General features: G+C 34.0%; 3 protein-coding genes, 1 non-coding gene and 1 pseudogene across 8 annotated transcripts in view; 4 read left to right on the forward strand and 1 right to left on the reverse strand.

Moving 5' to 3' along the window:
* Positions 1-8294, forward strand: part of UBA6 (ubiquitin like modifier activating enzyme 6) — a 77272-nt gene extending 68978 nt beyond the window's left edge. For all 4 annotated transcript variants that reach the window (XM_006916516.3, XM_025050041.1, XM_025050042.1 and 1 more), the window contains 6 exons: positions 1-36; positions 1169-1362; positions 2133-2260; positions 3156-3243; positions 3425-3519; positions 5961-8294. The exon at positions 1-36 is cut by the window's left edge and continues 82 nt beyond it. In XM_006916516.3, the coding sequence (XP_006916578.1) occupies positions 1-36; positions 1169-1362; positions 2133-2260; positions 3156-3243; positions 3425-3519; positions 5961-6096 (677 nt within the window). In that variant the 3' untranslated portion in view covers positions 6097-8294. The remainder of the gene's footprint in view (positions 37-1168; positions 1363-2132; positions 2261-3155; positions 3244-3424; positions 3520-5960) is intronic.
* An 8821-nt stretch (positions 8295-17115) lies between these two features.
* On the forward strand, positions 17116-17216 carry LOC112483549. Its single transcript, XR_003047654.1, has one exon. It is a non-coding gene; the product is annotated as a small nucleolar RNA U13 (small nucleolar RNA).
* Positions 17217-20880: 3664 nt separating this feature from the next.
* Positions 20881-46827, reverse strand: STAP1 (signal transducing adaptor family member 1). The gene is made up of 8 exons (XM_025050038.1): positions 46708-46827; positions 39520-39591; positions 35055-35165; positions 32956-33012; positions 30184-30356; positions 28666-28794; positions 22839-22908; positions 20881-20970 (listed from the first exon to the last, which is right to left on the reverse strand). The coding sequence occupies exons 1-8, from the start codon at positions 46825-46827 to the stop codon at positions 20881-20883; spliced, it is 822 nt and encodes a 273-aa protein (XP_024905806.1).
* A 2732-nt stretch (positions 46828-49559) lies between these two features.
* Positions 49560-49678, forward strand: LOC112483525 (annotated as a pseudogene).
* A 7764-nt stretch (positions 49679-57442) lies between these two features.
* The window catches only part of CENPC (centromere protein C), a 71624-nt gene continuing 56977 nt past the window's right edge, over positions 57443-72089 (forward strand). Inside the window, exons 1-6 of one of the 2 annotated variants that reach the window (XM_006916520.3) lie at positions 57443-57669; positions 60780-60881; positions 62641-62687; positions 63820-63890; positions 64593-64687; positions 70346-70451. In XM_006916520.3, the coding sequence (XP_006916582.1) occupies positions 60873-60881; positions 62641-62687; positions 63820-63890; positions 64593-64687; positions 70346-70451 (328 nt within the window). In that variant the 5' untranslated portion in view covers positions 57443-57669; positions 60780-60872. The remainder of the gene's footprint in view (positions 57670-60779; positions 60882-62640; positions 62688-63819; positions 63891-64592; positions 64688-70345; positions 70452-72089) is intronic. The other variant, XM_015592939.2, reaches the window with a different exon arrangement.

A 72089-nucleotide genomic window follows, 5' to 3' on the forward strand; every position in this document is an offset into this window, starting at 1 on the left:
TAGAAAAGGCTATTTCATCTAATGAGGCTACCAAAAGTAAGGGGAAATCTTTATGAAAATGTTTTGAACTGTAGAGATTGTTATTTTTACTAAGTTCTATACCAGAAACTTGTGGGATTAAATAATAACAGCAATAATAATAATATTTGATTTCATGATCATAATGAAAGGCACAGTTCATCTTTAACTGTGATTAAATTCATAATTTTCTCCACCGTTGCCCTACCCTCAAAGGCTAAAATGTAAGTCTGCTGTGTTGTTCTGATCATTTTAGTCCTTGAAATTTTATTGTGCAGTTTCTTTTTAATTTATGGTTAGCATAATGAACAAAGAATGGAGTTCTTGTGGAGACTAACCCTTAGACAAACCCAGTTAAGTTATTTTAGGATCAAAAAGCGTAGACAGATATTTTTCTTGGCTTCTTAGTCTCCGTAATTGCACACAGAGAATACAAACTGACCTGCATACATCCTTGGTGTTAAATGCAGGGAGACTGAACTTTTACTTCCTTAAAAACAGCTATTAGCTCATGTTTTGGGACCTGCTCACCACTTTTGTATTACATAAATCAACAGTTTCCAAATTGGATTTTATGTATGGATCAGTAAAATTTGGGAAGAACAGCCTGGATTAGCCAACTATTTATTTTTCAAGTAAAAGATAGTGTCTTAGTTTAATAATTATAGTTCTGGAAAAAACATACTGTCATTTCTTACCTTCTCATTTCATCCATCACAGATCAAACTACACCTGTCTACAGAATAATTTTGTGAACCATATGTCTTTGACCTACTAACTCAATTCTTAGTTATCAGAGGTGAAAAATTTCAGAGTAGTATTTTTGGAATTAATTTGTGACCAATATTCAGTGTTGCCTTTTTATTGTAAACCACTTAATAGCAGATGTAATACATGGATTTATTATTTTTCTATTTTTTAGAAAGGTTTTTTTTAAAACATAGAAACTTCTCTGATTTAGTAGTAGTAAAGCTATTATTTTCATGTCCTTCAATAACTGCAGTTCTCTGGATTTTTCTTGTACTTCTCAGTCATTTAAAAACATAAAAAATAACAGAAATGTTTAAGAGTAGTGAACCCGCATTGCTTTTTACCTAGTAAAACTTTTACTACTTACTAAAATATTTTTTTTTCTCGTTATTATGACTAGGTGACCTTCAGATGGCAGTGCTTTCATTTGAAAAAGATGATGATCATAATGGACACATAGATTTCATCACAGCTGCATCAAATCTTCGTGCCAAAATGTATAGCCTTGAACCAGCTGACCGTTTCAAAACAAAGCGCATAGCTGGTAAAATTATACCTGCTATAGCAACATCCACTGCTGCCGTCTCTGGCTTGGTGAGTTTATTATTTTTTGAATTTCCCCATTATTCTACCTCCAGCCAATCACTCAGAGATAATAGAGAGAGATACATACTGATCTTTAAAATAAAATTTCAAGATATTTCTTAAAATAATCTGCATTTTGAAGATTACAGATATATAAATGTTTTAACATAAAAATAAGCTCTGTCAAGATAGTCTGATTTTTTTTTTATAGGCAATAATCCTGTTAATCATCTTTGTGTCCTCCATACAAAGCAGATGCCCTATTTTTCTTGAATAAAATGAATTGCCTTAATTTTTGCTGTTTGATTATATTTTATTTTAGTTCTTTGCCTTAAAAAAATGTAATTCCTATTTGTGATTTGAATTTCTTACAATTTCATCTTTCCTTTATGATTCAGAATCTTTAGGATAGCCCTTGTTATTATACTGTACTAAAGTGTTATTCTTAGAAGCTATATAATTAACTGCTTCTATTTTAAATGATTTTAGACTGTTGTATTTCTTGAGTTCTGATGTCTGCTTTCTGAGAAGATTACATGGCCAAATTAATATTTTTTTAATAACTTGGTTCACATATAGAACAGATGGAGAGTTTGAAAGTAAAAAATATGCTAAAAGTGGAGAGACTCATAAAAACTTTATATTACTCTAGTCCAGTAGTTGTTTTTATTCTTTACAGAGAAATGCTTGAGAAGAATTTAGGAAAATTAATTAGATGCAGTTCAAGTCATGAATAGTTTTAAGCTGTTTATATAATCAGATCACTCTTTTTTATGTAGGTTGCATTGGAGATGATCAAAGTAGCTGGTGGCTATCCCTTTGAAGCTTACAAAAATTGTTTCCTTAACTTAGCCATTCCAGTTATAGTGTTTACAGAGACATCTGAAGTAAGAAAAACTGAAATCAGGTATGTTTGAAGCTCTGTTTCTCTTGCACAATGAGAATGAAATAAAATTTTAACTTTTTTAATGTAAAAATACTAGCTTCACATATCCTTTTCTTCTATGTATAAATCCTTGCCATCACTTCAAGACCATATCAAAACCCCATTTTTATGAAGTATTTCTGAGTAAACTAGTCATGGAATTCTTATAACATTTAATCTGCCACACTACTTAGCATTGTATTTTCTGTTTAACTCAGAGGAATTTAAAAGCACTCAAGTGTCTGACTGATAGATAATATACTTTAGACTCTAGTTTCGAAAGCTGTGTGACAAAGCAAAACAATCCTCTTGGACCTCCATTTTTCACTTTTCAGATTGGCAACAACCAAATATTTGAAAATACCTATCTTGGCAAGAGTGTGAGAAAGCATTCTCAAATATTTACTAATGAGAATATAAATAGTATAACCCATAATAAGGAGACTATAGCACTGCATTTTAAATTTGCAGGTACTTTTACATTTATCTCAAATGATATATGTACAAGATATTCATTCTGGTGCTATTTATCATACCCAAAGATTAGAGCAACCCAGCTGTCCAGTAATAGGGCACTGGAACATCCATTCATATAGTGAAACCCATGCAGCTGTTTAAAAAGAGAGAGAGGGCGAGAACTCTCTCACTAAGACATACTGATTTATAATGAGACACTGGAAGGATCAACAAAGAACTGATAAAAGTCGTTACCTGTATAGTGTTGTGGGGAAATAAGATTACGGAATATTTTAGAAGTTGTATTTTCCTTTCTTCCCCTACTTTAATATCTAGCTAAATTACAAATAATGGGAGGTTTCTGTTATTACTAAAGGCAAAAAATTAAAATGTTTTTGTTCTGAATGTTTTTCTGCAACAGAAATGGAATATCATTTACAATTTGGGATAGATGGACTATACATGGAAAAGAAGATTTCACCCTCTTGGATTTCATAAATGCAGTCAAAGTGAGACATTTATTCACTTAGTTGTTTTGAGTCTATTACTTTTTATACATAATTTCATTGAAGGTTTTTATAAATATTATTTAGCAAGAGTTCTCTTTTTACTGATTGTAAAATATTGTCACCCAACATTTTATATTTGCATGGAGCTTTGATTGTTTCTCTTTTGGATATTCATTTTTAGGAGAAGTATGGAATTGAGCCAACAATGGTGGTACAAGGCGTCAAAATGCTTTATGTTCCTGTAATGCCTGGTCATGCAAAAAGATTGAAGTTAACGTAAGTATCAAACATTATGTGCAGAAGATTCACAAGAAAGTATATAAGCTGGGTGCACACTGTAAAATTAACTATAGAGGTTATCGAAATTCAGATAAAAGTATTTGATTGACTCCTAATGGCAATAACAAAGACAGTGAATCTACCAAACTCAGTAGACTGCCTCTCAAGGAAGATTCATGGGATTACAATACCATTGTGAAATTATTCTAGTTCAGAGTTAACTTTTTAGCCACTAGGCTTAGAAACCTGATTTAGTCACTCTACCAAGTGAAAATAGATCACCTCATGTGGAAACATATATGACCAGGATTATGAGACTGAAATATAAAACAAAAATACCAAATTGTTATTTTCATTTATTCAAGAGTGTCTGCTAAGTGCCACATAATTTTCATAAGCCTTAGGGATATAGCATTGAGCAAAGCAAAATCCCTGACCTACTTGAGTTTGCATAATAACTAGACAGATATGTCAGATGTTATTAAGTGCTGTGGATTAAATAAAGCAGAATAAGGGGGTAAGTTGCTATATTATATTTAGTAGTCTGGATATTCCCTGAGCCTGTCACAGGGAATACCTGATAAGGTGGCATTTGAGCAGAGACCTAAAGGAAAAAAGGGAGTAAAAAAAGACAGCCCTTATAGTGGTCTGCAAGGGCCTAAATGATCTGGTTCCCAGTTACCCCGCTGAGTTCCTTTTATACTTCTCTCCCTTTGCACACAAAATTCGAACTGTCCTGACCTTCTTTTTCCTTGAGCACTCCAGGCATTCTCCGATTGTTTTCTCTGCTTGTAATTCTTTTTCTTTCAGACCCCTAAGTGTCTTTTGGATAAATTATGAGTAGTATTTAGATTTTCTTTACTATATACTACATAGATGAGATTGGAATGTGTGGTCCTGAAGTATATTGATTAGTGGAATTTAAAATTTGCTGAGGATAATTCACAAAAATGTTTTATAGTGTTGGCCAGTATTTGAAACTTTCAGCATGATATGTTTTGTGAATGATATTTCTCATTATGTTGTTTATTTAGAGATATTTACTGAGTACCTATGAAGTGACTAGACAAACTTGGCTTTAGAAAGACCTGGGTTCACATCCTTGCTCAGCTACTTACTTATTTTGTCACATCAAGTAGCTTGAAGTTTTTGAAACTTAGTTTCCTATCCACAAATAGGGATGATTATGCATGTCCATAACTGTTGAGCACTAAAATAATAGTAAGGGTTAGCAGTATAATGACAATTAAGAAGTATTCCATGAATGTTACTCCTGTAAACATTTTGTCATCATACATCTTTATGAAATATCCCATGCCCTCAAGGTGTTCACAGTGTTCTAAGGAAAAGTCATATGTTAATAATTAAAATGTAATTGAAAAAAATATTATAATAAAGGTTTTTACAGAGTACTTTGGGCACTACTAACTCAAACCTTCAGCTTAGAGTAGATTTCTTTTGAACTTTCTTTGAAAATGGATTATATCAGGCTAAAACAATAGGTAGTGCAAAGACATGTAGCTAATATTAAGGAGCATACATGATGTATTTGGGAAATCGGTTATTTTGGAATGAATGACTTAAGGATAAGGTGGTGAGAATAAATGGTGGAAAGAATGAAAAGTTATATATAGGACAAAATATCTTTGAAAAATGGAAAGACCTGCTATTGAGGATTAAAGATTTTATGGTTCAGAGCCTGGCATGAAATAGGTACATAATATATGATAGATAATGTTATTAGGCAGGAGAATAACATCAAATTTACATTTTAAGAGAATTCTGGCAGCAAAGTAGATTGGAGGTAGCAGAGAGACTGGAGACAGCTGGCTAGAAGTTAATACATTAATTGGATATATCAATGATGATTTAATACAGTAGCGGTGACAATGGCAAAAACTAAGTGGTTTTTTTAGTAGGGTAAGCGTAGGATATAAGGAAAAGGTGAAACTTAATGTTTTTTACTGTGACATTTCTAGCTTGTATTTGAAGATTTAAATCTTGCTTGCTTTTTACTGTTTACAGAAACATGCTTGAAAAGAATTTATGATGCCTCCAAAATATATTGAGAGTATAAGAGAATTCGTTTTTTGAAAGCATTGCTTTAAAAAATCATTTTGGGTTTTTTTGTGTGATTTTTGTGAGTTAGGGTTTGTCTTACTTTTTGTTTGTCTTTTAATACATGGTTTGTATTCTTTATCACCATCAGCAGTAGTCCAGTTTAATTCACTGTTAGGTAAATGAGTGTCTTGAGTTTAGAACTTTTAGTAAAAAAAAGAGAGAGAGAGAGAAAATATATGAAAGCAAATGAATTATTAGATTTAAAAATGAAATTAAAGTCTAGATATAAGTCCAGATTCTCTGGGCAACAGTAGACAGCATATTACTTTTACTTCACAGAATTTACCAAATCATTTGTCTTTGGTTATTTTTCTTAGAATGCATAAACTTGTGAAACCTTCTTCTGAAAAGAAATATGTGGATCTTACTGTGTCATTTGCCCCAGACACTGATGGAGATGAAGATTTGCCTGGACCTCCAGTAAGATACTACTTCAGTCACGATACTGATTAACAGAAGTTGTCTTAAAGTTACCCTGGGACTACTTCATTTTGGGAAAAAAATGCACTTAATTCAGAAGCTAAAAAAATCAGCTCATGATATGATGTATTTCTCTTCAAGGAAGCCTTAATTTAAGGGAAACACCAGTAGGAAACTACACTGGAGAACTGCAAAACATTTTGGAGCATAGTATACTCTTGTCTAGTGCTTCATATGTGGATATGATCACAATCAACTTTGAACTTGAATGCCAACTTTTGAACTGTATAATGCGTACAACAAATTTGTGTATTAACTTCTGTCTGAATAGAAGGAAAAAATATCTATACATCACCAGAAGAGATAAAAGATCAGGAATTTGAAAATAACAAATGCTATCCAAAAAGTTTAATCCCATTTTATAAATTTCTTATTTGTTTAGTATTTGAGGTTCATTTTTTTATACAAGTAGTGTAGGGCACCCTGTACTTCTCATGATTAGGTTTTGAATTTAACAATGGTGGGAAGCAGAGGGATGGTAGCAGTGGATGAAGAATAGACATATTAAGTTGTACAGTTACAGTTTACTATCCTGTTACCTCTACTAGATTAACCAGTTTGTTATATCACTGTCTCCCCAAAATCAGGATCTTTGCTGATAGCATCATTGTTGTAAGCCATGAGCAATAGGTCAGATGACACGTGTTAACTTGGACTAAGTGTTAAAACAGTATTATTTGGACTCTGACAACCCTCTTAGAGAATCCATGAATGTGAACAGATAAATGTGGCTAATCATTTGTTTTTCAATATGCCTTCTAATGCGGCTGTTTTATTTATTTGGAACTTTAAACTTGATTGTCATAGTACGTAAGACTAAAAGGTTTTGTGAAGGGACTGTTTTTTAGAAGTAGATGAAAACCAAAAATTTAAAAATCACTAGTCGAGTCTGGATCTTTTTCTTTCATCAACTTTAGTAGACAGAAAAAAATAATAATTTAATGTATTATTTTATTCTGCATTCCCAGAAAGGGAGTTGACAAAGATAAAAAATTTATTTTTTTAGGTCTTTATTAATAGAAACTTTCTGTTTTCTGATGAGCTGTTGCAGATGTTCATGTAAGTGCTTTGATGAAAATGATGTAAAAATATTCAACACTGTAAACTCAGTGAAAACAGCAAGTGTTTCTTTTATTCTAAGACTATCATGTATTCTTAAAGAATTGGCATGTTGTAAACACAGAAAGTCATTTCTCTCCAGCTGCTTTTCTTCTCCTTTCCTGTTCAGACCATTAATAGGTACTTTGATAAGTTAAACATTAAATTCACATCAACGATATTACTCCAGGTTGGCATCTTTTTCATACCCTCTACTTTTTCTTTTATTTCATTTACAAATAGTTTAAATTACTTTGTCAACCAGCTGTATTGTTTTATTCTTTTGTAAAACTATCACCCAATTGGGAAAATATATTTATTTGGGACCAGAGGGTAAATTTATATGATTAAAGGATAATCTGTGCATTGGGAGGTGGGGAAAAGTGAACAGGATGAGTTTGAAGGAAACGGCTACCTTTGAAATAAGCAATTAATTATGGGTTCACTATATCCTACCCTCTCCCATTGTGCATATTGCAATTTTAATGTTTAAAATTAGTATTACTCAAAATTTAATCCAAGAATATCAGGGTTCTGTGGCTTGGAACTTTATAGGCTAGGAATAATAAAAGGACTTTTCTATAAGAATTCTTTTCCCCACTTTCACTTTGTTTTGTACTCTATGACAGTAACTGACACTTTCCAGGTAGCCATTCAGTAATACGCAACTATGATCTAATAGCTTGCATATCTTTTGATCTAAATCTCACATCTCTGAGAGTAAATTTAGAATTATTATATCAGTTCTTATTTATAGAGATCAGTGCTTTAGCAGATACAAACAAAATCAACAAGCATTAAGTTCATTTTGTGATTACACTTGAAACCATTTTATCATTGCTTTTTTTTTTCTGTAAGTAATGGTTACTGCCATTAATTTCTTCTGTTTAGTTCTACTAAGCTGGGAAGCCAAGGTGGAGTTAATAATATTTTTCATTATCTGTTTTGTTTATTTCTGTACCATGAAATTACTGTTGATGATTGAAATACCAGGTGCAGAAATTAATGATTGATTTTGTACGGTACCACTGAGTAGTTTTTTACTTATTAAAAATAAGAAATTTGACAATGTATTTGTAAAGCCTGTTCCATAGTTGACTCCAGAGATTCCAATTTTACTATTCATTTTGTGGGTAATGTCACTTTGGTGTCTTCTTAATTTTCAAGTCTTGCAGTCATGGAAATAGAACAGTCACAGTGCGAGGGCCATTACTTCAAAGTGCTTTTGACTCCTAGACATCATATCAAAACAATTGGGGGGTAATTGTGACTGTGTAAAACCCATATGATCTGGTAATCCCAGACCGTTGGTTACAGATTTCTAAAGTCCATTTACTTGAGAGTTCAAAGCAGTCTTGTTTACTTATCTGTAAGTTCCTCTAAATTATCCCAAAGGTGAAACTTGGAAATAGATGTCTACCTTTAAGTTCACTTACTTTATAATTAGTAAAATGAAGACAGAAAGATAGTTATTTCTTAAGATTTTGAGGAAAAATCTCTTGACCTAATTTAACCATAATGGATATTATCAAAAACTCTTTGTAATTGTAAATATATAATTATTTGTATACAATTACTAGGTATGGGTTTAACTCTTTAACAAATTCAAAAACAAGAAATTGAAATCTCAGGGATTGTAGTAAGTAATGCGGTCATTTTTGTTCATTTTCTCTTGCCATGTCCTAGCTTTGTTTTTTTTTAATTGAGAAACAAATACTTAAAAAATATATATTCAAAAGAGTACATAAAACATAAATACACAGTTTAAGGAATCATTTACTATAGTGTTACCACTTCTGTAAGTACTCTTGCTTTTTGATGGTTTTTTAATAACTTTATGTAAATGGAATTGTACTGTATTTTGTTGCTGCTTTTATTGAACAAAGGATTCATTTATTTGTTGCCTATAGCTATACTTCATTCATCATCATTGTCGTGTAATTTACCTTTACATTAACATATCACAATTTATTCATTATATTGACTGTAGACAGTCATATTTAGTTTGGGGCAGTCACAGTTTCACAATGAACATTATTGTGTGTATCTCCTACTGCAAATAAGTTATACCTAGGAATGGAATTGCTTGATCATAGGGCATTCATTCATATCTTAAATCTTATTAGATGATAAATAAAGTTTTTGCTAAGCAGTAGAGATACCCTGTTTCTCCACATCTTGCTCAACACTGGAGTTTACAGATTTTGTAAAATTTTGCCAATCTGGTGAATGTGTGGGTTGTACCTCATTGAAGTTTTACTCTGCATTTCCCTAATTACCAGTGAAATTGAGGACCTTTTCATAAATTTGTTGGTTTTTCTTTTTTGTAAAATGTTTTCTCAAGTCTTGTCCATTTTTTTGTTGGCAGTCTTTTTTTCTTTATAAATCTTGTTCTTTGTTAGCTATATAGTTAAAAATATCTTCTCCCACTGTGGCTTGCCTTTCTCTTTCTTTATGATGTTCTTTGATAAAAAGAATTTGTTAATAGCTACTGAGAAGTATCAATCTTTAAGGTTAAGAGTTTTTCGTAAGTTGTATGAAAAAAATGTTCTTTACCCAAAGGTCATAAAGATACTCCTTTATATTGTCTTCTGAAAGCTTTAGTTTTGCTTTTCACATTTAAATTTTTAATTTATGAGGAATTAATTTTGTGTATTCTGAGAAGTGCCTCATTACCATCTACTGAAGTCCATTCTTTTCTACAGTGTCACTTTTCTGCACTGCCACCAAAGTCATATATCCATATATGTGCACATCTCTTTTTGAATTGTTTCTTCTTTCTCTTCTATACTTGTGATTGCATACTATCCTCATCACTGTAGCTGATATATTGATTTTGCTACTTGGCAGAACTAGTCCACCCAACTTATTGTTCTGTAAGAATGTCTTGGTTATTCTTAGCCCTTTGTATTTTCAGTTCTCAAATTTCTACTAGCAAATATGGAAATATGCCACTTGCAGTTTCCAGTTATCTTGCTGAAAATTTCAATCTTTTATCTACCTGAACATGAAAAGAATTATTATTTTAGAGTCTGTGTTTAATAATTCCCAAATCTAAAATTATCCTGTGGGTCTGTTTTTAATTTTCTTTTGTTTCTGCTAATCCTCATTCTTAATATTTTGTGTGTGTCTTATTATCTTTAATTGTATGCCAATATTACATTTGAAAAATTGTAGAAATAATTTGATGCCCAGTATGGTATTTTCATCCTTTACAGAGTTTTTTTTATGTGCTCTACCACTTGAGCACTAGTAATTTAGGATCAGTTTGGCTCAGTGTAAGAGACTGAGATTTTCTCAGTCATCCATTTGACTCAGAGCTGAGCTGTAGTCTGTACTATGCTCTTCTTGTTAACCCTCACTCCTCAGCCCTTCAGGGTTGTAGTGTGGGTTCAGGTTTCCAGGGCCCTCACCTCTTGGCTGCCACTAGACTCTGTGTTTGAATCCCTTGTTCCTTAGTTCTGCTAAGCTTCTCAGTGGCCTCTTAAAAATCTGCGAAAGCTCCCAGGGCACAGATGGTCCCAAATGAAGGTTTCACCTTGATGAAATTCTATTTTCTCCCAGATATTAGCTGATAATTATTCACTAACTTAGCTCTCTGATTCCATCCAACATTTTTTATTATATATTGTACAGCTTTTCTAAATGTTCTCAAGTGAGAACGTTAAACCAAATTACCTAGCCCACTTTATTTCCTATTGATTATGTGTAAAATATAATTGATTTCTTTGTATTGCTTCTGTATCTGGGAATTTACTAAACACTAATGATTCTTGCAAATTATTTGCAGATTATTTTGGATATCTTATATAATCTTCAAATAGGGACAGTGTTTAGTCTTTTTTAAGATCCAGATTTTGTTTTTGTTAATCTCTATTGTATATTTGTTTTCTATTCCTTTAATTTCTACTCTTATCAATATTATTTACTTTTTTCTATTTCTTTTGGGATTTTTTACTGTTCTCATTTCTAACTTCTTGAGATGGATGCTTGCTTCATTCATTTTCAGCCTGTTTTCCAACATATGCATTTAAAAGTTTAAAGATGTCTATATTACTGTAATATAACAGTTATATTACATTATAGTCGAATCACTGTTGTCATATTACGTAAGTTTTGAGATATATTAATATTAAGTTAAAATATTTTCTTATTTTTCATTAAAAGTTCCTCTTCAACTCTTGTCCTTTTTAGGGCAATGTTTCTTTATTTCCAGCACAGAGTTTGGATTTGGGGGCTTTTAAAGTCCAGTTTGATAATCTTTGTCTTTTAACAGGAACACTTAGGCCATTTACATTTAATTTAATTACTAATGTGTTTAGATTTATTTCTGCCATTTTATTTTATGGATTTTCTTTTTTTGATCTAGCCTGTTCTATGATTATTTTTCTCTAATTTCTTGCCTTGTTAAATTTGTATTTACCTAATTTCTTTATTCCATTTATGCCAATTATTAACTGATTGTCTCTCAAAGCCAGATACTCTTCTGTATTCTGGAGCTTTTCAGACCTCATTTCTCCTTTGCCATTTGGCTTCCTTTTGGTTTCACATATAGCAGGCACTAGAAGGAGATTGGAATTATGGACAAAAGAAGAGACTTTTACCCTTGCCATTTGCTTCCCAATTTTGTCAGCATCACTTCAGCAATGGCTTTCTTTTTTTTTTTCTCTGAGTAGTTGTTGTTGGTTTCTAGGCACTAGCATTTCTCTGGCACTCTGCAGGGTATCTCTTCTAGGCTTCAGGTTTTAATAATCTTTCCCTCTTCTCTTTAATAGTTGATTCTCTTGCTGACATTTTCAGTTCTCCTTAAACCTGTTTAACCAATTCCTTAGGTTAAATTCTTAGTGTAAATGATATGGTTTCTCTTTTCTTGATATATCCCTTTTTTTTCTCTCTACCAGTTTAGTGGCTTTATTTTTTTAATTTTTAAAATTATAGTTTTCATACAATATTATATTAGTTTCATATGTACAACTGAGTGATTAGACATTTATATAACTTATGAAGTGATTACCTCAATAAATCCAATACCCATCTGACACCATACATAATTATTACAATACTACTGACTATATTCCCCATGCTATACATCTCCATGACTTTTGTAACTACCAGTTTGTACCTCAACACCCCCCCTTTACCCATGCCAACCTCTCCCACTCACAAATCTGGCAACCATCAAAATGCTCTCTATCCATGAGCATGTTTCTGTTCTGTTTGTTTATCCTGTTCTCTAGATTCCACATAAAAGTAAAATCATATATTTGTCTTTGACTTATTCGCCTCAGCATAATACCCTCTAGGCCCATTCACGTTGTTGCAGATGGCAAGATTTTATTCTTTCTGGCTGAGTATTATTGCATTGTATATTTACCACCTCTTTATCCATTCACCCACCGGTGGACACCCAGGTTGCCTCTTTTGATGATTACTCTATTTTACAGCATGCATATTCAGACTAAAGTTAATCATATTTACCTTTATTTTTCCCAAAAATGGCCACGACAATATTACTAATCTCACTCTTCTAGAAGTTTGCCACACATCCCGAACCCTATCAAGAGACAGAATTTGATTAAACACCCATTGAACCAAAACAAAAATTTATGACTGCCTCGACTAATGTAACAGAATGTAGTATATGTAATTGTATGACTTCCGAGGTTAGGTCATAAAAGACTATGGCTTTTGCTTGGCCCTCTCTTGCTTGCCATCTCCCTCTTGGAAAGCTCACTCTTGAAATTCTGACATGCTGTAAGGGAGCCTAAACTAGCCCACATGGAGAGAAACTGAGCCCCTAACCTACAGCCAGCATCAGATGTCAGTCATGTGAGGAAATAAGCTTTCAGATGATTTCAGGCCCCAAACTTACTGGAGCAGAGACAAGCCATCCCTGCCACACCCTGCCAAATTCCTGAGCCACAGAATCCATGAACATGAATTGTTTACGCAACAAAGTTTGGAGATTATTTAATATGCAGACATAATAACTAAAACAATTTTCTAATTCCCAACTTGCATACTATGGTTATATATTTTATTTCTGTTACGTATTTTAATTCTGTCGTCATTTGCTTTAATGCATTTAATTCCACAAAGCTTTATTATTTTGTTTATATAGTCAATATTTGTATTTACCCACACATATCACTTACTTTGCTCTTTATTCTGTTTACTATCTCAGGCTTACCATCTGAGATAAATTTCTTGCTACCTGAAATATTTTCTTTAAAATTTCATTTTGTTAGAATCCACTGGTATCATACTTGCTAATGTTTTTTTGTATGAAAATATCTTTGTTTTGCCCTTATTCTGCAAAAATATTTTTGCTGAATGTAAAGTTCTAATTTGGTCTTTATTATCTTCTAACACATTGGGGATAATTTTCTATCTTATAACTGTTGCTGTTGAGTCAGTTATCAGGCTAAATATTGCATCTTTAAAAGAAATCTCTTTATCTGCTTTCATTTCATGCAGTTTAATTATTATGTGTCTAGGTATAGATTTCTTTTGTTAACTTTTTTGTGATTAGTTCAGCTCTTTGTATCTGGTATTTTGTATTTTGTTGGTTCTGTGAGTCTCAGATAATACTCCTTCATGTATTGCCTCTTCCTCCGTTCTTTTCTCTTCTGTGGGACTTCTTAGTAAGCATGGTAGATTTACTCCGCCTTTCATGTTTATCATCTTGTCTTTTATATTTTCCAGTTGTTTTTGTCTTGTCATGTTTTGTTCTGTATTTCTTCTGACCGATATTCTAGTTTACTTCTCTTTATCTGTTTCATATGCACTTACTATTTCATCCATGTATTTTTAAATTTTGGTTGTAGAAGTTGTTTGATTCTCTTTTTAAAAACTGCTAGATTACTTTTTATATTGCTGCAGATATTTTCTAATATCTATTTAAATTATAAAGGCCATTTTATGGTCTTTCTCTGCCAATTTCAATTTCTGCAATTTTTTGTGCCTCCTTTTCTGTTGTTTCTCCCAGCTAAATGTGTTGGTGGTCTTCTGTTATACTCTCCACTTTGGTCCAGACCTGGGCTTTGATTTCTATCTCCCTTATCTATTCCTTTTCACTTTGTTAACAGTCAACCTCATTGCCTCACTATCTTCAGGAGTCCATTTTTTTAAGTGTTCTGTATTAAGCACTGTATTTTCTTATGAAATGCAAGAATTTACTCAACATTTGAGATGGTAACACATTGGAATTCTTTAGTCTCTTGTTTCTTATCTATATTCAGATTAAATCGTAAGGTTCTTGGGAATAAGATATAGATTAGATAAATGATAGATGATTGATCTTTTGTAACCTTTGCACAATTAAAACTTGATATCTCAGATTTTAAAGAAGTAGGTTGTAAACTTCATTGTGGTGTGTGATAAAAAGGCAGATTTCTGGACAACCCTCAGAAATTAATAAGTGAGGGAGGCTTAGGATACTGCTTATGTTCAGACATTTCAAATAACTCATTGAATTAGTTTGCTGGGGCTGCCATAACAAATGTTACAGACTGAGTGGCTCAAACAATAGAAATTTATTTTCTCACAATTCTGGAAGCTAAAAGTGCAATCAAGGTGTCAGCGGAGTTGATTTTTTCTGAGGTCCCTCTCATTTGTAGGTAGTTGTCCTTTCCCTCTGTCTCACATGGTTTTTCCTCTGTGTCCTAATCTCTTCTTATAAAGACACATCTTTATAAGATGATGGAGCTAAGCAGACCTTAGGAATTCATTCTAATTCTTTCATTTTTTCAGGTGAGGAAACCAAAGAAGCCAAAAATTCAAATGATTAGAACCAGGAGTAGAATATAAGCCATATCTTTGGATTCTTGGTTGATTGCACAAGTGATTTCCAAATTGAATCAAAATCTATGGAAGCTTTTCAGGAAAAAAATTTATGAAAAAATACCCCGAGATTTTGATTCAGAAGATTTGGTGTGGGGATGAGGAATTGGTACTTTTAAGAAATTCTGATTATAATCAGTTTCATACCATGTTCTACTGTGAAATGGGTGCTTATATATAGCCTTTTACCATCCTTATAGATTACTGTTTTTACAAAAGGAGATACAGATTGGTTTTGAGCTAGCAAAAAGAACATCAGGGGAAAACATGGAAATGAGTAAAATTTATTTATTTTCAATTAAAAACGTATATTTCCATTGGAAAAAAGGCTTCTAGTACATTTCATGTCTCTGGTCTCCAGTTAGATAATCAGGGTGACTGATAATTGATAAATTGGTCGAATCAGATTTCAACAAAACCTACTGAGGCGTTTTTTGGAATTGCTAGAATTTAGGAGAAATAGAGAATGTTCTATGGAAACTATATATAGGGAAATATACTTAATCGAAGCCTAGGAAAATAAAAATTTCATTTAGAAAGGACCGTGTTTTCAACTTACACCAGTGCATAGAAAGTGTATACCTGCGAGTTACCCTCACAGCCATATTCCATGGTATCCCCGTATATTGGTTTTATTCTGATAAGATAATGAATTGTATGCTACAATGTTTAATTCTGGTGTCCAGGTAAGTGACTTAGTAATCAGGATCAGAAAAATAGAGGTGATTTTCTTTAAAAGATCTTCCTTTTGAAAATTATAAATTACCAAATATGTGAAGGTAGTGTTCCATTTTATATCATGCAATATGTAAATTTTTTCTTCAACCTCTCTCTTCTCCCTTCTGGCCTAGAAATTGTGGGTGGAAAAGCTTGGTTAAAGATCCAATATCAAGGAACAGGGCAGTTCTTGACTTTCAACATGAAGTGATTTTCCTGCTTGTATTTGGAACATTGGTGGCATGTTTAAGAAATGTTAATCAAACACTAAATATTCGGATGCTTTTTTAATTTTTTAATTTATCCTTGACTTATAACTTGATTCATAACAAGTTTTTCTCTAGGAAGCATTTTTTCTTCCTGGTTAGCTTAATATCAGTTACCTAACCTATCGTATTTTAAAGTGGCCTTCAGTTTATACTGTTAATTTGTGAAGTTGGGAAAAATGAAGAAATATCTTTAACCATTCTGGTTCCATCGTTGCTTTTGTCTTCTGGTGTCAGAGACAAACCTGAATGCAGATATTAGTTAATAAGGATCAAAGAAAATCTCATTTTCTTTTTGATAGTATTTTATTGGGAAAAACCTTAACTTTCTCCAAGTCTCAGATTTTAGTCCTTAGGTGCTTTACAAATGCCATTTCCCTGCTTAAGGTAACTTTAAAAAAAGGGCTCTAGCATTCCCACTGTGCCCAGTCAGCTATGAGTCTGAACTCCTTAAACAATTGTAGGGTTCCCCAGTGTCCTTAAAACTTCAGCACTATTTGTCAAGATGAGTTTTGACCTTTTTGTAGCTTTTCTTAGTCTAGTTTCCACTCTCATTCATTCTTTCAATTTACTCTTCCACCATCTCTCTGCTTTTGAAAGAAAATAGGTTACAGAAGATAGTCTGATTATTTGAAGTCTCTCTCCATGTTTCCCTTTAATTCCATCTGTTCATATGTCATCCCTAATCCTTATAGCTACAGAATCTGAAATGCTGGGAGGTTGAGTAATTTGTTCCTGATCACAAAGCAAACTGAGCAAACTCTCATCTACCAGAGCAATAGTAATCTGGCTATCTGTTTCTAAAAGTATTGACCTGTTATATGAACAGCCCTTTGGTTCTTTCCATTTTTTCTTTTTTCTCTTCTGGCCCTACTCTGAGGATGGCCCTTAGTCAAGGTGCTGTACTGTGGCAGTGTTAACATGGCACTTAAAACCCTGAGAGAGAACTCATCCTTCATTCAGTTTTCCCTGATTCAGCAAAATCTCCAGATTCAGCAAAACCAAATCAAAACCAAGGAAGATTTTTTTGTAGATGATATTAAGTTCATTCTAAAACGTATACTGAGCGATCATTTTGTAGTTCATAAGCATGATGATTGAGTGTTCATGCTGTTGTGTGAGATGTGGCTCCCTCAAACCTTGTTACATCGGCACATCACCCATTTGACGCAAATAAATAAATAGATAGATAGATAGATAGATAGATAGATAGATAGATAAATAAATAAATCTTATACAGAAAGGCAAAGAAACTAGACTACAAACAATTTTGAAAAGAACATTGTTGGACTCATACCTCCTAATTTCAAGAATTACTCTAAGGACAGAGTTACTGCAAGATAGCAAAATACTGACAAAAGGGTAGGAACATATGTAAATGGAAACTGCCCCACAAAAATATGGTCAGTTGATTTTTTATAAAGGTGCAAATGCGATTAAAGGTTGATCTTTTTTTAACAAATGAACAATTACATACCTAAATGCCAATAAAATTAACCTTGACCCATCCCTCATACCATAAACAAAAATTAATCCCAAATGGATTATACACCTAAATATGAAACAACTATAATACTGCTAGAAGAAAACAGGAAAAAAATCTCTGTTGTCTTGAGTTAGGCAGAGTTCTCAGATACAATACCAAAAATACAGTCCACAGAAGCAAAAACTGATAACTTGTACTTCATCAGTATTTAAAACTTCTACAAAAGGCAGTTGAAAGCATTAAAAAAAAAAATTGCTAATCACATATCTGATAAAGGACCTATATTTAGAATATGCACGATACTGTCAAAACCATAAGAAAACAAGCCAATAAAAATATGGGCAAAAAATTTAAACAGGTATTTTACCAAATTAGATATATGAATGGCAAATAGATACATGAAAAGATGCTCAACATCATCAATTATTAGATAAATGCATATTAAAACCACAGAGAGAGACCACACTTATCAGAATTTTTTTTAATGACAATATCAAGTGCTGGTGAAAATGCAACTGGAACTCAGACATTGATGGCAGAAGTACAAAAAAGGTAAGGACCATTTGTGCAAAAAATGTTGGCAGTTTCTTAAAAAGTTAGACATATAATTACCATATGACCCAGTAATGTCATTCTTAGATAATTACTCAGTGAAACAAAGACTTAAGTTCACACAACAATCTGTATAAGAATATTTTTATAGCTTAATTGATAATTACCCCAAACTGGAGATATCCATGATACATTTAAATTAGTGGGTGGATAAACAAACTGGGACCTCCATACAGTAAATACTATTCAGACTTAAAAAAGAATAAGCTAGTAACACAACACTAATAACAATCTAGACATTATAATGAGTGAAAGAAATCAGCCTCAAAAGGTTTCATACTGATTCCATTTATATGGAAAATGCAAAACTATAGGAATGGAAAACAGATCTGTGGTTACCAGAGATTGTCAGTGAGAAGAGCTGACGACAAAGGAAGAACATTAGGGCATCTTTTGAGGTAATGAAACTTTCTGTACCTTTATTGTGGTGGTTTTCAAAAATTATAGAACCGTACACCAAAAAGAATGAATTTTATTGTTTGTAAATTAAATAATTTTTAAGTGAAATATAGCTGCTGTACAATAAAACATTTCACATTTGGAATTATTCAATTCACAGCTTCTTCTGTACTGAAAACTCCAAAAGGACAGGTCCTCAGATAACATCGTTTAATAGCATTTTGTAATAACATTGATGAGACGCTGTAGGAACTTAACTCTTGTTGATATCAATTAGCCTATGATAAAATTGATTTCATTAGACATCATTTTGCTTAAAGTCTCAGAACCTGTCAACAACGTTAAATGAGAACTTTCTGTACTTTATTTCAACACTAAGAATTTCTAGCCCAAGGACATGCAGCTACCCTTCTCTCCTTAATTGCTCTGAGATCTCATGTGAGCCAGAGCTGACTTCCTCAAGGATTAGAAGCCACATGAAGAGAGTGGTTCAGCCAGCCCCAGCTGACCACCAGTACCAGATGTGTGGATGAGGCCAGTAGGACCATCCAGCCGCAGTCAAACCACCAGCTGGTTACAGATATGTAAGTGACACCAAGTGAGACTAGCAAAACTGCCCACTGAATCCAATCCAAATTGCTGATACACAGAGGGAGTCATGAGCAAATAAAAAGTTTGCTGGTTTAACCACCATGTTTTTGGGTGGTTTGTTAAGACAGCGTTGGATAACTGATTCGATATCATCCATGGAGGAGGGAAATTATATTGGGCTCACCCTTCCCCCCTAAATTTTTCTCTATTTTAGAGATGTTACAGGAAATCCTTTGGTTTCTGAAAGAAAAAAACAAAAAATGAAAAAAACATATTAATAGCTCATTCCCAGAGGTTTCTATTAGGTGGTATTTTCCTGCCTGAAGCCCAAGTAATGTATTATGTTGGTCATATATACAGTAATGTGTTCATCCCTTGTAGTTATGTTTTAAGAGAAATGTTCAGAAATTAGTGCACAGAGAACATCAAAGATGAAAGTGAGAGGGCTGGAGTAACCAATATTTCATAGGTGACAGAGAGACTAAATGGGGTCATTGCGGCTGTTTTTAAATATCTGATGGGCTTTTTAAAACCCTGTGTTGTTTCAAAGCCAGAAATTGGATTAATATGTAGATGTTGAAGGAAGAAATATTTCAGACTTAATATTAAGAAAGAATTCTTTCATGAGAGCTGATCAAAAATGAGCTGTGCTGCCTCAAAAATCAGTGAGGTGACTATCATTAGGAATGTACAAACAAGCTGAATGGTTACATCTTAGAGATATTTTCTGTACTGAGTGTGCAGGTGATTCCTATACAGAGTAAGACACTACTGGATAATTTTTGATTTCCTTCAAACTCTGAATTTTTAAAATTATTTGGCGTCACAAGATTCATAGCCATGTTTTAAAACTTGGACTTTTTAAACTTGCTGTCCTTTTAACTGAGATTTTCCAGATACGCCCTGATGCAGGTAGCCAAACAGTTGTTTTCTCTCATAATCTGTAGGATTGGGAACTTATTTTGATAACTGAATCCAAACAAGCTGGAAATATTTTCTCTCTCCTGTTTACAGCTTGTGAAGTGACCATGCACCAGAGATTGTTTCAAAGTATGGAGATAAACAAGTCACATCCAGTCTGCCCTGCTCTGGCAAACAATTTCGTGGTATGTGACTGTGCAGTTGCACAGGGTTTCATACTTAGTTTATTGATCTGCTATCACCATTTTAAAATTCTTAATGATTTATGAAGAAGGGCCCCACAAATTCTGTAGTCAGTCCTGACTACTACAGTCTTTATCTGTAGTTCCTTACCACTCACTCACTCCTTGTTATTTTGTACTTTTGACTTTTGCCTTTACTGTGGAATAAGATCTCTCAAGTCATCTACTGACTAATGGCCGATCCCCTTAATCCTCATCCATTTTAATCTACCTAGAGCATCTGACATTGTGGACAGACCATACCTTTACTTCCCTATTTGGTTTCTATGATTTTATGTGAGTACAGTTTTCTTCTTAACTCCTGAACTTGTTTGATAAAGCCAAGCAGAATAAGGAAATGAAGTAAATAGTCCTAACACATGCCTCAGGTGTTTTCTTTCTCCAGAAAGGGTCCATACTCTATCCACCAGGATATATTAGTACTCTCTTATTTTCGCAGGGTTAGTGTCAAAATGATTTCCAAATTAATAAGGCTGAACTACAGTCCTACTGGTTGGTTTTACAAATCATATATAGAGTTTTCTGTTGTTGTTTTGTTTTGCTTTTCTTAATACAACAATGAAGTGAAGAACATACCCAGGGGTTAATCAGTTGAATATATAAATGGTCGTAAATTTCCTCCAGTCTCCTTCACAAAATAATCAATGACGCTAAAAAGGTTTGGGAGTGTTACCTGTATAAAGAGAGGGTGAGAGAAAGCTCAGTGTCATCTGTGTAAAGATAGAAGTAGAGCTCAACTGAAATTTAATGGAGATTACTGACCTCTAGAAAATTGTATCAATACCTCACTTCAATGGCTTACTGAATGGTTTTACCTATCCTTGCACTTTTTCCTCCTTTCTAACCATATTCATTTCCTGTTGAGAAATTACCCATTTCCCATTTTATACCTTTTGGTGGACCATAATCAGGCACTCTACTTTTCCGTAATTATTGCATGAGGATATGACTCAAGTTAGGCTAGAAAATGCTCCCTTCCTGAAACTGATCTTGAGTAGAGGAGCAAAGAAGAATAGCAGATTTCTAATCAGGGGGTTTTTACTATAACTACTGCTTTCTCATCCCTAAAGGTTTTCTAGCCTTTCAGTCATGCTATGTGTTTCCTATGTTCTTGAATTTATTTTTGCTTAAGTTAGCTATAGTTGGTTTCTTCTGTTTGAAACTAATAGAGAAATAAGCATTTTAATATTTCATCATAATAGTATAATTTGCTTATCTAGGAGTAACTGAAATACATTGCTACTCCAATATTTTTATACAAGTAAAATCAGGTTAAAACTGAATATCCCTGGTAACCTTGAAGAGGGGAAAAAATTCACAAAATGACAAGCCGGTTGAAGGGTAGGGTTGGGGAGAGTGAAAGGTGAAATAATAATCCAGGCTGTTATAGCTTTCCTTACACTGGGGGCCGTTTGTGCTAATGACAGATATATGAGCCACAGTTCACCATTTACAGAGGCACATTTTTCTTCCCTGACCATTGTTTCCAGTCATTTAGTTATTTGGGTTACCCTTCGGCAATCTAGTTCTCTGTTTTCTTCATTAGAAATTTTGGAAAATCCCAGTCAGGCGTGGACATGAGAGTGGAGATGCTCTGGGAGGCAATTTATGGTGAAGGTTTAAGTGGAGTATATGAATCAGCAGCTGCCCTGCTCTTGGCAAAGGTCACTACCAAACTCTAAAGGCTATGGTCGAAACATTAAAAATTCCACCATACTGACTCTTTCTCTATTTGATCAACACAGTTTTCCTGAACAGGCGGAAGAAGTAGGAGCTCAATTTAGAAAAGATCATATCAATATCTTCAAGACCCAGAGGTTTCATTTAAGTGATATTACTTTCCCAGCCCAGTCTTCTAACCACTGCAGCCAAAGATCACAGGGCTGTCCTCCCTTTTTCCAGCATCCTGGACCATAGGCCACATTACTACACTTCCATTGGTTGAGACCAGTGTAAATACCAGTCTTCCCACCTGTTTAACAGGCATTACTTCAAGACAATGATAAAGATTAAATTAGATGGTGTATCTAAAGTACCAACTCTGTGCCTAACACAATATTTAGTGGTTATAATATTATATCTTCAGCATCATGATAAGTTGGTTGGGATGGGAGAGGGGTTGCAGACAAGGATGAAATCTTTTCTTCACTATTATGTTGCTAATAAAAGGAGGGATTTCTGAACTTCTGCATGGCTTATATTAGAGAACTAAGCATTCACAGATTTTTTTTCCCCATTAGAAATAAGCACACTGAAATACTTAGCTTGGGGGATATAAAACAACTACTTAACAAAGATAGTCTTCTCTCCCTGAAACAACTATATTGATAAAGATTTACAGAGAAAGGAAAGTGTAAAGAATTATTACCAGATTATCTTCTACTCTGCCTCCTCCATGGGTTTTTGCATCTCACTTCTCACCCTGGATACCTACACTATGTTCCCAGGCAAGGAGTCTGGGAACTACCTTTCTTTGTATTCTGTAAGGCAGGTTTGGAAGGAAGCAAAAGAAAATTCATCGACAAGGAAATAGCCACTTACAGGTTTTTCCAGTTCAATAGTGTAGTTTTTTCCTATGCTCATCACTTTGTAGTGCTTGATTCTTGGCATGCTAAAATGAAAAAAAAAAGAAAAGAAAAAAAGAAAAAAAAGGTTAATCTCTATTTGAGTATACTATTGGGTCAAATCAAACTAAAGTGAGTATAAAATATCACCCATATAGTAAAATCTGTGTTTCAATGACTGTGGCTTGGGGGGATAAAAAGATTTTTGCATTTTTCTATTTAACTGGTTCTGTTTCTTTATAGGAGGTTATACACTGTGTAGGAAATCTGGGTTGTTGAGTGGGTCAATGAGGGATAAATAAAGATATCAAGAACTGAAAATCCTTCAGGCAGAAATGTTTTTAAATGCTGGTAATTTACAAAGTAGACAACATTATAAAACCCTAGGTGGGCATATACAGATCAAAAAGTAGAGAGAATTACTGGAAGCATATTACTTTCTATTGCACCTCATCACTCCAGTCAGAAAGTCCTCAGTGGTTGTTCTTCCTGCTGGCTTATACACCACCTGGGATATCTGCTAACTTCAGGGTTGACTTAGAGATCTGGAAAATGCTAGGTGTTAGGTACTGTATGAACACTTAGGTGGGAATGTAAGTTCAGTGGATGAATCTTAATATCTTCTTCTATAGTCACATAGCACTCTAAATTAATATTACCCTAAACTTGTGATATTTATTTAACTATCAACTGCTTAAGAACAAGAAGCACATTCTATTCACCTTTGTATTCTAGCATCGGGCACACAATAAATGTTTATGAAACTGAATTTTAAAACTTTAGGAGTCTATCTCATAGTGCTAGTTGCTAGAACTAATTTATACCGAGAGTGTAAGTCAGTGTCCCTGCCAGTTAGTTCTGAAAAGCATGTTTGCCTTGCATTCCCTTGATTTATATGACAATAGGGCCAGAACCAAGACTTTTTCTAAAGTTGAAAAGTTATAGTATTTATTACACTGCCATTTGCTTGAAAAGACAAACTAATTTAACATCTGTCCCATTTACAGAAGCTGGCTAAAGCAAAATTGTCTATCAGGTTAAACTTGTCTACAGGGCCTCCCACCTTCTTTTTCATTGCTCCTCTCTTCATTTCCAGGTCACATTTCTCTAGGACTGAACTACACTTTTGTTCAAGGGACTCTCTCCTCATCTACTGTTATAGCCAAATCTTCTCTCAATTGGATATAATGTTGGAAAACAGCTAGTAATGTTATTCCAATGACTTATTCTAGAGCTTACTTTCAACACATGGATAAACACTGACCTCTCGCACCTCTCCTAAAAAAAAAAAGAAAAGAAAAGAAAAGAAATAGAAAGTATTTCTTAATGCTAAACTTTCAGGAATAACTTACAGACTGGTGATGGAAATGCATTTTTGGACAGAGGGGATCTTTGGGGTGGTTGGCTATGGCTTTATCTTATCCCTCAATGAAAACACCTTTATAATTATTGTTATTTCTGAAAACTCTCACCTATTCCAACTAGAATTCCTATATTCTTATGAAATAACTGGCTGTTATTCCTTGAAAGACTGATAGAAAGCTTGAAGGGCATGGCCTTTTTAATAAGAAAGATCTAGGTTCATATTCTGGTTCTGTATTGTAGGTTCTCTGTACCTTTATCTCTTCATTTATAAAATGGAAATGATAATGCCTTTCCTCCCAAGACAGTTGTGAATTATGTTTGAAAAGTCCTTAGCACAGTGTCCGACACATTTAGACACTCAGTAAATTATAACTATTTTTTACTACTTTAAAATTCATTGTTTTAACTTAGTAGTTTCTGTAAGTCTCAGCTTCTTTATCTGTAAAACATGAAAAATACTATGTCAGTTTTTATTGTGCCTGAAAGAAATATTTGCCAAGCACTCAATACAGCACACACATAGTGCGCTATGAGCGGGGACAATCATTGTTGTTGTTAGTAGCCATCATATCATCAATATCAATATTATCATTCATAGCAAAGCTGTGGGAGGAAGAGTAGCAAAGGTTAACACGATCTCTTGGAACTTTTGACTAATAGGACCAACTTCTGAACAGAAAGTAAGCTAGAAAAAAAATTCCACTGAAGTCACAGGCTTTGACTCTCATTTTGGACCTTTGTTTTTCTTTCATATTTTTTTTATTTGTTTTTCCAAAGGAATAACAAGAGGGGTAGTGGGGGTGGGGGTAGAGTAAGATTGACAAAATTTGCTTTGTTGAAGTTTCCTGATTTTGTCCTGAAAAAAGAAGAAACTTGTCTTTTAAAAAGAATGTGTGGCCTTAAATGTGGTTATAAGTACTTGTTCTTAGGTTTTGACCCCAATTTTTGCAAAGGAATGAACTTGGGGTAAATATTTTCTACTGCTTCCTTGGCTACTGGCTTTCTAAAGTGTTTACACTGCTAACTTATCATGTAGTCAATAATTTTAAGAAAACCAAAGCATAAAGTTTGTTGTAAGAATAGCTCTGTCTTATGAATTCACACACCACTGGGCTGGGTAAAGGCGGATGATCCTTAACATCAAGAGAGGAGTCACCTGATTATTTGGCATTGAATGACTTTTTCTTCTTCCTGGGAACTATAATCTTTCCTCCCACAGCTGATTTATTAACAGATGGAGATAATTTTACTTTCATGCTATTTTGTAAACTAACTTGTCCTTTCAGCTAGTGTTTTACCAGACACACTGATCTAAATGTGAATGGCTGAACATTTCTCCCACAGCCTGTAAGAGAATGAATTGGTTTTGGGGGTGACACAGGTGCTTCCTAGATTTCTGCCAAGTCTTTACATTAAGCTCTGCAGGCTAACAAGCTAAATTTCTACTACTCTCTATAATTGCTGACCTTTAAAATTAAGTGATCTGTTAAATAGAAGATATTAAATCCAGGCATTCTAAAGGACTTGTTTTGAGGCCTTAGAGAACACATGTAACTATACTTAACATTATAGTTATATCTGGCTTTTTATAAGGAAAATTTGTACAATAACAGCTAAAAATTTTTAGACCAGTTTCATGTTATAAACTACGCCCCCAGATCTATATAAGCTATATAAGCTTATAATGACTGCAGTGTTAGAATGCTCGACTTTGATCTTTCCGCCTTGCCTCTTGCCTTCTCCATAAAAGCTTGGAGGCCGGGGGATGATTAGTTTTGTAAAATATTATAGTTTTGTGACCATCTGCTGTACAAAGTATGAGCTTCTATATGAATTCAAATTGGCAATGAGTATACCAAAATTAGAATTGCATAACTTTGAAATGAACTTCTTTGCCAGACTCTTTCTTCTGAATTTAAATACAAAACAAATATAACCAAAAACTATGACATTTAACTTATATCCTAAGTATAGAAACTGCTTGTGTTTAGTCCAAAACCACATCTACAGCAGAGAACACTGTTATTTCTCATAGCTTGCTTATACACAATGCAAAACACAATGCAAAAGCTGAGCTCATTTAGACTCAAAAGAAATCTGGCTGCTGTTGTGCAGGAAATACACAGTCTTTAAAGAGCCATTAGGTCTCAGGGTTTTGTTTCAAGCAGAATAGTAACATAGAGTTCATATGCAAATAGATCAAACACTCAATCCAACCAAGAAAAAAATAATGTGTAACAAAAAATTAATCATTCTCTTGTGTGATCTAGTTTACATTTCAAGCAGTTAGATGGTTTCTTTTTAAAAAATTGGCAAGATAAATTTTAATTCATTTTTATATATTCTTATTTTTTTCAAGTAGAAGTAAAGAGTTAAAGACATTCTATATTTATGTGATAATAAATTTCTTAAATTTTGAAAAAGGACAATCTCCTTGCTCAAGATATGCTAAGCAGAAAAATCCACTTTTCTCTCAGGAATTCTATGTTCACCGATATTTAATGGTCATCATTATTTTTATTTATGTTGGATTTGTTTCAAGATAGCAAATTAAATTATAAATCAAATAAATTATAACTGAATAATCTATGATATTCTACCATGTTAGTTGAAAATTATTAACTCCTATAATAAACAGAAAAAATAATGAAACTAAAAGGTTAAGTTGACATAGATATTCATTGTGAAAACATACATACACACAGATTCTCTTACTTCACACACAAAATCAGGATCTGATTTACCATCTAACATTCTTGCCATCTATTCAGTGTACATGGCTAGTGTATAAAGACATTCATACAGAATAATTGGCGAGTGAATCAAGCTAATTAGAACCAAGGCTCATACTAGCAATGCAGCCATTATGCCATAATTTTAATTTTTCCTGTAAGTGATTTTTCTTACTGTCTTATTCATTATCAATGTCTTCAAATTTAATCTATTTAGAAGCATTGACATTTATGGTGGATTGGTAGATTCACTGATAAATGTTATCATTAAAAATTTAATAAAATATTATCCTCAGAAAAAATAGATTCAAGAATCAATTTCTATTTATGCTTTTATAGAAAAAATAATCATCTATTGGATATTTTCATATGGGACAAAAACCTCTACATGTTAATTATATTATCAGTTGTGAAAATGTTAACTATGCCAGAGCCCCTATTGAAATGCAAGTTTTCATAGATTCTGAGAGTTGAAGTGAATCTTAAAAGATCCAACCACCCTAGTTACACAGAAAAATCAACATTTGCATGTAAATGTTACTGACTATACCAAACATAAACCATTTTACCAGAAAGACATTATTAACTTTGACAAGAGGTTCTTAAATGGTCCTTTCTATAGATACATCAGATTATGCCACTTCTTTACTCATCACAGTCCAGTGGCCCCCATGGTATTTCGAGTAAAACTCTTGTCCCAGAACGACATGTAGGGTCAAGAGCAGGTGTCCCCAACCCCCAAGGCTGCGCATGGATACCGGTGTGTGGCCTGTTAGGAACAGGCTGCACAGCAGAAAGTGAGCAGCAGGCAAGCCAGCGAAGCTTCATCTGTATTTGCAGCCACTCCCCAGTGCTAGCTAGCATCACCGTCTCAGCTCCACCTCAGATCATCAGGCACTAGATTCTCATAGGAACAGCTGTCCCTGGTGCCAAAAGATGGGGACTGCTGGTTAGAGGGATCAGTCGAGATGCTCACCTCTGGAATCTCATCTCTTACCACTTTCTCTTAGCTCACTCTATTGCAGTCACAGAGGCCTCTCTTTGTTTCTTGAACAAATCAGGCCTTCCTCTGCCTCTGGGCATATGGCCTTGCACCTGGAATGCTCTTGTCCCAGGTATTGGCATTGTTTGTTCCCTCGCTTCCTTCAGGTTTCTGCTTAAATGTCTGTTAATAAAGTAGGCCTTCCCTCAGGACTCTATATTAAAACAACCACAGCAACCCCCACCAAAAAAAGTTCTCTATTTATTACCTCTGAAAGTTCCTATCTCTCTCATCTTTCTTTATTTTATTTCCATAGACCTTATTATCGAATAGATGACATTTTTCATTATGTATTTATTTAGAGTCTGTGTCTCCTTATAAGTATGTAAATGTCCTTAAACCAGGGATGTTGTTTTGTTCACTGCTGTATCCTCAGTACCTAGAACCACAATAGTTGCTCAATAAATATTTGTTAGAATGAATGAATGAACAAATAGAACTATATCCAGGACCAAAGTAATTTGTTCATTCTTCTTCCCTACTTCAGGTATTAGCCTTGGCTCAGTCTTTACTATTGCTTATATAACATTCCCTCCCTGTTCTTGTATTTATACTGTTAGTCCCAATAAAACACATAGCAGATGCTGATACAAACTTGTATGACATTGCTTTATGAAGTGATATCATGCTTTTAACAATCCCATATGTTCTTTAATTAAACGTACTCTATCTCCTGCCGGATCGTGATGGAGAAGTTTCTACTGTCACTACCAGGCCTCAGGATCATATTTCCCGAGGAAGGATTCTTCTCAAGCATCTCAGTTGCTTCTTTCCGGGACACTGTATAAAAACATCTACAGAGGTGAGATAAAAAAAAATTTTTTTCTTAACTGATGGAGCTCATTACTTGAAAAAATGCTGCTAAAATTACTTCAAGAACTGCAGTTATTAAATTTCTTAAAATTCCTAGCTTTATTATTATAATTACAATGATAAAATTATAACTACTATTATTATAAGCCTGCACCACTACGACTATGCTTATGCTTAAGGCCCTCCTGCCCCCACCTCTCCAAAGCCTCCTTCTTTAACCAAAGAGGACCTGAAAAGTTATCTACTGATCAGTATATAATCACCATAACCATTTAAAAATCTAAGACAAGAATTAATAGTGTATAGTTTATAATAGGCTCTTAGATAAATAATATTTGTCTAAAGATACACGCTTCTTTTGTATCTTTTCTCTTTTAAATAACTCATATTTAAGAGTATGCCTGAATTCAATTCTTTTGGTATAATACGACTTTCTTAAGAAAGTGCTTTTCTCAGTTTTTTAGTAAATATTGTAATCAGTGAAATATATAATCACAGAAAAATATGTGGCAGGATATGCAATACACCAAAATATTAACAGCAAATATCTCTGAGTTGTGGGACAAGGAATGATTTTAGTCTTCTTTTAAGTTATCCATAGTAAACATATGTTACTGGTTTTATTGAGCAAAAAAGAAGCAGTCTATGACTTTTAACCTATCAGTTCATCAGTCGTCACTGGTTTCAGCTAAGAGTTATGGTTGGCAGTTTTCAGTGATTATAGAACAGATAGAATATGTATCAGAACCTGATGTCGCAGATGGTACCAGGACAAGTTTCACTGATGAGAACTTTACCAAGATTCTAAGAAGGAAGGGTTCATAGTTTTAAGTCACACTTTTGAGTAAAAACAGATGCAGGGTGTTACTGAATTCAGTATGTTCTATGCCTTTTCATTTTTCCAATACCTTACACACTTTTCACAAGGCCTTTCTCAAACTACAAACTCAATAACTACTCATTGATTGACTGAACAACAGGATAGAGCATTTAGTCATTTTTAATTCTTTGGTATAATTTTCTGATAGAAAATCAGTCAATCAGAGTGTTGCACGGTGAAAAAATATCGTTTCCTTCCTTCCTCATAGCAGTTTTTATTTAGGTTTGAGCTTTGGAAAGACTATCTGTTCGGTGTAAAGGTGTGAGTGGAAGGGGATTTCCTGTGTGGTAAGAGGGTTGGTTCAATTTTGCATTTTGTATTTTGTTGATTATGACATAGAAGAGGAAATGTGGCATCTCAGAGATATGCTGCTTATCCACAAGAGAGCTTATGGCCTCTGTCTTAACAAAGTCAATGACTAACTCTCCTTAATCATTAGAAAATAATATTAACAATCTAATAAATAAACTGGAGTTCATGGTGCACTTACGCTGGCATAGGGTTTAGTACATCCACATAATCTTCGATTGGTTCTGTTTCTTTTTCCAGAGATGTACTTGGTAGTCGCTCTGTCTCAATCCTCCTTTTCTTTTCTCTCTCTAAGACTTCATGCAGTCTAATTACTTGCCCAGGAAGGAGTGACACATGTTGGGGAACCGACAGCTAAAACCAATTAAAATAGTAGGCAAAATACTAATTAATTTTAGCAACGATGAGTCTGTTCTGGTCCTAAGGAACTTTGGTTACCTAACAGAGATAGATGGGTAGAATCACGAGTAGAGGATCTTGGTATCGGGTAGGTGTCCTAGAACAGCCTCTGAACCAAACTACAGCCTGCACAGGATGCCCAATCTTCTTTCAAGAAGTTTCTTTTGGTCTGGCCTCAAAGCAAAATACACCCATCTTGCACTACTGACTAATTCAAGTAACAACAGACTTCTCATTTTTTTCATTCTGAGTTTACTAGTTCACTGCCGGGGAAGTCTCAGAGCACCTGCAAGGTGCCAAGTTCTTCCTCAAGTAACCTAGAATTAGCTCCACCAACCATATGGTAACATGGTGTTGAGATGGCACTATTTATTAAAAGACTGAGAATCAGCAATCAGAGGTTTATATTTTGGTGTGTTTGTGTGTATGTTTCAAAGTTTTATTCATACATTAGGATTATGATACTGCTCTACTTACTACAGTTTTTTTTTTTTAACCTTTTCTAGAGATATGTTTTGGATTGAGTAATCTATGCCCTCCTAGTCTATACATATACTCCTGATTTAGACCTCATTATGACCAGCGATGTCTTCTTGGAAGGTGTAATCTGAACAATAGAATTTTTTTTTTTATGTCACACTACCTGGCCTGCATTTTGTGGCAGCTATGTCTGATTAACATCTTGATCTCCAGAGTAGGATGCATGCTTTTCATGGGGTATATAAGAAAATCCACTGAAGTATGGGAAGAAAACACTAGAACTTCATTTTCTATTTATTATCTAATTAATTTATATTATTGTTTATATTTTAAAACACATGTGCGTACATGTATATAAAATTTGAAATAAAAAATTACTACTAAGGGCACAAAATCAAAAAGGTTTAGAGACTATTCTTCTGGATAATTAAGCTAACTAATAATCAGTAAGGCCATTTTCTTATATACCAGTCCAGAAAAAAAAATAATAAAATGAGGAAAAAATATTTATTAATTGCCTACTATGTCCTAACTATTGTGTTATTGCAAATCCTCACAACAATGCTACAAGATAGGTAATATCTCGGCTTTACAAAGAAAAAAAAAAGGCTCAAAAAGATTAAATAACTAGTCCAGGGTCACATGGCTAGTAAGTTGTGAAACCAAGACTCAAACTCCATTTTCTTTCATTCAAAAACAATGTTCCAGCTCTTTCAACTATAGTCTATGTTTCTCAAATTTCTACTAAATTTCTCCTAACAGTGGCATGATGTAAATGTATACACAGAGCGATCTGGGATCCTTGTGCAAAAACTTTTATGGAAGCACAAAATTTAAGGCAACTTGTCTTCTCTTGGAAATTCACATAAATTTTATTTTATATTTTGTAACATGCCAATGTATATTTTAATTTTAAAATAATTTTTTTTATCCTTTCCTCAAGGAAAAAGCTGAAAACAAAATTTGGGGGCCAGAACATCAGGTATAATTAGTGTACCAGAAAAATGCACCCTGAGGTCTTTCCAGTGGTTTTAGTGTACTCCTTGACACCGGCTCCAATACCATTGGGACATTTGTGTAATGCCGTGGCACGCAACGCTGCCTTTCCACAACAGAGGAGGAGAACACAATTCCTCTAAGAGTTTCTCCCTTTCTCCAAGTCAGCATGTCTTTCACATCTTTAACTGGCCCACTTTTTAAGCCACCTCTGACTTATCCACACGATAGTTGAACCTTCAACTTTTACATGTTATTGACTGAGATAACCAGAATCCATCACTCAGTAAGGTGCAGTGCTTACTTCATGTGAATGCAAAGACTACTTACGAACTAGTTTTGGTAGATAGAGTCTGAATTTAACTGACTCTAATAAACCTAGAAAGTTTTCTTATCTTCTCAAAGTGTTAGAGAACCTGGTGCTATTTTAGGGGCTAGTTATCAAAGTACCTCATGTTTCAAAGACAGTCGCTACAGTGGTTTTATTTTAAATAATAGTAGTTATCTTGTTATAACAGTTAACCATAAGCAGTAGATCTTATTATAGATTTCTGATAAGATGCCACAGAGTTGAACAGATAAGCATCCCTTTGTCTTAAGACTCACTAAACAATCATTTAAAGGAGAGTTTTAATTTGATGATCCTTCCCTGAAATATTATTTATGTTATTCATAAAATCCATCTCCATTTTATAAATGTATATTGAATATATAAGAATGAAATTGGAAGTATTTTAGAGGATGCTATGTAAGTTACAAATACCAGAATATACAAAGGATGACTGTGTCACAAGTAGATCTCCCTGACCACTTGTTATTTGGTAGCTAGCTAGCACATTGCCCTGTTTATTTTCTTTATAACGATTATCACAATTTTAAATTACATTGTTTACTTATTTATTTTATTTTTCCTCTCCATCCCCTGATAAAAATATAAATTTCATGAGTAAGTATGAAGATTTGTGTCTCTTTTTCAATTGCTATATCTTCAACCCCTTTCACTCTGCATGGTTCATAGTAAGTGTTCAGTAAATATTTGTTGAATGAATGAATCGATCAAAAGTAATGTCCTTCTTACCTCTGTTACTGTTAGAATGAAGCCTCTCCATTCTTCTCCACTTTCTGTGTTCTCTGTCTAAAGATGAAGAAAAAAAACAAAAACAAAGAAGAAAAGACATGAATGACTATGAACATTAATATTTTTATTAACTTCAAATAACTTCAGAATTTTATGATTATTTTATAATACTCAAAATATGTAAGCCATCAAAAACCAGCAAGATGGACAAAATGTATATTCTTCTACTGAAGCACATTGTTTCAAAAAGTCAATAGTAATTTTTTAAATCATTTAGAATCAGTCGAAAGGAAGAAACAATTCATTTTTCTTTTTGCTTAGAACTATTAATGTATTTGTTATGAAATATTTTAATACTGTTCTCTTTTGTCAGAAGACAGAAATATATAATTTTAATCTGCTTACTAAACAAGTAAAATCATACAAATTTACTTAACTCAAAAAACTCAAATGTTAGCACACTTATTTCTGCAATATGTCAACTCATGGTCCCTCCATTGGTATTTAACACTGACTGGCTTTAAGTTTGGGACAATCAGGTAGAACCAACGTAGTCAGTCCTTAGAAATTTTCAGTTCTTAGCTCCAAAAACTACTAATACTGCTAACATTTGTTAAATGCTTATAAGTGACAGCTACTATTTAAGCACTTCACTTGTATTAACTGATTTAATTGTCATGGCAACTCTGCAAACGGTAATTTTATTTTTTTATTTTACAGATTTATTGATTTAACAGATATTTATTGATTGCCTTTTAGTGCTAGACACTATTCTAGGTACTGATTTACACTGGAGAACAAAACAAAAATACTTATTTTCATGGAGTTTAAGGTCTAGCAAGAAATAAACAACAAACATAATAGTAAATTTTATAGTGTCAGAAGGAAATAAATGGGAAAATAAAATGTAGAGCAGAGTAAGAGATTGAGAATGCCATTAGGGGTTAGTAGAGGGGAAAAGGGTTACAATTTTAATGAAGTAGTCCAGGAAGATCTCAGTAAGAGGGTTATATCTGACAAGACTTACATTCAGGCAAAGAAACCAAAGCACGGAAATGTTAAGTAACTTGTCTACAATGACACAGCTAACAAATAAAACAGCCAGAATTCAACCTAGGCATCTGACTCCAATCTTGTGCTCTTAACCACCACACCAAATCATCTGAGGGCCTTGCTTATACATAGATTCTGGGGCCCAGGTTTATGGGGTGGGGCCTGGATTTCTAAGTACAAATGATTCCTAGTACACTAAAGCTTCATGACCAGTGTTTTCAAGGTCAGCTCCAACTATATCTTACTCAATTGCAAATCGCTCTCTTTGTTATTGCTGTAGTTGTTGGTTGACTTTAATTGGCTCACTTTGAATTCTGGGTGTTAACGTGGTGAGTTTTAACAAACAGATACTTGCGTGTGTCGAGTTTAATGCAATTAATAACATATTTTGCAAGTTGTGTATGTCTAAAAAACAGTTCTTGTTCAAATTTTTCTAATTGTCTCAATAATGTTCAGTAGAGCTTTGGGGTTTGTTTTGTTTATTGGTTCGTTTTTTTTTTTTCCTTTTCTGACTCAGGATCCAATCCGTATCACACATTGCATTTAGTTGTCATGACTCCATATTCTCCATAACTGGAATAAGCGTCCAGTCTTTGGCTTTTTTTACACTGCTATTTTTTAAGAGTATAGGCCAATTGCCTGGCAGAATGTCTCTCAATTTGTGAAATATGGGTTTCTCTAATTCAGTGGTTTCAAACATGTATCATGTTGGACATGTCTCAGAATCATCTGGGAACTTGGTCAATGCCAAGTTCTTGAATACCAATTCAAAGACAGCTTTTAAAAAACACCAGGTGGGATCTCTGACTTTGTCAGAGGGCAGAAGTACATGGTTTTAATGTGCTTGTATACTAAACAAGTGAAAATGTCCTTTTAAATCCCTCTTTAGAAAACCATAGTTCTTGCCAAAAAGTAAGAAATATCAACAAAGTATAGAACTTGACACTTCTATAATTCCTCTTTACTTCAGCCACTGAGCTATGAAAAGAGGTGAATGCTATTTATAACCACAACTTGTTTCAGACCAATTGCCTGTCCTCACTCACCTTCAGTTGCACTTCTTCTTTTGGCAAAACAATGGTGAATTTTGCACAATTCATTTCAGTTGAATTCTCCATAAGGCATGTGAGGTCTATTATGTCTAACTTGTCAACATACTGCAAAGATAAAAGGAAATCCCATTAAATTATTTCATGGGTAAATACATCAGTTTTAGTAGGAAGGAAAGTAAGTAATATTTTACTTTCAATTGATTTGTACTTTGCATGATATCCTGGTTTTCAGCGTGTCATCCCTTCTCAACCCAGAGGGCATTTGGAAGTGTATAATGTGGTGGTGTGCTAGAGCTGGCTCAAACAGGTTTGCAAAAAGTTGATTTGTTAAATTTTCAGGAATTTGCTAGCCAGTTGTTAAACACAGCTATTACTAAAAGTTAAATTGTATAAACACATAAGTAAATAACATATTAAAAAACAAAGATAAAGTTCTAAATTCATAATTTTCTAATTATATTACTACATAGTATTCTCTATGGTTTTAAGGCTTTTTACATCTTCGTTTCTGTGTGGTGGAAATACTATATAATGGTATATACATAATGGTACTATACAGCATTGTACCTTTCTTCTCACCTCCATTTTTAGTGAGTTCACATTGATAGGGTGAAATCAGTCTTGGCAGGAGTATTTCCACGGAAAACGGCAAACTTTACAAATTAGAGCTTGGTTTATTGTTTTGCTAATTGTTCCAGAGGTCAAAAATTTTTTTATGTAAAGGCAAAATAGTAAATGTTTTAGGCTTTGTGGACCACATATAATCTCTGCTGCAAATTCTTCTTCTTTTTATTTATTTATTTTTATTTTACAACACTTTATAAGCGTAAATAGATTTCTAGTTCAGAAACTGCAAAATCGGGACACAGGCTAGATTTGGCTCAAGGGCAATAGTTTGCTGGCTTTTGGTCTAGACTTAAGAAAATGAAGGAGAAAATGTTAACAATGCAGATGAAACTTGAAAGTTTGTTGTGTCTGAAGCTTTTTCATTTTGAAAAGAACAAAAAATTGACAAAATATTCTTTTATAATTCAAAAACTGTTATCTTAATCAGCAAAAAAATTGCTCATGTCATTAACAGCTAGGTGAAGTTCTCACATACATAATTGTTGTTTTACTTTCCTCTTATACATTAATGTAAACAAAAGCATTAGCCAATACTCATGTCAAATATCATATTTAATGACAATAAATTTATTAGGGAAACTACAGATTGAAAAACAACTCCCTTAGTCATATGATTAAATTGCAATCATAGTTGGCTATGGATACATGTTCAGAAAAATCAATAACAGCATTCTATGATAATCAATTACTTATATGAAAATTACAATAAAAAGTATTATGTATTTTATTTTTAACTGTGTGCCACACATTCATGTAAATATTTATAATAAATTTATATACATATATTCATATATACATTTTTTCCAGAAAGCTATTATTCAACATTTACCACATATAACTGGTTATGAGGATCCTATTAAGAAATTTCTATCTTATCCCAGTACGATAAAATTTTTTTTTTTTTGAGTAATTAGTCTATGTATATCGGTCTGTATACAACTGGCTAGACTTGCTCTCTAGTATTAGAAAGATTAAGACCACCTCTAGTAAAAGCATAGTAGGGTTTTATGACATAATTTTTTGTTAAACTAACCTCATTCTCGACTACTTTTTACCTCTTCTTTTTTCTTCTCTGTCATGCCCAGTAAATCTTATTTAACTGTGTTCTTGTAGGTTTCCTTATTTTATTTTTCTGAATAAAGTAAGACATAAAAATAATAAATAAAATTTTTCCCAGAACTATTCCCATATTGATGAGGTTGAGGGTGAGTTTGGGTTGATCTACTTATTTTCAATGAATAAAGAGCAATTAAACATGGAAAGAGAGATATAAGGGAAGGAGGACAGAATTTAAAATTAGACTAGAATCTTTTTCTGTTGGATTGTCTAGATCAAGCTCAGTGAATTTTGCCGAGACAAAGGAGGAAGCAATGGAGGAAGAAGTGGCCCAGTTAGATAGAGGGCCTGTAAACTGTACTATTGATTAGAAAAAAGGAAGTTATATCTTTTTGGTTTTAACTGTAGAATTGAAAGAGCCTTGAAATTCACCTGTCTAATCTAGCTGCCATCTGATGCTTGAATTTTCTTTAGGCTAACCCTCCATGTAGTCATCCAGCCTGCTTGAACATCTTAAACGGCATGGAACTCAAGCCTCCTATGAAGCTTTGCCTACTAGCAAGTTTATTCTTGTATTAAGCCACAGTTTTTCTCCAGACAATTTCCATCCATTGGTCCTAGTCCCTTTTCTCTGGAATAAGACTTAACAAATTCAGTGACTCTTTCACATGACTTCCTGACAACCTTTCAAATATTTAAAGCCAGTTTTAAATTCTTCCCTACTATAGGCTAAATGTTTACAGTTCTCACCTTCTCTGTCCTTGTATTTTCTTTTGAGATAATCACCCCAAAAATTTATTTCTCCAAAAGTCTGCATCTTCTTTTAACAAAATTGGTAGATGGGCAATTCTGTAGCATTTCAGTATAACAGTCTCTTAGCATAGCTGTTAAGAATGCTGGCTCAGAAACAAGACCTGCATTGTAACCCATTCATTAACTCTCTGATCTTGTACAATTTCTTAATCTTTAAACTTGACTGTTCTTATCTAAAAGTAGGGATTAAAATAGTACCCACTCTGCAGAGTTGTTGTGAAAGTTAAATGAGATAATGTATGTAAAATACATGAATATTTTCTATGTACTTTACCTTTACTATCTCATTTAATCCTTTAGATAACCTTATGAGATGGGTGACTGTTTTCATCCTAATTTTAGAGATTTGAAACTGAGTGTGTGATATCTTTCATTTGCATCTCTAGATTCAGTTTTATCCCTTCACCACCCAAAACTATGCACCAGGGGATGGACCAAATGGACAACATTGTGGGCACCCTTACCCTCTGATTTTCTGGGGGTTGGACTGCTGGTGATCAGAAGAGTTATAAGAGTAAAGTCAGGTATTTATTACCCTATGCAGTTGCTTCTTCAATCAAAAATCATTCTCTTCTCAAAGCAGTCATCTTCACACAACTCTCCCCACTATTCTCTCACTCTTATGGGGCATTGTTACTAGCCTCAGTTTCTGTACTATCCTTTGTGGTTTTCCAACATCCTGCCCACTGCTTTGAGTGTTGCATCTTTATTAAACTCTCTTTAAATGGCCCAATTTGAGATGTCATCTGTTTTCTACCAATTCCCTGTCCAATACACTGAGATACAGAGAGATTAGGTTGGTAGCCCAAGATCCCAAGCTAGCACAGTGGACAGTGGGAGGGCTAAGATAAAAACCCAGGTAGTCTACCTGAAGACTAAGCTTTCAGTCACTAAGCTGTACTGCCTCTTGCCATGTAGTAAGTGAGCAATAACCATTAACTCTCTCACTTACATGTTCATATGAAGTTTAGACCAGGGGCTTTAATTTTTTCCTGACATTAGTGGGCAGTGGGAAGGCACAGCAGAGGAATTACTTTTATTAAAATTAATTATGGTATTTGAAAACACTTTTATATAAATCTTGTCTATTCAGAACTCTGATGAAAGACGACCACTTTGTTTATTTTTTAAAATGGCTTTTGGTTAGTTTACCACTAATGGTGCTGAGATGCTTGCGGATGAAATACATTACATGGGCTCTTTTTCCATTTCTTTCATTAGATCTGGACATGTAATAATGATGTTGTAAGGAGTGTGGGCTGCTACATCCATGGGCCAAAATATTTTTATTTAAACAAGTTACTGGATCATAAAATCTCTTAAAAGTATAACATTCCAAGGTGGGCAAACATTTACTACTAAAATACTACATTTTATTTGTGGAAAAAATAAAATCCACAATCACTTTTCAATTTTTTTGTGTGGAAAAATTAAAATACAAGTCAATTATTTGAAATTAATACAAATAAATAAATCTCAGAATCTCTTTATTGTTATTTCCATGCTTGAGCTCTTAGAAGTCCTGCTTGGTGGGGTGTGTTTTTGTCTTTCTGGAAAAATTAAATTGTGACATATTGTATGTTATAAGGCTTTAAGGAATCCTTTAGTTCCTTTCAGATTATAAGTGCATGTGATAGCAGGATAAAAAGTGGGCGAAAGTAAGGCTATCACTTGGTGTTAGGTAATTTGTATCCAGATGTATAGCTAAAGATTTTATTATCAGGATAAGTAAGAAAAATGTAAAGTTAAAAATATGAGTTAATACTTTCTTCTGAGTTGCCTAGAAAATTTTATTATGGGCTTTATCATTGATAGCCTTCACAGATATAAGTGTTCTTATTTGAATTAGTTTTACTAGAACATCTTTACTCTTGGAAAACAGAAAATCCCAAATGAATAATGAAGTATATGACAAATGTATATTGGAAAAAAGTTAATGGGATGAACGTGTTTAACTACTTACTATTGTACTCTTTTTGTCGTTATAAAAGAAAAGTGTAGTTCCTCTCAACTCTGTCCAATAGTATTTATACTCCTGTGGGAAAGAAATCATACGCATCAGTGTATATTCGGCTATTTTCCTATTGGTCGTTTCCTTTGTAACTTCCCGAATTGCTGTGTGATATAAGATTCTTTATCCTGAGATTAATTGCTTAGTTTTTATGGCTTAATTTTATACTTCATTCTTGATTAAATCCTTTACAAATTTATTTTAGTGAAAGGTGTGAGGTAAGGAAGTAATTTGATTTGTTTTTAAATAGATTGTTTTCCAAAACGTTCCTCATTGATTGAAGACATTTAATTTTTATGCAGTTTCAGTGAAAGCTTGTACCCATAAAAGAGGGGCCATTTAAGGAGCCAGGATAGGACATAGGACAAGCATTTATTAACTACCTTCCAGGACAGTTGAAAGGATTGAATAAATTAATACATGTAAAACACATAGCGTAATACATGACTCATACTTTGGGTTCAACAAATGGTATATATTTATATAGATCAAGGAAATTGAGAATGATAAAAATAACACCATCAAAACTAAGCTTTGAAGTTCAAATTTCATTCATGTGGTGAATATTTCATTGTTAATACATTCACATTACTATGGTTTCTATAAAAATACAACTTTTTAAGTTTAAAAAATTTAAATAACCTAATCAGACTCTTATTTTACTTAAGTGAAAATTTATTTAAATAAAGAAAAGATTGTATTACAAAAGAATGGCAAGGGCATTTACAAAACAAAATCCTTTTACATCTAAAGACTTACCTACATACCCAGCTCTTCCTCAAAGTATATTAAAAAAAAATCCCAGTCAGTTTCATGGTCATGTTAATCATTCCTTCCCTTAGAGTTTAATAAGCTGAATTTTTGTAACATATTGAATTATCTGGACTTATATTGAGGATTAATGCAAGAAAATCACAAGAAAACATTTTTTCTTTTGCTTATAAATGTGAAGATACTTTTATATATTATGGTATTTTGTGTCTCTTTAATACTGACATATCATTTATTCCTTTTTGCCCAGTAAAATGTTTGTTACCTCTTCAGAATTTATATACTTATTTTCTCAAATAATGAGAACTCTATAATCCATTGCTTTTATTTGCCTTGGCTACTAGGAAGCTCAAGATTAAAATCATTCTGAATTAAAACACCTGTTTTTCTCATATTCTAAGTAGAACTGTTTTCTCCCTTTGTATTCATGGCTGATAAGGTGCTATATTAGCTAGCTTTTGCTGTGTAACAAGCCACCCTAAAACTTAATGGACTAAAAACAGCAAATATTTTCTATTTTTGACATTCTATGTTGGTGGATGATTTTTTTGGATCTGGGTAATACTTGTCTGTGGCTGAATGGTCCAGTGTGGCCTCATTCACTTGCCTGGGGTCTTAGCTTGGGATGCAGAATGACTAGGAATGGTATAATAAGAAATATGTTTGGTCTTTGTCCCCAGTTTCTGGCATAGAGATCCTAAACTCTGAGTGTTAGGAGTGCTTTTATTACCCATAATAAGTCCCTTTATATCACATCTGTGTTTATAGTAATGAGGCAACTTAGAATTGGACCCATGAAGGGCTTCAGGATGGGTCTGATCCCCAAAAGAACAAATGATTATAGGGTTGGAACTTTCAGTCCTACCCACTGACCCCCCAGAAAGGAGTAGAGGTGGGGCTGAAGATTAAACTCTCGACCAGTGACATGTGATGAGCTTTCTAATTAGTGGACACATCCACATGGTGAGAGAGTGATGTGCCCCACCTCCACAGGAACAGAAGCACTTGTGCTTGGGAATTTTCCAGACCTTGCCTTATGTATCCCTTCACCTGGCTGTTCATTCGTATTCCTTACCAATACATGTAAGTAAAGTGTCTTCCTGAGTTTAACTCTCGACCAGTGACATGTGATGAGCTTTCTAATTAGTGGACACATCCACATGGTGAGAGAGTGATGTGCCCCACCTCCACAGGAACAGAAGCACTTGTGCTTGGGAATTTTCCAGACCTTGCCTTATGTATCCCTTCACCTGGCTGTTCATTCGTATTCCTTACCAATACATGTAAGTAAAGTGTCTTCCTGAGTTTTATGAGCCATTTTAGTAAATTGTTGAATCTTAGGAGGGGGTCATGAGAACCCTTGATTTATAGCCAGTAGGTCAGAAGAGACACTAGGGACTTGCAACTGGTGACCAAAGTGGGAGAGGCAGTCTTGTCATACTAAGCCCTTAATTAAGTTATAGGGTCGGCACTGAATCTGGGTAAGTCAGTAGTTTTAGAATTAAACTGAATTGTTCAACAATCAGTTAAACCAGAGAATCAGAGAACTGGCTATTGATATTGGAAAACACCCCATTGAAACAATTGGAGTCTCCCTCCACATGGTCTCATTCTCCAGCTAGCCCAGACTTGTTCACATGCTGGCAGAAAGATTTCCAGGAGCAAGAGAAGACAAAACCCATTGTGCGAGTACTTTTACATGCTCTGCTTTTGTCAATTTACCAAAGCATGACCCAGTCCATATTCAGTCGCTAGAAAACTAGACTCAACCTCTTTATGGAAGAAGCAGAAAAGCTCCCTTTCAAAAGAGAATGTGAGGTTTGAAAATGTTGGTAGTATTACTGCAGCAATTTACCTCAGAGGCACAGTTGGAAATTGGGGCAAGGTTTCTTTGCCCAAGACTTGTTGTTTTTCCATTCCATCCTACCTCCTCATTGAGAGCTGGCTATAATATAATGTAATGAACCTGCTGATACCTCCTGACCAAGAATGAATTACCACAGAAAAGAACAATTCAGAAGGGCATAGGATTGAAGGAACAGCCAATAAATGGTTGTGTAGTTTTACTGATGTATAACATCTAAGTTCAAGTTGAAATTCGAGACTCTAATTCTTGGAGGAGAGGAAAGCAAGAGAAAACACTGAAGTCAAAGTCTACTGCTCTGTTCATCTTTGTGGTTAGCCTCATTAGTATCAAGTTGTCATCAGGTAGAAAACCTAAAATCACTAATAGCCAGTGAAGATTAATAGAGTTCCTTTTGTGTGTACATACAGACATCCATCTGTGCTCCTGAGAAAAATTACAGGTGTTTAGTCATGACAAAATATGAATTGAATAAGGTTAACCAGGGAACAATGAGAGTTTTACTGATAAAAAAAAAAAAAAAACAAACATAAAGATCCATGAGGAAAAAAAAGATTCATGAAAAGAATTATGGAGGGTTTATTAAATGGGGAAGAAACAAGAACAAAGGCACTGAGTTGAAAGTAAAGGCGGCTTGGAGGAAAAATAAGATTACAAATAGCAATAGGCCCTATGAACTCCGACCACAGCCAAAAACCTAAGAACAGATCAAGCTTATATTCAGTATGTAGAGACATGTGGGTCACAGTCTTGATTTAGTTTCTGATAAGCGCTCATGAATATCAGTATAATTTGAGTCATCTATAAATATCCCTCTCAAAAATCAACAAGTAGGTGTATATTTATATCTACAGAAGTATGTAAATATTTTAAATGAAGTCCTTTTTGAATGAAATACATTTAGCATAAAGTTTTTTTTATTTTTTAGCAATTATTTATGTTGAATCACTGATGTAAGAAAGGGATTTATATGGGACTTTTGGATTTATTGCTAGTTTTATAATCACTAGATGACCTTGTATTTAGAGTTTAAGGTCAATATCTCATTTTCATTCAATTAAACAAATATTTTGCAAGTCTACTGAGCTCAGTGTGATAAAGAATCTAGTGAGCAGACATCCCCAAACTTTGGAATTCCACAACTCCCAAATGGAATCAGAATTTTAGTTTAAAATGAATTATGATGTCAAGTGCTTTGCAATAAAATTCAAGGTGCACTCCTTAATGGATGAGGAATATTGACCATAACCTCTGTGACCATATCATCTGTGAGAGGATAAAATAATTACTGTAGGGATCAGAGTGACAGGACATTTAGAACCTAGTGTGATATCTGCCATATCACACCTCAAGTAAATACACCCATTATTATATAGTCCATTTGATCATCACAGCAATTAATTTAGTTATGCCAGAGAGTAATTATTCATTTTAGAAAAGAGAAAACAGATTAAAATATTTAAAGGTCCATAGTTGGACTGATATTTGTATCTCTTGGCTCCCTAGTGCTCTTTCTCATAGATGTAAGTAGTAAAAATGGATTACAATGCAAAATCCAGTTAAGTGTCTCCTTATCCTTTGTTATCAATAAAAAGCTCCCATTCTTTTTTCTTGTGAGCACGTAAGGTACTTTTGCTTAAGGAAGGATGTTGTATAGTGATCTCCAAAGTGAAGCACATAAATCCAGAGGTGTGCAAGATAATTCCACTGGGAAAGAAACTTTAAAAATATCTAATTATATTTTATTTGTGTCATCTTTCTTGGTTTCTTTTTTGCATATATTTCATAATTTGCTTGGAGTATTAGTACAGAAATACACATGTATTTTCTAAATAAATTAATATTCTTGCATCAGAGATTTGTGTTCAAAAATGTTTTCTTGAAAGGATTGTTATTTTTTTAACATTAGAGATTATGAGCATAGAAAACTGTGTTTGAAAGCACAACTGAGCCCTGAAATTTTTCTAAATAAATTAGTGGCAATTAGAGGACTAATCAGAGAAATATTATTTTGATACTGTTATGATGACTACATTCTTATGCTTGAGCTAATAAGAAGACATACACATTGTTTTTGAAGTTTATTACACACAGATTGGAGAAACTGTGAGATGTTGCCTAAACTCAGGTTTCAAACAGTTCCAAAAAAATGAGAATTTCCCCATTTATAAGAACTGTGTTGCTATTCGTAACTCATTGTGACATTTAATAGCTCTCATTATCAAATAAGTCTTCCTGATTCATACAAAATTCTAATGCTGTGGTTTAAGTAAATTTTCCTACATTATCTTTTCCATGAAGAATATATACTTTTAATAGGTTCTTTATTTGAGATCTACTGACCTTCTGGAATTGCATTTTAAATGATGTATGTTGGCACACTTTCCTAGGGGGCAAAGCCCCTTAAGTTTTAAATGTGTTCTGCCACAAAAACAGCTAAGAAACACCTGTTAACCAGTAATCTCCTTATAGACCAGGTTACTCCTCAGTTATACATTCTCTAGCTTAAATGTTCTGAATTCCTTCAGTAGAGACTTCACTTAATGTTCTGCAGAGCCTCCCAACTTTCTCCAGCCCATTAGCTCCAAAGATGACCTGCTATATACTCTTGGCTCACCTTCCTCTCAAAAGTTCCCTGGCCTGGCACTTGGCGGCCGCTTGTCTAGAAATCACATTTTCTTTAGCTTTTTATCATAGCTTCTATTTTCAAGTACTTTATTACCGTGTCTCTCCTTTGAGCCACAATACTGTGGACTCAAAACTGATTTTAGTATGTTAATAATAATATGATAAATAATGAAATGGGAAGAGAATGAATCCAACCTTTGGTGTGAGTCAGGTGTTTTACATATGTTATCCCTTATAACCACCCTATTAGACATTACTGTCATCCTCTTGCTCTTTTCTCCCTGACATACAGGTAAAAGATACTTTGCTATGAATTCAAGTTGGAACACAAGTTAATTTCATCAGAAATATTTATGCCTATAGTTTATTCTTTCTATTTCAAAGCATGCTTTCTATAAAAAGATACAGTAGTAATCTGGTAAGGGAATCATCATTCCTTACTAAATTTAGCCTTTTGAAGGGAGTCTTTGTGTTTTATTTATATTCTCTAGAACTGAGTATGTTGTACTTAGTGTAAAGGAGTCATACAATAGAGGTTGCTTAAATGAATAAATTGATTAAGCTTCTACTGTATATCAGGCATTGTACCTTGAGAGGCAGGTCATATGCTCTTCATCTTACAGTTGAGGAAATTAAGTCTCAAGGAGGTTGAGTAACTTGTTTAAGATCACAAGCTGTAAATAGCAAAACCATCAGGTAAAGTCATGTTTTACTGACACTCTAAAATCCTTGTTTTTTCTGCTAACCATACCAACGGAATTCCTTCTTTAATCATTAAAAGGAACTTGATATCAGCAAGTTATTATAAATACTTTGGAAAACTTTTAAGGAATAATCAAATTGAAATTACTAATTAGAAATTTATTTTTCTCAACTCTTCTTTCCTGGCAAAGTGTAACAATGTGGCTAGCTGATGGTAACAAAACTAAGTTAACTTTTAAAGCATATGGGATTGGGAAGGGAAAAAAATAAAGCATATAGAATATACCAAAAAATATTACAATGTAGCTGACAAATATTACTAACACATGTTTAACATCCATTACAGAATACAAATTACGGTGTCTTTACTCTTGAGTAGTAAATGATCTGATTATGTATGCAAGAAATATGTATATTATAGATATTTTCACATACACGATTTTTTTCTAAATATTGATAAACCCTCAGAAAATACATTTTTATTATCACTATTAAACATTTCTTATGGCATTTATCAGAACACTTAATTTTTTTCTAATTTCAGTTAATTTTAAAATTTCATAAAATTTGACCTAAATCAATGATGTTTTTCTTTAGTAACAGGTACTTCATGTTTATTTCTTTCACTAGTTTTAAATAATTCACAATTTTAACAAAAAGTTTTTATTTTTGCGTTTAAAAAATATGGAATGTTTTATGAATTTTCTTAGAGTGAATGCATTTGTCTCATAGTGTACATACTACCCACAGAATATCCTATATATTTTAAAGTATCTTGAACAGTGTTTTTAGAACATAATATTAAACAATATCAATTTTGTCATTTTCATAATTTCTTATAAGTTTATCACTTAAAAAAATTTGATCATTATTTATAAACTTCAAACGAGAGTAGAAGCAGAAGGTTTAATTTTAATCCTTTTATCTTATCGAATTGTTTACATTACTGACAACATTAGAACCTTATGTTATTATATATAATACATATGTGTCTACACACATGTTTAAGCTACACATTGTGTTTAAATTATGTGAAATTAGATAATATTTCTGAGCTCAAGGAAGAGAGTTTAATCCCAACAGAAACAAGGAGGCACTTGTCTCATCACATTACCATGAAATAAACTATATTAAGACAGAAACTTCTAGTTTAATATTATTATCTTTGGACTTACCTGGTATTCTGACCGCTTAACTAATAAAAATCCTTCAAAGTATAAGGGTAGAGCAGTAATCTTTAACCTTTCTTGAAAGATCCTGCGAGGGGCTGGTTTTGGGGGCTTCATAGCCATCATAACCTCTCACTGGCGTGTGGTTTGGTTTCAACTGTATCCAGTCTCAAACAAAATGAGATCTCTCTCATGTGAGAAGAAAAGGCAACCAAAGAGGAAGTCCCAACTTGCTTTTAAACCACCAACAGGACATGCACACATACACACACACACATTTTTTTCCTTTACTTTTTATGAGGTAAGAAAAAACAGGCATAGACCAACTTTCAGAAAGCTATCTCTGAGTAAACTACACGTAATTAGAATTACAATAGCAAAATAAACAGAAGATTAATATCACCAGAGGATGAAAGGAACCCCTGTGGAAATCATGGGCTTTAAAGGAGACATCAACATCAAGGCTACATTTGTTTTCCTTCTTTCCTTTTTTTTTTTTTTTTTTTGCTGTTTAGTTTTATTCTCAGAAGACAGGACTTGAATTATCTCCAATTTGCTAAAAATAGCTTAATAGAATAAGTTATTAGGACTATTTCTGTTGTAATTCAGGATCAAACTTTGTTTAAATTTTTAGAAAAATGGAGCTCTTTATGCCCATTCTGATGGTCCACTAAGTTATAAGAATATGGGATTTTCCACTTTTTTGTCAGTATTCTGAGTTCATGGGTTACCATTCGATGTTTGACAAAATATACAGAGGAAGCTATTAAATTTTCAAAATTTATTTTGTTTTTTTATGATTTTTTGAGCTGTGGATTACTGATGCTGTGATGAATAGATGGGGTCTCTACAGTTATCTTGTGAGATTTATAGAGCTGCAATGGGGCAAAATGCATTTAATAGTTGCATATGGGAAATGGTCCCTGAGAGACTGGATTTGGCTCAACACTGTGAAAGGAATGATGGTAGAAGGGAACATCAGGAGGAATTCTAGTTTGCTTTGCAGGGGTCCTGATAAGTTCCATCATTTCCTATTTTTCCCTCAATATTTAGAAAAACTCTGGATTTATTATAACCTGGGCCTGAGCATTCTCTCCAGTTAGGCCAGCCTATTGTCGGAAATCAAAGCAAGCCAGGAACCTCCAGTCTGATCCTCCTTTCCTAATGGAGAGACCACATGGTTTTCTCCACCAGTATGGATTCCATTGGCTCTACAGCAGCAAATATGAGAAGCCAAATTGTCCACAAAGTGAGGTACAACAATACAGACTGATTATCAGTAAACTAGAGAGGAGTGTTCAGGTGTATTATCAAAATGAAAACAGCTTGAAACAGAAATTGGGAATTTAAGATTCAAAATTACTGCCTTGCTTTTATATTAGGTTGAGACCTGCTTCCTATTACTCACATCTTCAAGTGAAAAAATCTAAGTCCAGCTTAATTTTGTTGAGACACAACTGTACTGTTTTTTTTTTTTTAGTTTTAATGTAATAAGAAAATGAATTGACTAACACAGGTAAACCTTTTGATTTGCTTGGTGACCTAATCCACATTCTTGGCAGCTGGTAGCTGGTGTGACACAGAGAGATAGTGAAAAGAGGAATGAGAACTGAGAAATGAGAAGAAGCAGCCAGAAGGAGGTAGGATGCAGGAATTATAAGTGGTTGTAATATGAGAAAAGTAGTTACTGGCTTTATGGCCAAAAAGTTGCATGGGAGAAAAGAATGCTTCTTTAGAAATATTTTGAGAAATAATGATCTAATTAATTAATGAATAATGATGATCTAATAATGATCTAATTAATAATGATCTAAATAATGATCTAATTAATTATATCTTTCTTACTTTTAAAGAAATAAGCAAAGAAAAACCAGTTCATCAGCCTCTGTAAGTTGCTTTAGTTTGCTGATTTGCAAGTCAAATTAATCCCTAATATACCAAAGTTCAAAAACTGTCTCCCTAACAACCAAAAACAAAAAACAAAAAACAAAACAAAACAAAACAAAAAAAGTACAGAAAAGCATACAAAAACCCGCCATAAACTATAAATGCAAAAATCTTGCTGAAACATTATTAACCAATTAGACCTTTCAGCAATTTCCATCATTGTACCATTGCACCATTACAATGGGAATCCTCTTACAGATATACCGAGTTTTAGGTGTTGAATAATTAATGTGTAGGTAAAGAAATGTAGTAGAAAAAGTATATGGGCATAGAGAGAAAAGCCAATTTTGCCACTAACCAGCTCTGAAATCTTGAACAAACCACTTAAGGTCTCTGGGATCACAGCTTCCTCAGCTATGAAATGAGCAGTTGGACTAAGTGACTTCTTGGTTGAAGAGTTTCAGTAGGCTTCTAAGCAGTCTACTTTCCACTCTTTTTCTTCTTTGATTCATTTAAAAGCATTAAAACATTTTAATGGATTCTCATTGCTTTTGAGATTCATTTTTTCATTCAACACTAAATATTTATTGATTACCAGCAATGTACTCAAGCATGACACATGGATCCTTCATAATAGGACCCTTTTAAGTTGAAACTTCTTTAAAAATACTCTTTTCTAGTAACTTTGGTTACTCTACCATGTTTTTTTATGACAAAAGAAAGAGGAGGAATCACTGCTATTGAAGTGATATACTTCCTGGATGCCACATAGATACAGGACACATACAAATTTCTATATGCAATGAACAGTAGAATAATGGCAGTTTTCATAGAAACTGGAAATTCCAGATAGGGAGATAGTTTAAGGAGTAGAACAATAATGAATTCAGTTTTAACTACTTCAAACTCAATGTATACAAAGATTATGTCTACAGTGTTCTTCCCTTTCACTTCATTTAAGATCCATTAGTGTCTATAGCCATGTCACCCTGAACATGCTCGATCTCGTCTGATCTTGGAAGCTAAACAGGGTTGGGCCTGGTTAGTACTTGGATGGGACACCTCCTAGGAATACCGGATACTGTAGGCTTAAAAAAAAAAATCCATTAGTGCTTCTTTAGGAGATAAAGTAGATTGGTGCTTAACATCCATTCCAACCCCTTTTGGTGTGCCATTCTTTACTGCAGAGGCTGACTGCTAATCTACAGTCCTTGTCCATGACTCTGTTTGTTTGTCATGTTTGTTTGTTGCTTTTGGTTTTATATCCCACATAAAAGTGAAATTATATGGTTTTCAACTTTTCTGTCTGACTTTTTTCGCTTAGCATGATTATCTCAAGATCCATCCACATTGTCACAAATGGCAGTATTTAATCTTTCTTGTGGCTGAGTAATATTCCATTGTATATATGTACCACATCTTCTTTATTCAATCATTTATTGTAGGACACTTCGATTGCTTCCATGTTTTGACCACTGCGAATAATGCTGCTGTGAACATCAGGGTGCATATACCTGCGAATAAATGTTTTCAGGTTTTTTGGGTAAATACCCAGAAGAGAGATTGCTGGATCATGTGGTAATTCAATTCTTAGGTTTTTGAGGAATCTCCATACTATTTTCCATAGTGGCTGTACCAATTTGCTCTCCCACCAGCAGCATATGAGGGGTCCTTTTTGCCCACCATACACCAAAATTAACTCAAAATGGATTAAGGACCTGAAATAATAAATTGCATAGAAGAAAACATAGGTACTAAACTCATGGACCTTAGATTTAGAGAGAATTTTATGAATTTGACCTCAAAGGCAAGGGAAGTAAAAACAAAAATAAATGAATGGGACTATATCATATTAAAAAGCTTCTGCATAGCCAAAGAAACCATCAACAAGGCAAAGAGGGAACCATCCAAATGGGAGAATTTATTCTTATGCTGCCTTTGGTTTTTCTGGAAGCAAGCATGGTCTGCAGATATCTGATTTTTTTCTGTGGCAATGTTATCATAAATCCCAGTGTGTGCTTCTGGAGCCAGAAGCAATAAGGAAGCTTCCTGCTCACGGAGGCTTTTTATTTGTGGTGGCTTCCTTGATATGGCAGGTTTTTAATTGTGATGGCTTCCAGATTGTTCAATGTCAGTATGATTCTGGAGATTCCAGCGCTAGCATTAACTTCTCAATTTTTCAATTTGCTTCCAGACTGTACATGTAGCAGCTAACTCTTGGTGATTAGTTTTGCAGTGTATTTCGAGAATCATTCCTGAAAGCCCCAAATACATTATTTCTTCATCCCTCCCAACAATTCTGTAAGCTGATAAGTGCTAATGAGTAGATCCCAAAAAAATCGTGAAATCTAACCTAGGTAATTGACCCCTCATCAATATAGTTCCCCACTCTCTATAGGAATAAGTGAAAAGTTATCTTAACATTGAAGATGCTCCATAATCTTCATTTTGCAAACATGAACGCTTTGCAATACCTGACAATTTTTTTTCTCTGTCACCAGTAAATCAATTCTGCCTCATGTCTTGGCTTGCAGTTTATCTTCCTATTTCTTTTACCTCATAAATCTCTTACCATTAGCTATTGCCTACAAGCTACAATTTTGGCATTTTATTGTTTACAATTTATTTTGGCATTTGAATTTACAAACATATATCATGTCTGATACATAATTAAATTAAAAATTATTTTTATCAAAGATGGAAAGCTTACTTATACAAATTTTAGACAAAACAGAAAAACATAAATAAGAAAATGAAAATCACATGCTACTCTACCATCTGCCATTTGCACTGTACAGATGGGTACCATCACTTTTTGGCACTTTTTCTTTATTTGTGTATATTTATGCAATCAGGTTAATACTATACGTGCTATTTCCTAAACTGCATTTTTTTCATATAATATATCTAGAGCATATTTCCATGATGATAAATATAAATGTACATTATTTAATTTTTTGCCTAATACCATCAAAGTAATTTAAGTCTTTGCAAAGGTAAAACTACAATGTAGAACTATATTATAAAGCTTTTGAAAATCTAAATGTGTTTTAAATGACACAACCTTTCACGAGGTAAGAATTGCATTGATTAGAAATAAACTGTGAGTACAGAATGGAGACTCAGAGACTAGTGTATTTGTTGTGTTCTTGTTAAGAGAAATAATGTACATATACTATAATTGCAACTAAGAATCAAATGGTAGGCACAGAGGTAACTTAAGAAAGGTAAAGTTCAGTCAGTTTATACAGCACTTTAAAATTAAGGATTCAAGGCAGACTTTTAAGACCCATTGCATTTGGGGAACGTTGCTGCCACCTATCTGCATTTTGCTAGCACACTTTACAGTCCAGTAGAGGCTTTCTATCTGGGGATAATTTTGTAAGAAAGGGCTACTTAAAATAAATGTACTTAACAAATTAACCAACATTTGGCAGTATAAAGTAAAAAAAATTAAAAATTTTATATGAAAATGTAATACTTAAAATTATACAAATAAGTTTATTTCACTTTAGCAAATTTTAAGATATAATTATAACTATGTTATAATTTCTAGAGCAAATCGATTTTTGGAGTGTAATTTTCCTGATAAAATTCTCTGATAGTAATGTGCTAACATTTTCACTTTTGATTTTGCAGAATAATAATTTTTTTTGCAAAAAAATTTGAGAACTTCAGCTATTTTATTAACACCACTTTGTGAAACTGTGGGTCCTGATTTAAAGTATGATTTTCATTTAACATGTAGTCCCAGCACTCAATTCAGTTTCTTCACTGCATGCACTATAAGCCTTGGCCCTTTCTCTTACATTTAATAATCAAAGGAAGAAGCAATGGCCAGGCCATGACTAATGGTCACATGTTATGGGTTTCATTAGACTGAAGATAACATCTTGCCCTAAGTAATGTTTCAACTTCTGAGCCCTAAAGCCGAATGACCACCTGAGCACATCCCCATGAAACCAGACTGAGGAATGGGGAAGCTGACTGCAAGACCTGAAATAATGATATACTGCTCTTACCTCACTCTTGACCAATCATCAAGACCCGTGATCCCAAACCCCTTACTCGTGATGACTTGAAATTTTTGCCCTATAAAACCCCTGGTCTGTAAACCACTGGGGAATTCGGTTTTGCCATCACAAGCTGTTCTCCACTGTACAGCGCTATACAATAAACTCCACTTTCTTTCACTGCACCCTGGAGTCAGAGTAATTGGCTATCTGCAGTGCCCAGTGGTCGAACTCTTTGCTTGGTTGCTTTTGCTCCATTATTTTACTATGAAAAATTTCAAATATACAGAGAATCTGAAAAAGTAGTGTCAATAAATATCAACACGTCCTCTATTAGGCTCAGTAATTGTTAACATTTTGTCATATTTGCTTTAATTGTATCTCTCTCTTCCTTTTTACTGAACCGATTCAAAATACAAACATCAGATTTTACCCCTCCATGCTTTAATACCTATATCCTAAGAGTAAGAATATAAAAGAGTAAGGACATTCTTTTTCATAAATCAATAACATTTTAATATTTATGAAATTTCACAATTCCCTGTCACCGAATAATTAATATTTTCATTTTCCATTGTTGCTTAATGCTCTTTATAGCTTCTTTGTTTTGAACCAGACTGATCAAAACTCACATTGCATTTGGTCGATATCTTTCTCTCTCTCCTCTCTCTCTAATGTTCTTAATTTTTCGAGTCAGATTTATTGAGTTATAATTTACTGCAAGAGTCATCTTTTTTTTTTTAGGAGCACAGTTCTAATAGTTTTGACAAATGGATATAATCATACAACTACTACTGTAGTCAAGACCTAGATTTCCTCTACTGCAAAAAGTTCCCTCGCGGCCCTTCGTAGTGAGTGTCTCTTCTCCCTACTCCACCTCAATCCCCAGGCAACCATAGGTCTCATTTCTGTTCATATAGTTTTATGTAGACACATACATGGAATCCCACAACAGACAACCTTTGATGTCTGGCTGTTTTCACTTAGCATAATGCTTTTGAGATTCATTTGTTTTGTTCCATGCATCAGTTGTTTGTTTGTTTTTATTACTGAGGAGTATTCCACTGTATGGATGTACTGCAATTTGTTTATTCATTCACCAGTTGACAGGCATATTGCCAGTTTAGGTCCATTATGAATAAAGGTGCTATAAACATTTGCAGTTGATTCTTCGTGTAGATATATATTTTTATTTCTTTTGAGTAAATACTCAAGTGTGACACTGCTGGGTCATATGTTAAGTGTATGTTTAACTTTATAAGAAATGGCCAAATTGTTTTTTAGAGTGTCTGTACTAATTTGCTTTCCTACTAGCAATGTATGAGACTTCCACTTGCCGTTCCTCCTCACTGACACTTTCTATAGTATGTTTAAAAATTTTTTTTTGCCTTTCTAGTAAGTCTGCATTGGTGTGTCATTGAAGTTTAGTTTGCATTTCCCAGTGATAATGGCCTTGAGCATTGTTTCTTTTGCTTATTTCTCATCTGAATCTCTTTGATGAAATGTGTATTCAATTATCTTGTCCATTTTTTCTAAGCGAAAATTTTGTTCATATTGTGATTTTGGTTTGCATTTCCCCCGAAGGCTAATGATGTTAACCTTTGACCTTCCAAACTTCCCTTGAATATTGTCAGGCTTGACCAGTTAACTGGCCTGTGTTTGTCTTTGTCCTTGCATTTAATTTGAGGACTTTTGAGTTACACTGTCAATCTTATAAAGCCATCTATCTTTCGCAAGATTTTCATCTTCACTTTGCAATCAATTAACACTTTTGTTTTGTTTTGTTTTATTTTACAATATCTGGCAACTAGAGTGAGACTGACCCAAAAAATGATAGTGATTCAATGGGATGATGGACTAGTATGATGCTCATGTTAAGTTGTGAGATTGGGGTTGAATATGGATGAATTTTTAAGGTGTCAGTTCAATTGTGAATATTTTTATGACTTCTGTTTCTCTATGGAACCTTGTAAGTGAAGAGATAATAAATTTGACAATAAGTACTGTTAAAGTAAAAATCTTTAACTTCCATGACTGAAATTTTTTCTTTTTAAGTAAGGTTTGATTGAGCCAAAAATGATAGCGTAAAGACTGGTCTTGGGCATGAAGTCTAAACCATCAGCAGAATGGCTAGGTAGAAAAGACATCATGTCCTTAGCCCCAGAGTTTTGCAAGCATTTTTTAAACATATAGTAGGGGGGTGGGGGAAGAAAGCAGTAGTCTGAAAGAATTTACATCAGCTACAGACTAAGAGGTTGGGAAAGGTGAAGCAAAAGTCAATTCTGAGATAGCAGAGTCTGAATAACAATTGTGGATGGGCTGGGGCCAGAGTTCAGAGAGGCCCTGGAGTTAGATGATGTCTGGCTAAAATAATCTGGAAATAAATCCGAAATCCCAACAGGCAAAACAGAAATGTGAGAACTCTTTTGTTAGCTGGCCTGCAGCCATTAATAGACTAACAGTTCTATATCTTTTTCTCACTCTCCAGCTGCTATAATTTAATTTAGAACATTTCAGAATTTTTTCTCATTAGTCCCCATATCATAATTATTTGGTGGAAGTCAGAGGCAATTTAGGAAATATAAGGTCAGTTAATTCATATAGCATTTTAGAATTAATGACTCAGTGCACAGTAAAGACCCACTGCACAGTAAAGCTTGTTGTTGTTGTTGTTGTTTTATTTGTGCGTGTGTGTGTGTGTGTGTGTGTGTGTGTGAACATTGCTGCCACTTATCTGCATATTGCAAGCACACTATAGGCAGTTACAGCCTAATAGAGCCTTTGTCAGAAAAGGCTACTTAAAGTAAATGTACTTGACAGAAGGACCAATATTTAGCAGTAAAGAGTAAAAAAAAATAATTAAAATTTTATATTAAAAAATACAACTCAAAATTATACAAATAAATTTATTTCACTTTAGCAAATTCTAAGTTATAATTGCAACTATGCTAAAATTTCTAGAGCATATTGATTTTTGGAGTGTAATTTTTAAGGTCTAAAATATTCTCTGAAGAAGTTTTAACAATTACAAATTTTAAATTATCTGTATAAAATCATAAGTAACTAAAAGTTTCTCCTTTCCTTTCGAGATAAATTTCTGGATACTTTATTTCCATATACATATCTAATATATATAATTTCATTGACATAAACACACATACACACACACACACCTTAGGTAAGTAGTTGTGATAGAAAACTTAAAGATGTAGTCAGTTGTCATAACGGTTCATAAGGAGTGATCATGATGTATTTTGAGGGGGTAGGGGTCTACAATGACAAATCTGGGCTTTTAAACATTACTCAGTCAACTAGCTATCCTATTTTGGGATGCTAACACCATGGTTAGGCTATTAAATATTAGAACAGATGCATAGGGAACTGAAAAGTTTGTTTGAGAACTATGGAGTCTCCATAACTTTGTTTTCTTAAGGGTGCTGCTCTGTTCATCCCCAATACTCTTTGTGCCCTCTATTCTATACCAGCATGTCATTGCATTTCAAGTTTCTCAAAATTCCTCTGAGAGTTACTGTTTCCAGTGGAAGCAGAGGGATATAACTTAACACGTGGAATTGTATATCTATGATGGAGTTTGCTAAAATTTCCCACTGAAAGGTAAAAGTGTCTTAAGCATTCTGGAGTCTGAAAACCAAGTTTCATCCCCACCTCTAAAGTTTAATAGCAGTATGATCTTGGGCAAGTTACTTAAACTCTGTCCCAATTCTGTTGTATATAAAATGGGATTAGTCATCTCTCATAGGAATAGTCTAAGAAATGTTACTGCACATCATATGTACTCACTAAATGATAGTTATTATTATCTATTCCAAATGTGACAATGTCAAATTATATAATGTAGTCTGATTGGCAAAACTTCTGCCAGACCAAGTTAAAAAATCACCGTAGCACCAATTGCATTATTTATTGACTTCTTACTATGTTCCAGGCCTTTCGCCTAGATCGTGAAAGGAATTAATTCAATATCTGAACAAGTTTAATATTATTCTCATTTACAGACAAAGGAATTGAGAAACAGTTTAATTAACTTGCCCATTATAGCAGAATTAGTGGCGTATAAAACTCAGGCTTGTCTGATTTCAGAGTTAATTTGTAATTTCTCTTCCCTACAAAAAAAAAAAAGAGAAAAATAAAAAATGGACTTAGCTTTTGATTAATGATTTCATGAAATAAGTAATGTATTTTCTGATTAAAATTCCCTTGCAATTTTTTATTAAATGATAAAAATAGGACAGTTTGGTAGAACAAAAATGGTCAGGTAGAAGAAGTGTTCAGGACATCTAATTTAGCTTTCCCATTATATAATATGGAAATACCCAGAACAGTGCCACAGTTTGTCCTAGATGATATAACTAATCGGCTAAACAGGTTTCCAGACTCCTGATCTAGTCTTCCTTTCAGGACATCATGCTTAAATGATATCTACTTACATAAGTCATTTTGTTGGCAATGCATCGTAAAAATATTACCCATACATTAAAAAACAATAAAAAGCACTACTTTTTTACTCTACAGTGGAATCGTTGAAAACTTTTTACACTGCGCTAAAGGACAAACGTGATTCCTAAAACTACGCCTGCCTAGTAAAGGCGCTGGTTCTTGCCCAGCCTCCGCGTCCAAACTGAGGGAAGATGAAGCTGTGGGAGGACGGGGCGGGGCTGCGGGAAGGTGGGCGGGGCTGCAAGAAGGTGGGGCGGGGCTGCAAGGAACGGAACTGTGGGAGGGGCCGGCCTATAACGGCTTTTTTCCCATTGGGTCACGCGGCCCGTTTTGCGCATGTGCAGCCCGTTTCAAACTGCGGAGAACGCTAGGCGCTGGTGTTTGTGCAGTGGGCAGCCAATGAGTGAGGAGCATCACAACGGCGCGCTGGTTGGTTTCAAATTCCCTCGCTCCTGTCGCCTCCCCCTTCACCGGCGCTCTTGGTTCGCAGCTTAGGCCCTCTTCTCGCGACTCTGTCATTGCTGCGTTTCCTGGAGCCGCGGCCCGTGTGGGCTTCCACCCAGACTCCTGCGCCGGCGGAGCCGGCCGGAACATGGCTGCGTCGGGTCTGGTACGTGCGGGCCTGGCCCATCCCGGCGAGTGGGGGTCCAGCCGCCCCTGGCCTCGTGCCGTATGCGGGGGAGAATGAAACTTTGGGCCGGTGCTGTGACTTCTTGAGAATGTCAGTGGGAAAGCAGCGCGAATTATTTGAGATCACAAGTGATTATGTGCCGGTAGCTAGAGTTTATTTACTTGTATTTTCTCCAGGGTTCTTGTCATAATTTCGGTTGTGATGGCATCTTTCTCTGAAGAGAATCTTGTAATTTCTACTTTTTAGCCTAGCTCTAATTCCTAGTCCTCAAAGTAATTTTTTATCCATAGAAATATTGAAATCCCTTAGAAGTGCGCCTTTGCTGCAGACATGCCGTTCTGGAGAAGCAGATTATTTATGAAGCATCTGTTATTGATAGTTTTCTTTTTTAAATTAAATTTATCGGGATGACATTGGTTAATAAAATTATATAGGCTTCAACTGTACAATTCAATAATTAATAAAGTTTTCTGAAGGGTGGCTATTAAAAAGTGCAAGCTGTGAATGACGGGGGAGGGAACTCATCTTTTGTTTACATGTCTGAACTCCCTCAGTATTCACTATTATACATTTCAAACTTTGTTTATGGTTACCATATATTACATAACTCATATCACTCCAATCCTAAACTTGTATCTTCTACTTTATTTCCTTTTTAAAGAAAATCTTCAGCATTTATGTACTCCGTTTGTATAGTTATATTTGTAAGCATAAAGAGATGTATGAAAGGCTGCTATAATGTTTACTTTTTACTATGAGCACATACATTGTTTACTATATATAATAAAAGCAAAGGAATATTGGAAGAGAATAAAATTTACCAAATGTCCACTGTTCATTTTAAAAAAAAAAATACTTGCTTTTTTTTTCAGAGCAGTTTTAAGTTTACAGCAAAATTGAGATGAAGGTACAGAGAGGTTTCCCACATACCCTTTGCCCCCACACATAGCCACCTCCATGATCAACATCCCCCACCAGAGTGATGCATTTATTACAGTTGATGAACCTATGTTGATACATTATCACCATAGTTTACATTAGAGTTCACTCTTGTATAGTCTATGGGTTTGGACAATGTCTAATGACATGTATCATTTTTGTGGTATCAAGGTATTTTCACTGCCGTATATATTCTTGGTGCTTGCTGTTCATCCCCCTCACTCTTCCCTCAGCTCTGCAACCACCAATCTTTTTACTGTCCATATTCCGCCTTTTCCATAGTGTTGTATAGTTGAAATCATAAAGTATGTAATCTTTTTAGATTGGCTTCTTTCCCTTAGTATTATGCATTTAAAGTTCCTTTATGTCTTTTCATGGCTTGATAGCTCATTTCTTTTTAGCACTGAATAATATTCCATTGTCTGGATGTACACAGTTTATCCATTTATGTACTGAAGGACATCTTGGTTGCTTCCACGTTTTGGCAGTTATGAATAAAGCTGCTATAAGCATCTATATGCAGATTGTTGTGTGGACATAAGTTGTCAGCTCCTTTGGGTAAATACCAAGGAGCACGATTGCAGGGTTGTATGTGAAAGGTATGTTTAGTTTTATAAGAAACCACCAAACTCTTCCAAAGTGCTTGTACCATTTCACTTCCAAAATGAATGAAAATTCCTGTTACTGCACATCCTCACCAGTATTTGGAGTTGTCAGTGTTCTAGATTTTGGTCATTCTAATAGGTGTGTAAAGTAATCTCATTTTAATTTGCATACCTCTGATGGCATATGATGTAGAGCATCTTTTCATATGCTTATTGACCATCTGTATGTCTTCTTAGGTGAGGTAGACGTCTATTAAGGTCTTTGGCTCATTTGTTTATTTATTTGTTTGTTTTCTTATTGTTCAGTTTTAAGAGTCCTTTGTATATTTTGGTTTAACAGTCCTTACCAGATGTGTCTTTTGCAAATATTTTCTCCCAGTTTGCCATGTCTGCTTATTCTCTTGACTGAAGTTCATTTTTTAAATGTCTATCATATCCTTAGAGCTGTTTTTAGCTCTTTAGTTCTAGTAACTGACTTTGCATCATAATCCATTTAAAAGACAAGGGGAGAGAGGAGAGATTATCCTCAGTCATCCCTGTACTTTAGTGGTTCTTAAGTAGGGATGGTTTTGCCCTCTAGGAAACATTTGGTGATGTCTAGAAAAATTGTCTTAAGACAGGATGGATAAAGGGGTGCTAAGGGCATCTAGTGGGTGGAGGCCAGGGATACTCCTAAGCATCCCATAATGCATAGAATGGACCTTCACAACAGAGAGTCATCCAGCCTAAAATGTTAGTAGTGCTGGAATTTAGAAACCCTTTTGAATTATGTATTATTTTCTTTGAGAAACATAATCTTATAGTGAGTGGAAGAAACTAAAATTGAAATTGACTGAATAATGAGTTGAAATTGGCAGTTCTGAGTGTGTATTTTAATTTAGAGTTGAGACCACTTCTTGCTCATCACTTGTTCTCTAGTGTGCCTAAATAGCACTTGGTTCCGTAGTCGGTGCTCAATTAATATTTGTCTAATGAATGATCTAAGCCTTAAATTTTTTCTATAAAAGAGGAAAGAGAGTACTTAACAGTTGTTATTTAACATTTGAAAACATTGTGTGCAAATTTGATGGATCTTTCCATTTATTGTGTGAAATTAGAAGATTGGCCTTAAATTAGGCCTTGGAAGGTAGTTAACTAACGTTCTTAGGGATTTACTTCAGTGTTTCAAAATGCTGAATACTGGACAGAGATCAAAGTGCTTGAGTTAGTTTTCATCAAATGACTGATAAAAGAGACTTGTTAGATATCTTTGTTCCTCAGTTTGCTACCTATAAAATAAATTTAATCTTTTGTTTCTTAGGTACTTTCTGAGGATAACAAGCTATTTGAAACTCTCTCATCTTCTTTAAAGAAAGACATTTTTAGCTCATGTTTTTGGTCTTATTATATTTGGCATGTCAAAAAGATACTAAATGATGTTTGTGTGGTATACAATGCGCTAAACAAGGCTCTAGGAAGACTGTAAACTAGCTGAAGACGTCTTTGCTCTCAGGTTTCTTAAAATCTAATAGAGGTCTTCATTTTCCTGAATAACCCAATTCAAAGGTTATTGGATGGTGCCAAGCAAGGTAGAGGTTCCAGAGCAGTGTGTAGGAGCCAGAGTGGAGTCTGAAGAGTGTCCCAGCTCAGGATGTCAGCATGAGTTGGGTAAGGAGAGTTCCACATGGAATGAGTAGGGTCATTTATATCCTAATGGACCAAGTAACAATGAGGCTTAATATACAGTTGGTATTGATGATAATATTTTCATTTTTAAAAGCATGCTGTTCATCCTGTTACTACCCAATTTGTAACTAGAAAATTTAACTTTATAGACTTACAATTAAAATATATGACCCAAAGTATCTCAGATATGCTCTTGACCTCCAATATAGCATGTCTCTGTTTTATTTTTCTTGTTCCCATTGATTGGGGATGCTTCTTTATGGATGTTACCTATTTTCTCTTTCTGGAAGCATTCTAGGATCTTTTTATCCTCAATTTTTCTAAAATTTTACTGTTAGGTCCTAGGCCTTAATTTTTCTGAAATTTCACCATTATATTTCTAGGTATGGATCTCAAATTGATTATGTTGGCTATTCATGTCCTACAGATTTGGGAAATTCAGTTGTATTCATTTGTATATTTTCTTAGAGTATGTTTTTTTCCTTTTATTTTGTTCTGTGTAGAATAACTATTGGTCAGAAGTTAGACCTTCTAATTTTTGGATTTTTTTTATTCTTTCTCTATTTTTCCATTTCCTCTTTATCTTTTATTTTGTTCTCTTCTCCTCACCAAATATTCTCAGCTTTTTAATAATTAATTGCATTTTTTATTTTAGGCAGTTATGTTTTTAATTGAGTTTTTCTTGCTCTCTCTTTAGTGTTTATAGTATGCCACTTAGTTTCGAGTCCAGTTTTATCTCAAATCTCTGTTGAAGGTACTGATTAGAGTTTTCCTTTTTTTAAAAATTTTTTTATTTTAAGGTTTTCTTTTTCATTCTTGATATTACTTTTCCCTTGGGCCTTTTTCTTTTTCATTTTAAAAATTTATACCTTGATTTTCCTCTTTTGTTTCAGAGACTTTTAAATTTCTGGTAATCCATACATGCTGGTGATATTTAAGACTGAGACAGTAGAATGATGTTTTTGAGCTCTGTGTTTATGGGGATAGGGGAAGTGGTGTCTCTTGTTCTGTATATAGATTTTCTTTAATTGCTCTGTTTTTATTCCCTTTCTTACTTACTCTTTTTCTCCTTCAGAACTTGAGTTTTTAGTTCTGCATAGTATGGCTTTCTCCTGGGCAGATCAGCTTCATTCTTCATCAAGTACTGTTTCCTCTGAGCTTACTTTAGGCTACTACTGCTTTCATTCTGTTCGATCAGTTATCATGCTTCATTTTTTTTCCACATTCCAGAAGGTTATTAAATTTGTTTGTCCATAGGTGGTCCTCCCATCCACTCTTTTTTTTTTTTTATTGTTGTTTTATGCCATTTTAGCCTTATACTATTATTTTAGAAGGATATACCTGCAGGGAAAGGAGATAAATAGATATAGTTAACTAACCAACTTTAATTATTGGAAGCCTGGATGGTTAGGATTTTAGTGATAGAAAAGGTGTGTTTGTGTGGGGTGGGGTGGATGTGATGGAAGAGGAGGAAGAAGATGGAATAAATCCCAGGGTGAGGAAATAGTATAAGCAGTGGTTTGGAAACAGTGGATATGAGGCAAATTCTCTTTAATTTGCTCCATAAAAATTTCTCTTTATAGTATTATAATAGGCAATTAACAAATACTTGCTCAATGAATAAATGAAGAACTTAAATTTCTGGCATGCTCATATTAGGGGTGACATTACTTTGAAGATAAGTTGTATTTGAATATATTTTAAACAAAGAAACCAAATTGATGATTTATTTTTCTTTCAGGATCACCTCAAAAATGGCTACAGAAGAAGATTTTGTCGATCTTCCAGGTGATTTTTATGCTTATAACATAGTTTGATTTTTATTCCCATTTTCAGAAAATGGAATTTTTAAATGAAGAAAGGACAAACTAATACCTCTGACTAAAATAATGATTTCTGTGCACACTAAGTATAGTCATCTTAATTATTTTATATTAACACACAAATACTAATGCAAGCAGTGCAATGACTAATGGCAGTGAGAAAAGAAATTCACCTTATAAATGATGGACCAGGAAGAGGCAGCCCCAGTTATGACTGATGACAGCCATGGGGAAAGAAAACACTCAATAGAAGGGATTAAATGGTACTAGAACAATTCACCTTGTCCAATGGGGCTAAAAGAAAAGGTGAGTGTGGTTATAAAAGTCTAGTAGAAGGATCTTTGTGGTGATGGAACTATTCAGTATCTTGACCATGGTGGTGATATCTGAACCTCTAGATATGATACATTGTATAGAGCTAAAGACATACACAGAAACATAAACATACAAATCAGTACATGTAGATAGAACTGGAGAAATCTGAATAAAGTTAGTGGATTGTATCAGTATCAGTATCCTGGTTGTGATGGTATACTTAAGTTTTGCAAAATGTTTTGAATTTTGAAGGAAACTGGATAAAGTGAACAAGGGATCTTTTCTATATTATTTCATACAACCGCATGTAAATTTACAATTATTTCAATATTTAATTAATAATTTATATTGATTTATAAGCTACTCTTAAGATTAATGATATTGAATCAAAAGCGCCTTTGAAAACTTGTAGGGAAGACTATGTTATTTGGAGCTGTTAAGACTTGTGAGCGTGGAGTTTGTATTAAGCATTTCATGAATGAATGGATTTGTTCAAAAACATGCTCTCGTTTAGATATAGCAGTAGGCTAAAAAGCTTTGGACATGGCTGTTCAATCAAGGAGTATAATTATTAATGTAGATAATGACATACTACTTCATATACTTTTCTGGGAACTCTTAGTACTGTTTTGTTCTCAGACAACAAAGGTGATATTTTCCCCTTTAAATAAATTAACATTTATAGTAAGGAGATATGTAATTTTCAAAGTAGATGGTAACTTAAATAACAGATACCTTCTGGGAATGATATGTTAACATTTTTCCTTCTTTCCTTCTATTAGGCCACCTGACATTAATATGGGGCAAGGCCAGAACATACTGGTAATTTTACAAGACTGTTTTGAAGAAAAAAGTAAGGCTCCATTTCCAAATGGACTTTGGGATGGATGAAATATAAAATTGTCATATTAATATCAAGTGCAGCAAATACGTTCTAACATTTAAATATATGTAAAAGATTTTCCCAGGAATTTTGAGTACATGTACAATTCTTCATTTATCTTCTGGTACACTGAGAATTATACTGGCAAAAATGAGAATAATTTGCCATTCTCCTTAGTTCACACTAGATTCCCATAGTCTGGAAATCCATAAATAATTGTCATACGTAAGAGAAAGTATTTCACGTAATAGAAATAAATGTGCCGAATTCCTGGGATCACTGGAGAGCTTGAAATAATGTTTAATGATTTGTACCCCTTTCTAAAAAATGGCGATTGTGATAAAAACTTTTCTAGGTACTGGTTAGCATCAGAAGGTATTGGAATAAGAGAATAGGCCAATTAAAGAAATAAACACAGATCATGGAAAAATATCTTCTATACAGGTTCTGAAAGATCTGACACATATTTCTTCAGCATCTTATTTTCCTTTTTTAGTTCCTGATGCCTTCCAGGAACATTTGAATATTGAATTGATGTCTGTACTTCATTTAAGCTGATTGTGTTTAAAGAGTCAACAGACTTCTTCATATGTCATGTAGGGCTTCTTTTAATTGTAACCAAAAGATTTTATATTGTATTTCATTTTTAAAAATTTCTTATCTTTTTTTTAGGTCTTGCCAATGATTTTAGCACAAATTCTACAAAATCAGTGCTTTATTCAACACCTAAAATAAAAGACACTTGTCTTCCTTCACCCAGCAGAGAGGTAAGTCAAAAAGGAAAGCTAGTATAGGTTTAATACTTTAATTAGTGAAGTAATAAATAATGTAGTCGAGTACATTTTAGTTAAGATGTTTGTAAGTCTTAAAAGAGAATCTGATATTCCCATTGATTTTCTATAAAATTTGGAGGGATTTGTGAAAATTTTGATTTGATGTTTATTGTGTTTGAAATTGGAGATCTGGGAATTTGAATGATCAAATTATAACACAAAAGTTTTCACTTCTAAAATAATACTTAAGTTTTCGGGAAAGTGGGCAACTACTGAAATTCTTAATCCAGGTTGACAAGTTTGGTTGTTTTCTGAAAACTGAAGCAATCTATTGCTATATGGGGGAATCAGTCTTTTATAGATTATATGTCTTAAGAGGACAGGTTGATTTAACTCTACAAAATAGACTTTCAACTAGAGTTTTTGAAACTACTGACTGAAGAGAATTTATTTAAAAGTACAATATAATTAGAGAGAAAAATCATAATGCTAGATATGACATTTACTACAAACATATAAACAAATAAACATATATAGCCTTTGGCTTGCAAGGAATGAAGACATCCATTTCTTTCATAATTGAGAGACCTTTCTTATTGTGCTATATTACACTGATTTTTGAAGGTTAAATCAACTAAATTTCCTAGGGTAAACTTGACTTGATCACAAAGTATTAACTGTTTTTACTTCGTTTTCCTAATATTTAAGATGTTTGCACCTATGCTCATCAATAGTATTGTCTTTTTTTTTCTTTTCTCAAAAGCTCCCTGTAGGGCTTTAATATCAGGGTTATGCTAGAGGTGAGATGTAACAGATTATAGGATAACACTCCTGCTGGAATAGCTGGTTAAAAAAAAAACCAAATCATGTTTTTAGAGACACGGGAAGCTATGGACTCAACAAAGACTAGATGAACTAAAATTCCAAAGAAGTATCCTTAAAAGATGAGTTGATGATTGTTAGTCATTTCTTCCCTGAGAGTATTTGCTAATTTCGAGCAAAAGCTGAGGATTTTAGGTTGGCCCAAACAGAAGTAGTCTACTGTGGAAAAGCAGAGTTTTTGTCAGCTGTGCAGGGATGGCACCACAAATTGGAATCCAGAGGCACCCCAAGTGGATAGCCATTTTTTCCTAAGGAACATTTGTAAGTTCTGGAGTGGTGTAGAGCCCTGGACGACAAAGGTAGAGTGAAATATATAGTCTTGCTATGCTGGGAGTGCAAAGTCCTGCTGCAGAAAAGAGGTGTACCACAAATAGGCATGTGCCAGATTTTGAAGCAGTCTGGGGCAAGAGGCTAAAAAGTTAATAAAAAACCTCCAAAAGGCTAAACCAAATATCTTGCAATCCCTTAGGGCTAAGGAGACAGATTAGGCTCTCAATCACTCAGGAGAGCTCCTTCTGAAGAATAAGGCAGACTATAAGCGGATTGAGTCTTACTAAAACTTCATCTCATACTGGCCCAACTCAATCCTGGGGAGACTGAGGATCTGACCATTTTAATCCAGTCTGCTTAAAAGGAGAGGAGAAACTACTCAGTAGAAGTATTATTGGGAGCCTCTACTTTTTAAAAAAATCAAGCTTTTAATTTTGAGATAATCGTAGATTTCCAAGTAGCTGTAAGAAATAATAGAGTGTAAACCCATGTACCCTTAACCTAAAGGTAACATCTTACAAAATTATAGTGCAATATTATAACTGGGATATTATACTGATACAAGATAAGGAATAATTCCCCTTTCTTCTTTTAACACTCACTTCCCACCTGCCCATACCCCCTTCTTTAACCCCTGAAACCTCTGTTCTCCATTTCTACAATTTTGTCATTTCAAGAATGTTGTATAAATGGAGTCACAGTATATAACTTTTTGGAATTGACTTTTCACTCACGATAATTCTTTGGAGATTCATTCAGGTTGTTCTGTGTATCACTAATTCATTTCTTTTTATTGCCGAGTGGTATTTCATGGTATGGATGTACCACAGTTTAACATTCGTTTATCTCTTAGCACTTTAGAAGATAAAGATTCTTTAAGTAGCTGACTTTGGGACCTGCTACAATGAGAAGACTTGCTATGTTGCCCTCAGGTGATAAATCTCTTTATCTAACCTGGCAGCAGGCTTTTTAAATATGTCTTCCTCCTGGGCCTCCTTTTCTAATTTTTTTATGATATAGAAATTGTTGTTCCAGATAGCCTGTGTTCCTCTTCTGTTTATCCAGGTATTTCCCCATGAAGCGTAAGAGATCAGTTTCACTGTTCACAGAAGTCAAGGTGTTCAGGTCTTGCAGGAGCTTGGTTGACTTGTTCTCCAACTCCAGAGCAGACTCTATAGCTTGTATGCCAATTCCCCAGTTATCTAGCTCAGGCCTCTTAGTCACCGGAAGGCAGATTTTACGCTCACATTTTCTTAGATATCTTAGGTACTGCTTTGCATGTTCCCTCTTCACCTCAACTTGGTCTTTGAAAAATGAAGCAAAAAGAGGTACTCCGTGTTTTCATTGTAATAACAGGCCATAGATAAATAAGCATCACTGACATGAAGCTCATAAGATGCTACTTGATTATAGCAACTCCACACTCTTCAGAGATGAAGTCTTGGACCTGGGATGCCATCTCAGCTTTATAGAAAACCAGGCATAAAAAGTGCTCGATATAATTGTCTTGATATAATTGTCTTATTTTTCCCATTTGTTAATTTTCTGTGTACCTATGACTAATCACTGTTTTCTGTGACATAATTATATGTCTTCTCAGTATATGTAGACATATCATGTAATTTATTTTCAGTTTTTTTCTGGAACTATCCCTCCTAGATCTCTCTACAACTCTTTCTTTGCTCTTCACTACCCCAATTCTTGTCACATAGGTGTTGCCATGTGATTTCCTTTATCATCCAGGAGAGTCCCTTCTCTTTTCTCCAGTAGTACAGCTCACATTTCAAGATCTCAGTCTTCCTTTTTCTTGCCCTATCCTTTTTTGGTGGGGCTCATCTTTTAGTAGCTTCCTGAGAATTAAAGACCTTCAGTGTTTGAAAATAGCATGCTTTTATCCTCATGGTGGGTAATTTAGGTGGGTATAGAATTCTGGGTTGGAAATTATTTCCTCTTAAGATTTTTAAAGACATGCTCTATTTTCTTTTAGCTCCTTGTGTTGTTGAGAATACCATTCTGAGTCCTTGATCCTTTGTGAGTGACTAATTTTCATCTTTGTAAGCTTTTAAGATCTTGTCATCTGTCTTTAATAATTTGAAATTTCATGTTATAAGTTCCTCTAACTCCTTTTTAAAGATTTCTTCTTACAGTTTTAGTTTCCTACAAGTATCTTTTTTGCTTACTTTGCTCATTTCCTTTTATACTAGAGCCTTTTGTCAAATGTCTAGTGATACTTAGCTGTCTCCTCATTAAAGAGTGAGAAACGAAAATGGTGATTGGAAGCTATTTGCATAGTAAAATTTGTATATTGGTAGATTTCACTGTGGTATAATCTGTCTGTGCTATGTCATTGTGGATGTCTGGGTGTTGATATCTGCAGGGTTTTCCTCTTGGCTTTGTAGGTTTCTCTGACAAAGAAGTCTTCTCTTGCTTTGGAGTCTGATTCTGTCTGAAAGTATTCTCAGCCAAGTGGGGCAGAAGGAAAGGTGCAATTTGAAATCTTCCACTTAATATCTCTGTTTTTAGTGCATTACTCTTACCTTCAGCTATGTCTCATGCCACTCATTCACAATCTCTCTGATTCTGACACTCAAGAGAGTAAACATTTAATTTTCTGCTAGGGTTGGGAGAGGAGAGGGCCTCTGTGATTCTCACTACTTCCTATACATACTTTTAACAGCTATTCCATTTGCAGGCCTCACCTGGACCCCTCCTTTAAAGGTGCCTTATATCTCTAATTACCGATCTTGTGGATTTCTCCATAAACGTAAATCTGTCTGCTTCTGGGCTTTCTCCGTGGCTAGCATGTTTCTGTTCTCTCTAGGCTGATTGGTTTCTACTGGTCTGCTTTCCAACTTAAAAAAGCTGGTTGACATCTCTCGTCTACTTCTTCCTCTTTCCTTTCATCATTCAGGGTTTATACATTTTTAAAAATCCTTAATGAAGTTTCAAGAGGGAGCAGAGTATAATGAAAATTTACTTTTCTTTATGTAATTGAGTTCCAGTGTGTCTCTACTGAATAGCAGTGTCGTGGTTCCATTATTTATATATTCCCTTTTGGTAGATTTTTAGGCTGTTTTCATCTGTTATCACAGAGATATAGTGAATATCTTCGTTCATGCTTCCTTGTGCATATGTTGTAAACTGAATTTTTCTAGGGTATGTACGTTTGAAGTGAAATTGTTAAATATTGTCAATTTTTTTTCTGTAAAGTGGTTTAGTAGTTTTCTTTCTCTCTTGCAATGTATGAATGATTTCCCTTTCCCAGATTTTTAAAATTTACGACTTGCTATATTTCACATTTACAAAAGAAAATATGTAATGTATGTAAGATATTAAAAATATTGTAAGTGGACACTGTATATCCATCCCTTAGTGTAAGAAATATCAATACTTTTGAAGCACCTATGTGCCCATTACTGATCCTTTTCTTCTGCTTCCCCTCTCTGCACAGAGGTAACCACTATCTCATCATTCCCATCCTTTATTTTATAGTAATTATCACACACATATGGCTGTGCACTGACATTTGTATCAATACTTCTTCCACTACTTGTGACAGAGGTCCCACTACCATCTAAATGTTGGGTGCTTCACTATAAGGACTCATGAAATTCAGCTTGTAGTTGTACTCATGACTGAGATTTATTATAGCCACATAGTCAGGATACACAGCCAGAGCAGTAAAGGGAAAGGTGCATCAGTTGGGAGGAATCCGTGGCAGTCTTCCTGTGTTCCCCAAAGGGGCCACATAGGGTGCACTCATTGCCTCCAGAAGTTAATGCAGTAAAACGTGTATAGTCTTTTTGCCTAGGGAAGCCTTTTGAGACTTAGCTCATTTTTATTGGAGGCGTGTTACATAAGCACCATCTCCCTAACAAATTCTATACTCTCTGAAGCAAAAAGACAGGTATTCACCATAAATCAGATTGTTTACACAATAGTCTAGGCAGGATGGCAGAGCAGGCACAACCTTATCAGTTGGTGATGGAAGAAACGTTCTGAAAGCCAAAGTCCCCAGGTGTCAACCAAGGGTTAGCCCTGTAAGTGGGCCCTTTAAATGATTAGGCCTGCTGTGTTAACTCTTTTCCTGCAGAGTGAATCTCTAAATACGGTACATCGTTTTTGCACTTATTTTGAACTTTACATAAATAGGATTATTATATACTTCTGCAACTTACTTTTTTTGATTAACAATCACATTTTCATATTGCTGTAGTTTATTCACTTCGCTATTGTATATGTGATATTGTTATATGACTTTACCATAATTTAGTCATCCAATCTTCAGTCAGCATAGATTTTTGCTGTTTAGAGCAACATTGTTTCTGTGATAGGTTATATGAAATTTCAGTTTTACTAGGTAATACCAAATTTAAGTGTACAACTCTACTAGCTGGTTTATTGTTTTGAAATACTTGTTTTTTTTCCAATTTAACAACAAATGTATTTAATCAGAATTGATAATTTAATAGAGTAGATCTAATGTTGTATTTCTTTTAGGCTCAGTGCCAGAAATCACATCCAAAGTCAGTTCCAGTTTCTTCAAGAAAGAAAGAAACCTCTCTGCAGTTGACTGTAGAACCAAATGAGGCTGTCAGCAAATCAGGTTGGTGGCATGCCCATGGGTATTATTTGCCTACATACGTTTAAGAAGTACAAAATGCTGAAGGTGGTGTATACATTGGCTCAAGTGACAGCTTAGGCAGAATTGTGAAATGAAGTTGTTTTTGCTTTCAAGTCCATGGTTGATTTTTTTTTTTTTAACAACCATGAATAAGTTCTATTTGATTATTTGTTTCTTTGTTTTAGTGGTGGGAGCATTGCTTATTAGGATGTAGTAAGAGACAATAAATAAGAATTATTATAGGAACTATAGCTTTAGTAGTTTTCAAATAGAGTTTTTTCTTTTTATTTTAGAACAATAATTTTTATCTCACATTTTCTGTGTTAGATTTTCATTTTAACATCTTTTTTTTAATTGAAAATTTTAATCCCTCTGGAATGTGTTTTGGTAGGTAATGTCACAGAATGTTATAGTTTTCTTCCAGATAGTCAATTCTTCCAGGTTCAATTATTAATTAAATAATTTATTACTTTCTGAATTACTGCTTTTATCATGTTTTAAATCTCACATATCATTCAATATACTTTTGAGTTTTGGTCTATTTGTGTATTCTTAATGTCAACACTACTGTTTTACTAATAGTAGCTTGTAATATATGCTGATATAAAGATGTTTACTTTTATAGTCATTCCTCTGCCATTCTCAGACTTTTTTTTTTTCCTATGAAGTTTTAGTTTTATCCAGTTCTCAATAGAATTTTGTTGGGATTCTAAATAGAATTGTATTTAATTTGTACAGTAATTTATGAGAATTTATATTTATATGTTATTTAGGTATTCTACATGAGAACATATGTCTTACATATTTATGTCCTTCAAAAATGTTAGTCTGAAGGACACTGTCCATATTGTGAAAGGATAACCAACAGTATGGGAGAAAATATTTGCCAATAGTATATCTAATAAGAGATTTCTATCCATAATATATAAAGAATTACTGAAACTCAACAACAAAAATAAACATCCCAACTAAAAAATGGACAAGTCTTGAATAAACATTTCTTTAATTGGCCAGAGAATGCATGAAGAGATGCTCAGCATTACTAGTCATTAAAGAAATGCCAATGAAAACCACAGTAGGATACTACATTATACAAGGATGGCTATTTTTTTTTTTTTTTTAAAGGAAAACAACAGTTGATGATTATGTGGATAAATTAGAACTCTTATGCATTGCTGGTGGTGATATAAGATGGTGCAGCCACTGTTGAAAAGTTTTGTAGTTCCTCAAAAAATTTTTAGTCTAGGATTGGTATGTGACCGAACAATTCTACTCTTAGGTTTATACTCAAAGGAATTGAAAACAGGTACTCAAACATACTTGTACCCCAGTGTTTATAGTAACATTATTCACAGTACCCTTTTGGTACCATTTTTGGTACCACAGTACCATTTATTTCTGTATATTTTTTTATACACTTTGAGTCTTCCTCTTTAACCTGTTGTATTAATCTAAGTAGGGATTTTTTATTTTTCTGTTTTCTAATCTCGATTCCTTTATGGCATAGTATACACTATGATTTTGGTTCTTTTAAATTTGTAAAGATTTATCTTATGACCTGAGATATTGTCTTATGAATGTTTCATGAACACTTGAAAAAATATATTCTGTTGTTGAGTG

Source organism: Pteropus alecto, unplaced genomic scaffold, assembly GCF_000325575.1.
Source record: "Pteropus alecto unplaced genomic scaffold, ASM32557v1 scaffold46, whole genome shotgun sequence".
In the NCBI taxonomy this organism is placed as follows: Eukaryota; Metazoa; Chordata; class Mammalia; order Chiroptera; family Pteropodidae; genus Pteropus; species Pteropus alecto.

Excerpts from the sequence above, each read along its gene's own strand:
- STAP1 (XM_025050038.1), bottom strand. The coding sequence starts at position 46,827 with ATGATGGCTATGAAGCCCCCAAAACCAGCCCCTCGCAGGATCTTTCAA. Across the intron at positions 30,357-32,955 it reads TCATTCTAACAGTAACAGAG|CTGTCGGTTCCCCAACATGT; the intron begins GTAAGAAGGACA and ends AATTGGTTTTAG. Across the intron at positions 28,795-30,183 it reads GTACTAAACCCTATGCCAGC|ATGTTTTTATACAGTGTCCC; the intron begins GTAAGTGCACCA and ends TCACCTCTGTAG.